The sequence below is a fragment of the Erpetoichthys calabaricus genome, chromosome 1 (genome assembly GCF_900747795.2).
Source record: "Erpetoichthys calabaricus chromosome 1, fErpCal1.3, whole genome shotgun sequence".
In the NCBI taxonomy this organism is placed as follows: Eukaryota; Metazoa; Chordata; class Cladistia; order Polypteriformes; family Polypteridae; genus Erpetoichthys; species Erpetoichthys calabaricus.
Window position 1 is genome coordinate 53,260,371 of NC_041394.2, and position 72,089 is coordinate 53,332,459.

At 39.6% G+C, this 72,089-nt stretch overlaps 2 protein-coding genes across 3 annotated transcripts in view; one reads left to right on the forward strand and one right to left on the reverse strand.

Annotated features, from left to right (window-relative positions):
- The first annotated feature begins 587 nt into the window (after positions 1–587).
- On the forward strand, positions 588–24,423 carry polr3d (polymerase (RNA) III (DNA directed) polypeptide D). 2 transcript variants are annotated; one of them, XM_028799539.2, is made up of 9 exons: positions 588–752; positions 9,904–10,076; positions 10,200–10,243; positions 12,620–12,774; positions 18,226–18,350; positions 19,050–19,224; positions 19,325–19,575; positions 19,970–20,122; positions 22,347–24,423. In XM_028799539.2, exons 2-9 carry the CDS (start codon positions 9,915–9,917, stop codon positions 22,464–22,466), a joined length of 1,185 nt encoding a protein of 394 aa, XP_028655372.1. In that variant the 5' UTR covers positions 588–752; positions 9,904–9,914; the 3' UTR covers positions 22,467–24,423. The 2 variants fall into 2 exon arrangements, with proteins under 2 accessions (XP_028655372.1, XP_028655389.1); XM_028799556.2 differs by lacking the exon at positions 588–752 and adding an exon at positions 799–1,070.
- Positions 24,424–35,084: 10,661 nt separating this feature from the next.
- Positions 35,085–72,089, reverse strand: part of ank1a (ankyrin 1, erythrocytic a) — a 638,168-nt gene continuing 601,163 nt past the window's right edge. Inside the window, 4 exon segments of the mRNA XM_051928287.1 lie at positions 35,085–40,920; positions 51,297–51,392; positions 51,623–51,778; positions 52,305–52,388. Coding sequence (XP_051784247.1) covers positions 51,321–51,392; positions 51,623–51,778; positions 52,305–52,388 — 312 coding nt within the window. The 3' untranslated portion in view covers positions 35,085–40,920; positions 51,297–51,320.

Sequence of the window (72,089 nt, forward strand, 5' to 3'; positions counted from 1 at the left end):
TGTAGATATGTATATATATGTATATGTATATAAATGTTTATGTGTGTGTGTATATTATATATATAATATATATATATATATATATATATAAAAGACAGCAACAGTTATAACAATGACAACACAATTACATTGACAATCATGTTACGTTATTTTTAAAATGTTTCCTTTTTTTTTCATAACCTCTTTAACACACTACTTCTCCGCTGCGAAGCGCGGGTATTTTGCTAGTTCCTAATACAAGAAATTGTATAAGGCAGAACAAAAAAAAAGAAAAAAATTATTATTTAATAATTGTCATTATTGCTGTATAAATGGATATAAATAATTGTATTTAAACGATTCGCCAAAATCTGTTGTATGTAAACGATGCTGTTTTAAACGTTATTGTTTTTTCATCAGAAAACCCGGTTTCCACGTTTACCTGTATTAGTTTAAAAATGGCACTTTTGCCACTCGCAATATGGCGTACGCGCTGACGTATCGTGTCGATTGGGCAACACAGTGAATGCGGCGTCTATCTATATATGTCTATGATCTACCTCACCAACATGGCGGTACAGTGAGGCTGCTTCGGTCAAGGGTCGAAGGTTATAGGTGACGCAGCATGTCTGCCTCCTTGTGACTGTGTGTTACACGAGGAAGTCGGTAAATAATGGAATTAAAACCGTTTTAAAGCGATTTTTAAGGCGAAGGTGGCGCAGACACTTGGCTGCTGCAGAGACTGAAAAAATTAAATCGACATTTGTCTTAAGGTAAAAGTATTCATTCCGATTTGAAATGGTTGAACCGAAGTGAGGGTGGAATGATAAGCAGACGGAAAAGTTGGGATATGACAACATTTATTTCTGTAGTACATTTTCATACACAAGATTCAGCTCAAAGTGCTTTAAAGGATGTCTACATGAAAAAAGGAAAAACGAGAACATGTTGTTGATATAAAACTAGTTACTGTGAGTACTGGTTAAAAAGCCAGCGAGTGTGAATGGGCAGGTACTGCTGCGCTGGGAACGGAGGCGACGGCCACTGGGTAGCTCGACACGCGGCGGTGCACAGGACTGCATCTTTTGAGGGTATACACAGTAAGACTGACGTGTACTGTGCGGCGCATTGCACACGTTCGGTCTCGGTAAACGTGGGCAGCTTGCAGAGGATGAGTGGGCGCAGAAGGGCCGCGGAGCTGCCTTCCAGCGTGCTTGGCCGGACTTGGTTTGGCATCTTTAGTTTTCCGTTTCCATCATCGCGTGACATGTCGGTGTAGAACATCCATACACGAATGACTCTTTATAGAAAATTACACTTTATATATAATCTGTTGTGCGTTTTTATCAGAACGCTTGCAGTTTGCCGGTCGGCCGAATGTAAGGGTTAAACTGTTTGGCTTTTCGTGGAGGTTAGTTAGGATTGCCGCACACATTACAGTTTTTTTTCAGACTGTTAAAGTTAATTTTCTAGGTTGCTTCTGATTATCATAATCTTTCATTTAATATATGACACTAGCTGAAATACCCAGCGTTGCCCGGGAGGAAAATAAAGTATTTTTTTTTAATTGTTTGAGAAAAATATAATAAACACGACTTTAAAAATAAAAATAAATTAACAAACAATGAAGACTCACTAATGTGTTTGTCTTGTATGTATGTTATCATCCAGTTGACGCTTGGAACCAGCCAACTCTATTTAATTTCAAAAGCAACAGGGGCGCGATGGTACTCAAACATAAAGAATGCTGGCAATCACTTCCAGTTCGCCCTCTGGTGGTCATTCCGAGTGTCAACTGGATGATAACATGCATACATGACCGCAAGATCACCCCCCAACCAACCCAGAAAGGGGTGGGTAAGGGTTGATTTCACCCTACAGTATTTTAAGTCGACCAATGAAAAACGTGTACCAAGTGTCATGAAAATTGTTCCGGCCGTTCGGAAATGATACTGGAACATACATACATATACACACCCACATATATTGACTTAATGAAACAGGACAAACTTTAAAAATCAATAGATGTTAATGATGATAATAATAATTTATATAGTGCTTTTCTCACTACTCAAAGTTCTCAGCAAATGCAGGTTAAGGGCCTTGCTCAAGGGCCCAACAGAGCAGAGTTCCTATTGGCATTTACGGGATTCGAACTGGCAACCTTCCAATTGCCAGTGCAGATCCCTAGTTGGCACTGTATTTGATCGTGTTCAGCTCTGACAGGAAAGCGTGCCCCGTGTGGGGAGAAAAGCACATGCCCGTGATATCTCTGACAATCAGCAGCTACCCTCTAAAACACACATAGCTCTGATCTCTCGTTACTACTTAACAATCTGTAGATGATAATGTCTGTTGAACAAACGGGTATCGCTAGCTAAGCGGAGGCAAGGTGCACTCCAACACATGGTGAGATGTAGACTAAGTCGAGCACAGGCTGGCAAGGGAATGAGGAAGGCCCTGCCCCCCTTCTCTCGGCCCACAGCCACTGTGTTGGATTTGCATAAATCGGTACTTCAAGCGAACTATGGTACTTGCCGCGATGAGAGAAGTCACAAAATCAACCGAAAAATTTAAAACAAATTATAGAAAACAACCAGATCTAAATCCGTTAAGTAATTCTCTCGTGAAAAGCGGACAGACATACATACAGACAGAATGCGCTTGGACCACGAAATTTTTAAAACCGTTTCTTAGCGAGCACTTATGGGCCAAGGGTAACCTACATTCCAAATTTCAAGTCCCAAGTCCTCATGGTTTGGGAGACTTCATGATGAGTGAGCCAGTTGTATTTGGCTTTTATTTGGCTTTTTGGCTTATATATATACTAACTGTGTATGCCCGTGCTTTTAAAAGCACAGGATCGTAGAAAGTATTGAAATCGTCAGAACTACTCTGGGCATCTCTCTCCTAGGAGGATTCGTGTTGCCATGATCGCATCGTTTGTGCATTAGCAGCTAAGCGACTGTCTTTCTTTGGAGGTTTCCTTTTGCCTGTATGCTGGCCTCGCTTGCGTATCCTCGAAGCTGGAGCCCTTACTCCGACTCACTTCTGGGCCAGACAGACACACACACTTTCACGTGTAGTTGTTTATATATAAGATATATATGGCTGTTCAAGTTACAAAGACAGAATGAGTCCCAAAAATAGTTGGGATTGCAACCTGGCCAACTCTATTTAATTTCAAAAGCAACAGGGGCGCGGTGGCGCTCAAACATAAAGAATACCGGCAGTCACCTCCAGTTCGTCCTCTGGTGGTCGTTCAGAGTATCAACTGGATGATAACATGCATGCAAGACCGCAAGATCACCCCCCCACCCTACACAGAAGGGGGTGGGTTAGGGTTGATTTCACCCTACAGTATTTTTAGTCGACCAGTGAGAAACATGTGTACCAAGTTTCATGAAAATTGCTCCAGCCGTTTGGAACGTGTAACAGTATGCCCGACTGTATAGCTGACTCCCTAAGTAATAAGTGTTTGAAGCCAAGAACAGAAAAGGAGGGCTTCAGCTGGTGAGCGCCACCATCACAGTCATTTTCATAATATCGCCTCTCATTCTCCTCAACTTCTAGATACTGTATCATTATGATACATGAAATGATACAGTTCATTTATATTTATGTAATACATATCGCTGGAAAGGTATCTCAAAAGAGTGCCTTTTCTTTCATTCCATCAATAGAATGAATGGAGCAAAAATAGATTATTTTTTGAAAAGATGTGAAACAATAAATGAGTAGCAATAAAACTGAAATATACAAAACTGACACTAAAAAAACAATAAAATTTATTAAAGTGCCAGCTTGCTTTCTCTGCCCTTTAAAGTACTGCTCTCCATTGCCACACTAGATGGAATTCTCGTTGCAACTTTCCATGCTTGCCATTTTTATAGGCATCCCTGCCACTGGTGATGGAATGCCAGCTCATACTATGGGTGACTCATTCCTGGTTGATGCAACTTGTCAGTGCCTTTATATAGCCCTCCTTTTGAAGTTGCTGTCCCTAGCGACTACTTGTTTGAAACGGTTGGGTGGTCTTTGTTTCTTCTGCAGTCGTGTAGTCCATGACAGTAGCACTTCAGCAGGAATTTTCAGCAGTTTGCTGTTACAGTAGGTGGTACAGCATGTATGTGAAGTGCAGCACCTTCACATGGTGCCGAAGATGTCATTAAACTGTCACCGCAAACACCTTTCCAGGTCTCAGCTTTGAGGCTCTCTCTTCGCTGCTGCTTTGTAATGCCACTGCAATCTGCCTTGTCTTTTGCCAGCATGGTTTTAATCACTGACTCTGCTTCATACACCTCAGCTCAGGTCAGTGATAACATAATCTGTCCCTCCTTTTTCTAGTGCACCCAGGCCAATTGACTTTAGCAAATGCAGAAGTGTTAGTGGGGCTGCAGGGGTAGCAGTCTCTCAGCTGCCTTACCTCCTGTACTGATGCTGGGATCGGCACTCCACAGCCCAGATCTTGACCCTAAGAATCTCCAGCAACTCTTCAGAAACGCCAAGCAAATCCACACTAGATGAAATTCTTTACGACTTTGCAGGCTTGCTGTTTTTATAGGTTTCCATGGCACTGGTGATGGAATGCAAGTTCATGCTATGGGTGACTCATCCTTGGTTGATGCAACCTGTCAATACCATCACAGTATTATATGAAATTGAATGTAAAACTACATTCTACTCTATCACTCCTCTTGCATGCTGATTCAAACTGCCCAGCTAAATGACTCCCTGAACCCAGGCCTGTGTTTAAAGCTGTGCTCGCTGGTTTTATTGAGTGCACAACGCAACTTAGAATTAAGATGTCCTAATGACCAGTGTTAAAAAAAGTTATTATCTAAATCAGAATAGCAACAGGCAAACATAAGACCCTAATACAAATGTTTAAATAGAGAAACTGTAAAGGGTTAAGGGCACCACTCATTGAGGGAGTCTCACAAATGTGAGATGTGTAGAACAGAAGCCACAGAGTGCATTGAGCATTAGTGGAGAGAGGTGTGCCATTACTTTTGTGATAGCAAGCAGGATGGTGGCTTAAAAGTATATGTTGGGTAAACAGTACCCTTTTTTTTTTTTACCAAAAAGCTGCAGATTTCATACAGAAGTGTCTGTTATTGTCTTGAGTGAAGAGGGTAAACTGGATCTGACCAGTATAGAAAAAGGAGGATGGCCCAGATACATAACTGCATACGAGGATAATAACATCAGAGTGTATAGGTTGATAAACAAATGCTTTATAGTTCATCAGTTGGCTTTTTCCTTAAGAAAACACTAAATACCAGTGTCTAGTATTCTCTGAAACAGTAAAAAGACAACTTTGAGATGCTGGCCTTAGAGGCAGAGTTTCAAAGAAAAAGCCATATTTGAAACAGGCAAATAAAAAAAAAAAAAAAAAAACGTTAAAATGGACTAAAGAACTCCAGCGTTGGACAGAAGATGATTGGAAAAGCATATTATGGTCAGCCTTCTGGAGTTGTCTCTTCACTTTTGCAGATTACACTGGTATTTGGGTAAGAAACCACCTGAGGACCTGTAAGGCATTTGTTTCCTAAACTGCAAACTCTGATATATTTACTGTATCCTCTTACGCAGTTGTGCATCTGGGCCTTCCCTTCTGTTACTGTTCTGTTAGATCCAGTTTGTTGCTTCTCTTAAGACATTTTTGTAGAACATCTTTAGTTTCTTGGTAGTCTGTCACATGGAATAGCTTTCATTCTGCAAAAAAAAACAACGGACTGTCACGTTTCTTGAGAAAGCTTAATGATTTTTGGCCATTATTAAACCCAGAACTGAATTTTAGGAAGCCAGTACCAAGTGAAGAAATTAAAAGGTGACAATGTAATTACTAAAGTTTCTCTAATAACCAGTTAGCATTTAAAATGACTAAATAAGAATAAGGCAAGGGAGTTGACCATTAGGATGCTGAAAGAATGGCTGCTGAAAAATGGGACTTTGTAGTAATATGTAAATAAAAATAATAATAATAATTTAATGCAGTAAATGCCAGTATCAACATTAGTAATGCCTTGGTTGTATGTTTAAATCTAATACCTTGATTAAAAAAGACATTAATTTCTATGAGAAATATGTACATTTCTGGGTGTGCCTAAACCTTTGGAAGCGTGTGTGTGTGTTATTCAGGTATATACCTGAATATCTCCATACAGTTGAAGTCAGAAGATTACATACACTTAGGGTGAATTCTTTATTTTGTAACCCTTCCACAGGTTTTATACTAACAAACTATAATTTGGCATATCTTTTAAGATATTATTTTGTGCAGGGTAAAACAATGTTCACTGACTGATTATTTCAGTTTTTGTTGACTGTATCACAATTCCAGTGGGTCACAAATTTACATACACTTCAATAACCGTTCCTTTCAAAAGCTTGAAAAATTCCAGAAAATGATATCAAGCCTTTGGGCTATTAGACAATTAGCTTTCTGATAGCCAATTAGGCTAATTGGAGTCAACTTGTGGATGTATGTAAAGGCCTACCATCAAACCCGCTAACTCTCTGGTTGACCTAATCAGGGAAAATCAAAAGAAATCAGCCAAGACCTCAGAAAAAAACAATCTGGTTCATCCTTGGAAGCAGTTTCCAAATGCCTGAAGGTTCCACATTCATCTGTACAAACAATAATTCTCAAGCATAAACACCATGGGACAACACAGCCATCATACTGCCCAGAAAGGAGATGCTCCAAAGCTGCCATAAAAAAGCCAGACTGCAGTTTGCAATGCACATGGGGGCCAAAATCTTACCTTCTGGAGAAATGTCCTCTGGCTTGATGAATCCAAGATCGAACTGTTTGGCCATAATGACCATTGTTTTTGGACAAAGGGTGAGGCTTGCAAGCCAAAGAACGCCATCCCACCTGTGAAGCATGGGGATGCACTTAACAGAATAGATGGCATCATGAGGAAGGAAAATTATGTAGATTTACTGCAGCAACATCTCAAGATCTCCGCAAGAAAGTTGAAGCCAAGTTGCAAATGGATCTTCCAAATGGACAGTGGCCCCAAACATACCTCCAAAGTTGTGGCAAAATGGCTTAAGGTCAAGGTATTGGAGTGGCCATCGCAAAGCCTTCACCGCAATCTGATTGAAAATATGTGGGCAGAACTGAAGAAGCACACGTGAGCAAGGAGGCCTACGAACCTGTCCCAGATACACCAGTTCTGTCTGGTGGAATGGGCCAAAATTCCAGTAACTTATTGTAAGAAGCTGGTGGAAGGCTACCCAAGACGTTTGGGTTAAGTTAAACAATTTAAAGGCATTGCTACCAAATATTAACAGAGTGTATGTAAACCTGTAACTGGAATTTGGTATAGATTATTTCACTTTTTATTGACAATCTGTGAACATTGTTGAAAAAAATGACATTTGCCCTCCATAAAGTTGATGTCTTAAATGATATGCCAAATTTATAGCTTGTTAGTATAAAATCTTTGGAGAGGATAAAAATATTTTAAAGAATTTATCCTAAGTGTATATAAACCTCCGGCTTTAACTGTATCTATCTATATTGCAAGTGAAGGTCTGTGATACAGTTTATATATTTGTAGCTAGTAATCTACAAAGGGAGAAAATGAATTGTGTATCTTACACAGGAAAGTGATTAGACATACAGGAATCAACAGCAATATATAGCAAATAGGCAAGTGGGGTGGATCAGTAAGGTGGGGTTCAGAGGATGTTGGTTATAAAGTCTTTATTATTATTCAGGTGTCCTCCTTTTTAAGCCTGCTGATGCTGGGTTAATGTCCAAATGTTTGAGAGTAATACTTCATCCAGCTCTCTGGCACTTTTAGTATTAGCCCTGAATTTACTTGACCAGTGTCCCAGTTAAAGGTATGTCTGGTTGAACTTGTTTGTGCTTATATCAGAAATTGTGCTTCCTTCCTTCTGATATCGTTGCAATATTCTTGTACGTGTCTTGCAAGTGTTTTAGATGTTTGCCCCACATATACCTGTGCATGCATTGCAAGGTCTTCTGCATACGGTGTTCCTTGTCTCTGATGTAGATGTTTTGTTTTTGGCATTAAAAAGAACAGTCTGTGGAGTGTTTGCTGATGTATGGGCAATTTTGATGCCTGACTTGGAAAGGATGCGCGCTGTACTTTCCAAAAGTTTGTTGATATTTGATTCATTTTCTCCCTTTGTGGGTTACTAGGTACAAAAAAGTGTGTGTGTATATATATATATATATAATGTATATACAGTACTGTGCAAAAGTTTTAGGCAGGTGTGAAAAAATGCTGTAAACAAAGAATGCTTTCAAAAATGGAAGTGTTAATCATTTATTTTCATCAATCAACAAAATGCAGTGAATGAACAAAAGCGAAATCTAAATCAAATCAATATTTGGTGTGACCACCCTTTCCCTTCAAAACAGCATCAATTCTTCTATGTACACTTGCACACAGTTTTTGAGGGAACTCGGCTGGTAGGTTGTTCCAAACATCTTGGAGAACTAACCACAGCTCTTCTGTGGATGTAGGCTTCCTCACATCCTTCTGTCTCTTCATGTAATCCCAGACACACTCGATGATGTTGAGATCATGGCTCTGTGGGGGCCATACCATCACTTCCAGGACTTCTTGTTCTTCTTTATGCTGAAGATAATTCTTAATGACTTTGGCTGTATGCTTGGGGTCGTTGTCCTGCTGCAGAATAAATTTGGGGCCAATCATACGCCTCCCTGATGGTATTGCATGATGGATAAGTATCTGCCTGTATTTCTCAGCATTGAGAACACCATTAATCCTGACCAAATCTCCAACTCCATTTGCAGAAATGCAGCCCCAAACGTTCAAGGAACCTCTGGAGTGCCTGCAGACACTCATTATTGTACCCTTCGACGAACAAACTGCCTTCTGCTACAGCCAGAATATTTAAAATTTTGACTCATCAGTCCAGAGCACCTGCTGCCATTTTTCTGCACCCCAGTTCCTATGTTTTCATGCATACTTGAGTCGCTTGGCCTTGTTTGCATGTCGGAGGTATGGCTTTTTGGCTGCAACTCTTCCATGAAGACCACTTCTGGCCAGACTTCTCCGGACAGTAGATGGGTGTACCTAGGTCCCACTGGTTTCTGCCAGTTCTGAGCTGATGGCAATGCTGGACATCTTCCGATTTCGAAGGGTAATAAGCTTAATGTGTCTTTCATCTGCTGCACTAAGTTTCCTTGGCCGACCACTGCGTCTACGATCCTCAAAGTTGCCCGTTTCTTTGTGCTTCTTCAAAAGAGCTTGAACAACACATCTTGAAACCCCAGTCTGCTTTGAAATCTTTGTCTGGGAGAGACCTTGCTGGTGCAGTATAACTACCTTGTGTCTTGTTGCTGTGCTCAATCTTATCATGACATGAAACTGTCTTCCACAACCTCACCTTGGTAGCAGAGTTTGGCTGTTCCTCACCCAGTTTTAAGCCTCCTACACAGCTGTTTCAGTTAATGACTGTGTTTCAACCTATGTGAGACATTGATGATCATTAGCACCTGTTTGGTATAATTGGTTGATCAGACACCTGACTATAATCCTACAAAATCCCTGACTTTGTGCAAGTGTACCTATAAGAATTGATGCTGGTTTGAAGGCAAAGGTAGTAACCCAAATATTGATTAGATTTAGATTTTTCTTTTGTTCGCTCACTTTGCATTTTGTAAATTGATAACAATAAACAATCATTATTTATATTTCTGAAAGCATTCTTTGTTTACAGCATTTCTTCACACCTGCCTAAAACTTTTGCACAGTACTGTATATATTGTAATGGGTGAATTTAGATGTATATGGCTCACTTTGATTCCGGCATACTGTTACAGAATTAGAAGTTTCTGTGGGAGATTCATGTTATCATCTTGGACTGTGTTGTGTTTATTTATTTTTTCTTTCTATTCTTTGAATGCTAAAGGGTGAACAGTTATGTCAGAAGGATCATCTGGGGATCCTGGCACCCCTGGGGGATGCCGCCCTTCACTGTCCTTGGGGAGAGGACTTTTAGGCAGGAGACCATCTGTTCCTAACACTTCCAACCGATTGCCCTCCATACGTTCCCGGGACCTCACCCTAGGAGGAGTTAAAAAGGTGAGACAGGGCAAAAAACAAAACATTTGATGCCTTAACTTGAGTGAAAGCCCTTGTTGAATGCAGTTAACTTTTTTGGTGAAATGCTATGCCTGCATCATCATCTGTTCATTTTTATTGCAGAAAACCTTCACTCCAAATATCATTAGCCGCAGAGTGAAAGAGGAGTAAGTATTTATACCTTTCAACTCATACCTTATACCTTTCAAAAGTAACCCAGACTGCAATAGGAGAAAAGTAGGCACTTTTAGGGACAAATAAAATCATGATTTGAGTGCACATCTGTCCGTTAGTACAAGCCAAGGCAGAACTTAACCACTATGAAACAGAATCACTGAGGTGAAAGTAGGAATATAAGCAGAATATAGTTTGGCTCTGGGGATTTCACGCTAAAATATTGATAACTTGATCTCCCCATTAAACAAAAGTAGCCCACAACCTGTAACCCATTCATAGAGGTTTGTGGTTGTGAATTTAAGACCAGACTCCTGTCCATTGTTTTAGGAGAGAAGCAGCCCCATGTGAAAAAGTTCCAAGTTGTTAACTACCTTCGTTTTAATAGATAAGTCTATTTAACAGTATTTTATCAAGAAATGCATCCATTTTGCATGTTTTGAGCGTTCAGCTGGATGACTTTGCGTGTAGTATGTGACAGGAGTAACATGAGATTTATACATGGATGTTTTAACATTGCTTGCTGTTTCCAGCTTTGGCCACCATTCATTTCCTTTGATGCAAAATCTTTATTAGCTCCATTTTGCATTAAAACATAAGATTAAAATGTTTCCTTGGCAATCACTACAAACTACGAAGGGTAAGTAACATTACAAAAAAAAGGCTTTCTTCAAAATGGGACCCTAGTGCGCTTTAGCTCCATTATAAAACAGAAGGGCTAGCTAGTTTATTTTTTCAAAATTTTAAAATATTTCACTTAAGAATGCAGTGTAATATGGCAAATTAAATTATACCATAATCACAAAGAAGTAACCTGGTGGGGCAAAGTAAGCATTGATGCAGTTGGATGAAGCTTTAGTTTTTAGTCTGTATTTATGTACATCATGTGTGTAGTCTTAAAAAGTTTTCATTTTATCCCAGTAATCCTGTTTGTTGGGTTTAATTGGTGTCCTGTATTGGTACCAGTGTTTCTTTTACATTTCCATAACACCGAACCAAAATCCGTTACTGCAAGCATTCAGTAAATTAGGGGCATTACTGCTGATACATGGTTTGTTACTAGGCACAGGAAACAGATTATGCTGATTTTAATTGGGTTGTTCTTTAGGGGGAGAGTGGAGGGATTTGCGTTCATGCTGCAAATGTCCCACATTTGTTGTCATTCCTTCGGATTCCCTTGATACGTCATGGGACCCACATGAAGATCAGACTAAAATCATTGTGAGAAATATGCAAGATTAAGAAAATCTGAAAGTTGGCAAAAGTTGATTGTGTGTGTTATTTTGATTAAGCTGTGGGACAGTGGCATTCTACCAATATACCCATGTGCTGCTCCAAAGTTTATGATTCAGATCCCATCTTAAAGAAAGGATGGAATGGAATTTGCAAAATCTCCCTGTGTCCTCTTGTGTTTTCTCCAAATTGTCCACTTTTTCTTAAACCCTCCAAAGACATGCTATTTGGGTTAATGACTCTTCATTGACTCAGTAAAGCTGATGTCACCTTATGTGACTTATTGTTATAGGGTATGAGCGATTTGTTCATCACAGTTGCTGATCTTATTGTACCATATCAAATTACACGGCTGGAAATTCAAACCAGCAATTTCAAATCGGTCGTAGCCTTTATTTACATAATCTTGTCCAATCCGAGTCAGTTGCCAGCTGATTGTTTAATGTGACTTACCCAATGACTGAGAGCACTAGTACGGCTAGGATAAAATCAAAGAGGTTTATGTTTGGTTTGAGGAGCAAGTGAGAGCTGAGAACTAAAGAGCATTCAGTGGGAAGTTCAATGCGTAGAATGTAGTGATGAGAAATAAACATGGATGTTTTTAAAATAGAAGCTTGTCGGTCTGTCTCGTGTTTTATATACTGAGACAGAATCAAAAAATACAGGGCAGAAATTGCGGTGGAACTTGCTGCAGCTGTTAACACATCACTGGCTTCGTCTTACAGGATGCTGTTGGCTGTCAGAAAAAGGGAGGAGCACAGCTGCACTAGAAGGTTGCGCTAATTCGGTAAATGTGACTTGGGTTGCAATTTCCAGTCATGTAATTTTAACATGGTGCAGCAACAAGATCAGCGTGTAATGGAACATCTGCTTAAATGCGTTCAGAAAATGGATGGATGTATTTTTGGTCTTGCAATAAGATGATTAAAATGCATCTCTATTCTAAATTAAAATTGTTGCTTCCTGTGAAACCTATACTGTGCAAGAGAGACAGAGTGGCAGAACTTTTTCAATAGGTAATAATTTGGTAGCTCCCAACTTCTTAATTGGTTTTATGCAGGTTCTATAGTGGTATGAGCTGGCAGTGTGGTTGTCACTGATTTTTTGCTATTAATAGTCTTCTTGCATCTCTTTAGAGCCAAAGATGATGAATCTCGGAAGAAGCAAGCGAAGGAGCGAGATCGAGATCGTCTGAGAGAAGGCAGGGGCCGGGGCCGTGGCCGAGCAAATGTTATCCAGTCTCACTCCATTTTTGAGCAAGGCCCATCAGAGAGCATGGTCAGAAAAAGAGGTGCTTATTCTTTGCCAATTCTTAATGGACAACTTTTATTTAAAAAGGAACAAGAAAAGGTGTTGGTTTGCTGTGTGAACATTTTATGTTGAGTTTAGCTGGTTCAATATCAGTAATCCATTAAACAGCCAAAGGGGCCTTTTGGGATTTGTAGAAAATCTTAATTTTTCTTTTAAACATTCTCTGCAGCTTGTTGCACAAACAACATATGTATAATGTAGCTGTTCTTGCCATGTTCAGTGTCGTTCTTTATAAATTGCATATTTATTTATTTACTTATTTTATTTTATTTGAAGAGTTAAGCAAAGAAGATAACATTTCAAACAATCTTGTTGAATTTAACACACCAGAGTTCAACACAAGCATGATCAAATCTCTACAAATAACAAAGAATGCAGAATATCCTTTTCCCTGATATAAATGTGTATTCTAAAATTTTATTAATTAGATCTTGACATATTTTAAAGAAGTTTTGAACAGATCCTCTAGGTGAATTTTTTTTTTTCCATTTTCAAATAGTATAGAACATCAGTTATCCACTGACTTAAAAAGATGGGCTCGGATTGTTCCAGTTGAGCAAGATACGTTTGCGTTCTAGTAGTGAAGTAAAGGCAATTAGTTTGTTTGTCCTTCTCCACTTTAAGCCCTTTTGGGAATTCGCTAAAAACAGCTGTTGATGGGTTAGGAGTGATTGTGACACCAAAGCTCTCTGATAGGCATTCAACAATTTTGTCCAGAATGATGCCATATTTGGTGCACACCCAAAACCTATGATCCAGTGAGGTTGGAGCTCGATTGAAATATTCACAGTTTGAATTTTGGCTGGGATACATTTTGGACACTTTTAAATGAGATAAATACGTTGAATGATTGAATGCTTTGTGTGTATGGAGCTGCAGTGTATTCTATTCATGGCTGCCTTCCACTCGTTTTCTGAGATGTCAAGTGAAAGATCCTTTCCCTGTACCCTAGGATCTTTGAAAGGAAGGCTCTTTAATATGTTTTTATATATTATTGAGATGCTATCTACGTTTTCAAGACTGATAAGCATTTCTTCTGGAATAGAAATCGGTGGGAGGTGAGGAAAATTGGGCAGGTTCCTTTAGCAAAGTTTTTGATTTGAAAATAGTGGACAAATTGTGTTGATTAGAAGTTAAATTTGAAGTTGGGCTGCGCCGTAAGATGGCTGCACCGACGAGAGCTCCGAGTCATCTCAGCAAAAAGTTATTATTTATTTTCTTACTACTCACTCTTTTTGTGCGTTCTACTTTATCACACTTTCAGTATGACCGGCAAACACTATTGGAATTACGTTCATCAGCCAGTTTGGATTTTACAACAGTTTTTGATATCGCGGACACTGTACTGCCTGGAGCCTTTTGCTTACTCGCGCGACGCCGAAGGAAAACAAAGAGGGGGAAACGCGCCGGAGTTCTGTGCCGAACCCGACAGAGGAACAACAAGCCTCCTCTGCCTAGCATCCTGCTCGCTAATGTTCAGTCTCTGGACAACAAATTAGATGAGCTGCGCGCACGGATAAAGCACCAGAAAGACATCACGAACTGCTGCGTTTTGGCGTTCACAGAGACGTGGCTGGAGCCCAGCGTACCTGACTGCGCAGTCACACCAGACGGGTTCACAGTTTATCGGGGAGACAGAACGAAGGACTCAGGCAAGTCAAGGGGAGGGGGTGTGTGCTTTATGGTTAACTCTTCGTGGGCTACGGATGTGTGTGTCTTAAAAACACACTGCTCACCGGTTCTTGAGCTGCTGACCATTAAAGTTAGACCCTTTTACCTCCGGAGGGAGTTCAGTTCAGTTCTCCTTTCAGTTGTTTACATCCCCCCACAAGCTGATAAAGCTTCAGCTATGGATGAACTGTATGATGTTATCAGTGGACTAGAGAACGCTAACTCAGAAGCAGCATTTATTGTGTTGGGAGACTTTAACAGAGCAAACATGAAGAAAGTTCTCCCTAGATACTATCAGCACATCTCTCCCCCCACAAGAGGTGATCAAACACTGGATCATTGTTACACCTTATTCAAGGACTCCTACAAATCTCTCCCTCGACCAGCTTTTGGAAAATCAGACCATTGCTCTATATTGCTGCTGCCTGCATATAAACAAAGACTTAAACAGGAAAAACCGGTTTACAGGAACATCTACAAATGGGACAGTGAAGCTGAGGGGGTCTTACAGGACTGCTTTGAAACAACTGATTGGGAGATGTTTGAGGATGCAGCTGATGGCAACATCAATGAATTCACAGACTCTGTCACAGGATATATCAGCAAGTGCATTGACGATGTTGTCACTAAAACCACCGTTTGCATATATCCTAACCAGAAACCCTGGGTAAATAGGGAGATCCGGGCTAAGCTCAAGGCGCGGACCTCTGCCTTTGGCTCAGGGGACTCTGATGCATACAAAGCAGCCAGATACGACCTCCGGAGGTCCATCAAGAAGGCCAAACGGGACTACAGGGACAAAGTGGAGTCAAGCTACCACAGCTCTGACACCAAGCGCCTGTGGAATGGACTGTGCTGCATCACTGACTATAAAAAGAAAAACACAGTCAGTGTTCAGCCCACTGCATGTCTTGCAGACGAGCTCAACACTTTCTATGCTCGTTTTGATGCAGCCAACAAAGAACAGGTGCTATATCCTCAAGGGGGCAGTGAGTCTGTCACTCTGATCCTTGAAACGTCTGATGTGAGAAGGTCCTTCAAAAAGGTCAATCCTCGCAAAGCTCCGGGACCAGATGGCATCCCAGGCCGTGCCCTCAGGGCGTGTGCTGACCAGCTAGCAGGTGTGTTCACCAAAATTTTCAATCTCTCCCTGAGGCAGTCAGTGGTCCCCACTTCCTTCAAGGCATCCACCATCATTCCTGTCCCAAAGAAACCGGTGGTCTCCTGTCTGAATGACTATCGCCCGGTTGCACTGACATCGGTCATTATGAAGTGCTTCGAGCAACTAGTCAAAGGTTACATCTGCTCCTCCCTCCCTGACACGCTGGATCCTCTCCAATTTGCTTACAGAGCAAACAGATCGACAGAGGATGCCGTTGCGCTAACAATAAACATTGCCCTCACCCACCTGGAAAGAGGAAATACATATGTAAGAATGCTGTTCATAGATTACAGCTCGGCATTCAACACCATCATCCCCTCAAAACTCGTCTTGAAGCTTGACGACCTTGGGTTGGGGACGACCATCTGCAGATGGATTTTCTCTTTCCTCACAAACAGGTCCCAGGTGGTGAGAGTCAGCAAACACACATCCTCATCACTCATTTTAAACACAGGAGCGCCGCAGGGCTGTGTGCTTAGCCCCCTCTTGTATTCCTTGTTCACCCATGACTGTGTTGCAAAACACAGCACAAACACCATCATCAAGTTTGCAGACGACACAACCATCATAGGCCTTATCACTGACAATGATGAGACGGCCTACAGAGAGGAGGTGCTGGCATTGAGTAATTGGTGCCTAGATAACAACTTGTCTCTTAACGTCAGCAAAACCAAGGAGATGATTGTGGACTATCGAAAACAACAAGGCAGAGAACACCAGGCCATCTACATCAGTGGCATAGAAGTTGAAAGGGTCAACAGCTTCAAGTTCCTCGGAGTAAACATCACCAAGGATCTCTCGTGGACCCTTCACATAGACACTGTGGTCAAGAAAGCTCGCCAGCGGCTCTACTTCCTGAGGAGGCTGAGGAAGTTTGGCATGAATGCCAACATCACCTCAAACTTTTACAGGAGTGTGGTCGAGAGTCTGCTAACGGGCTGCATTACCGTCTGGTATGGGAGCTGCTCTGCCAGCAGCCGGAAATCACTACAGAGAGTGGTGAAGGCAGCAGAGCACATCACGGGCAAGAGTCTTCCTGCCATTGAAGACATTTACCTCCATCGGTGCTTGCGTAAGACAAGCAGCATCATAAAGGACCACAGCCATCCAGCACGCCAGCTGTTCTCCTTGTTACCGTCCGGCAGACGATACAGGAGTCTGGCTGCTCGGACTACAAGACTTAAGAACAGCTTTTACCACCAGGCCATTCGACTCCTCAACAGCAACACCTGAACACTTACACACACTTACATTACATCTACATTGCACTACTCACACACAAACTGTACCTGCACACACTCTGAATACTGACTGGAACATGCATCTGCACTTTATGGAATATGCATCTGCACTTATAAAACATTATCTGTGCAATAACTGTCATTTGTACTTGCTGCTCATTCAACTCATATTGCTCTATAACTTCTTTTAAAACATACACATTTTATTTTATATGACTTGTCCATTTTTAACTTGTAATCTTTTTTTTAAGCTTTATTGGATCTAGGCTGAGTAACTTGTTTTTCTCGTCATACACATTTCATTGTATGTTGACCCTGTGTTAACCTATATATGACAAATAAACCTAAACCTAAAATATGATGCGTAATTGTTCATAATATGCAAAGACATTATCTATGTACAATTCTCTAAGTGTTTTAATCCCGGATGTTTTCCAAACATTAAATACCATGTAGGTGTGAGAGTTGGAAAAAGTTGATTGTGTGATATTCTTGGAAAAAGGTGATTATCATGTAGAGGTGCAACAGATAAAAGCATCTCTGCCTTGAAATTCTTCCTGCATTGGTTCCGTATTATTTGCATATTTATTATATCAAGATTTGTATTAGTATTAATAAGAAGAATGCATATTCATCATATCCATTTCATAGGCGTAATTAAAAAGAAAAGGCATTCAGAAGTTGTTTAGAAACCATATAAACACAGTGGTGGAGCACAATATAACAAAAACCTTGTGGAAAACTGCAAAACCACTTTTAAGTGCTTGATCACATAGAACACAAAGTTATTTTAACACTGTATGTGTAAAAAATCCATACTCTTTAAGAGAAGCTGCCTGTAAATGTCAAAGTTCATTCGCTCCCAAATTTAAACTTAGGGTCCAAACCTCTATCCATAGTACCATCTGCTGTTAAGTTTAAAATTCAAATTATTTTTCTTGATTGACTTGTCCCATGTTGTGGAGACAAGGTGCAAATGAAAGTTTAACAAAAAAAAAATACGCTGCTCTTCACTTTAAGACCTAGAAATATATGGTTAAGTAATAGTGGAGAGCTAAAGATTTGCCTGATGCCTGCTGATCGTCCTCTTGTGTGCACCTGTCTTGATGAGGTCCATATACTGCTGCTTATCATTATAAAGGAATTTAAACACCTAATATCCGTAAATAAATGCAAAGCCTTATCCATTTAACCTAGTTGACATACAGTGGTAGCTTTCTGTGTAAAATGAGTAACAATTGAGGTAAAGTTGAGCTGTCTGATTTTTGCAGTATGTATGACTAGACAGACTCGCACAAGTGCACAGATCTTCCAAGGTATTTTTCCATCAGAACTGTATTCCTTCAATTTCCTGCAGGAGAGTGGGACAGTACAAAAGATGTTCCCAACATGGGTCCTTCACCTATCATCAACATCAAAAAAGAGAAGCGAGAGACTGAAGAAGAGACCAAGGAAATTCTCCGCATGCTTGAGAGAGACAATGTGAGTTGTTCATATGTGAAAATGTGTTTACTGTTTGGAGGAAGTAGCCTATTTTGATTCATTGTAACTCTTGAGATCTTGCATCTGTGTTTAGGGAATGTTTGTCTCAAGTGTCATAGATAACCTCTGGGATTTCCTTCAATATGGCCTGGTTGAAAACACAAAGGCTATAATAGGCAAATGTTGGCGTCTGTTTACAGGTTGCAGTTACCATTTTGGAGCTGTCAGTTTTAGTCTAACCAGTTTGTGACAGTTGTTCTTGGCATTCAAACTGTCAGTGCAGTCTCCTTATTTTTCATTTGAGTAATGGAATTCGGCAGCCCGTTGACAGTCACTTCAAGTCACTTGTCACTGAGGGAGAAAATATTTTGTGTGAGGTCTGTGCAGCATAGAAGAGATGAATTAAAGAAGCTGCTTACATTTTTCATGAACTGATTTTCAATTATGCAGAGGTGCCAGGTCTGCAGGTAGAGGCTGATTGAGCCTGTCGACTGTGTAGAGCAGTCAATATTACAATAACTAATAAGGTATGCTTATTTTTCAGAAGCTTTTGGTACTGTTAAGATTATCATTTCTTGAAATCTGTCTTAGTAGATTACTGTTTTCCACTTCTGTTTCTATTAGGCTTCTCCATAATTGTGGCTCATGTTTCACAGAATTTCATCCTGATGTGCATTTTATTTTCTTTTGTACTTTCAGTTTCTGGATGATCCCAGGTTGCACAATGATATTCGCAGTTGCCCTGTCCAATTGCCCCTGGCAGTTTCAGGGTGGCTTTTCAAAGAAGAATCCAAAGAGGAGGAAGAACCTAAAGGGCAAATGCTTAAGAAAGAGGAAGTGGAGGATATGGAGCTGGAGACGCCTCTTGTCAAAGGTAAAGATTGAAAATTGCTACTAGGTTTCATAGAACAGTGCCATATTAGTTTGCAATAGCATCTCTGCACAGTTTTTCTCTTGTTTTTCATCATTTATAGTGAAACAGGAACCACTGGAGGAAAGTGTGTTGAAGACGGGACCACTTTGCAAAGCCCCTCCCCTGCCTCCATCTGTCGGACTACCAGAACTGCTAGACAGTTGGGCTCAGTGTAAAGAAGAAGAACTTATTTTCCTGCATCTACCCGACTCCTTGCCTGGACAGCCACCCACTCAGGATCAGAGGCCAGTTAAAGGTGATGTGCAGATGGAAGATGGGCAGGCACTTTTGGTCAAGTCGGACAAAACTCAGGTAAGCCCTATCAAAGAAGTAGAAAAGGCACACTAGTGAAGTTGGTTTCTGATGGGGAGCTGGTACTAACACAACTAATTTTAAGCTAAAGTCTAGTACATCCTAGAGTGACAGGCCTGGGGACTTAAACCTATTAGTCTCAAGTGAAGGAGCTTGATGGACTGAATGGTCTCCTCTCCTTTGTCAAAGTTCTTATGTTCTTGTAAGTTACTGCAGAGGTAGTACTGATCCATTGTCAGCTTTGAAGTTTAGAACCCATTAAGTAAATGGTTGGTCTCTGAGGACACATACAGTATATATAAATCAAGGTGCCATCTTTCCCATTAATAGTATGTTTTCAATGTGTATAAAAACAGTGCTCAGCTTTTTAATGGGCCCATATCTCTCTTTATAGGATGTACAGCAGTTGGACAGCATGTGCTCACTAAAGGACCTAGCAGAGGGGCAGATTGGCAAGCTTCTTGTAAGAAGATCAGGCCGAGTACAACTTGTCTTGGGCAAAGTGTCGCTGGACGTTGCCATTGGAACACAGTGCTCATTCTTACAGGTACTTTTATAGTAGGAGTGCACAGCTTAAACATTAACTTTGTTCTTTTTCAATTTGTTGTATTTTGCTTTCTCATTTTGGGTGTGCTCAGATGCCATCATCTGCCCAACTTTACCTGTTTCAGTGCATGCCTCTCATCATAAAACATTACTTTACACAGATAATATTTTACTGTTAGTTGGAAATGCTTCTCTGTATCCTCTGCATATTCTGAACTTGCTTAACATCTTTCAAAAACTATTGGGGTATAAGATTAATTGGGCAGAATCTGTCCCTGTCCTCCTGAATTCTTTTTATCAACAAACTGTCTTTACCTCTGTTTCACTGGCCAATTCAGTCAAATTTCTTGATCTGGTAGGTTCCCCAATTACTTTCAGATGCAACAATTTCAAATTATCGTTGCAGCCATCAAAGCGCAAAATTTTCACAAACATTATGGTCTTCCCTTGCTTTGTTTTTTTTGCTCTAGATTAGCTGTGAAAATGAATTCACGGCTACAGTCCAATTTTATTAACACAGTGCTGCCTCACCCCCACCAGTCAAGTGTTGGTCAGAAGTTAAATCCTTCCTCTCCCGTCTTTTTTTTTATTTTATTTTTTTAATTCCAAGGTTGGCTGATGGGGTTTGGGCTTGGGGCTTTAGGGTTATTTGTGGAAATATTAAGATTGTTCTGTTGTTTTTTCTTCCTTGTTTAAGTTGAGATCTTTAAAAGTAGGTGCCGTCTTCTAGTACTCAGCATTTTGTCCAGAATGGATGTTCTTTTACCAACAACAACAGGGTGGTAGTGTGTGCTACAACCAGTAGCCTCCAAATCTTGCTTCGCTCACCAAACTCCCCCAGCCTGTGCTACACGCTAGCCACTTTGCGTCTCTGCCACTCGCGTATGTAGATTTCACTTTCACCAAACAACAAATCTTTTAAATCTCACGTATACGCCTCTTCATTGGGTAGAAACACTACTTTTCCCTGATGGCAACACAAATTAGACGATCTACAAGTTTCCAACTTAAAGTTTAAATCCGAACAATACATTCGATCTCTTTTTGCTGTTCCGTTATTTCACCGAGTAATAATTTCCATTTGTTTGCACTAATGCAATCTTTACTATCATTTTTTTGAGACTTTCAAATTTTAGTATTTTCATTATCTTTAACTTGCTCTGTATGTGTATCGCGCCAGCGTTTTTGAATTCTTCACGACGGTCTACTTTGTCATCTACTCTTTTATTTCCGGCCCCGAGAGTGGTTAAATCTCTTGGCACAAAGTTTTGTCTCACGGGAAATGAAAGAATCTCTCTGAAAAGTCACGTCTCGTCCCAGGATTTTTTTATTATAATAGATATATTTGTGTATATATACATAACATACAAATGTCATGCTATGGCGCTTGCTGGGGACCTACTCCTGTCATTTATTTGCACAGTTGAACTTTGGGGCATTGCTACATATGTTCTGGGATAGCCCCTCATCTGTTCTGCACTTTCCCATGTTCTGTACTCTGCCCTACTGATTGTCTTTCCTTTCTTGCTATAAATCTTTCTCTCTCAGACTTATTCTTCTTCTTACCGGTGGAGACTGTTGTGCTTAGCAGCAGTAACTACAAACTTTTGCTTGCCTCATGCTGGAAATCCCCTGACTGCATTAATGTTTGGAAATCTGGTCATCTTAATTTAACCTTTTGTGAGCTCTCAGTGGTTGTTATCAACCAGGCGTATTTGGAAAATGGCTGTTTTTGGTGTAGCCAGTTTAGAGCCGAATGGGTGGTGGTCATTACCACTACCACACGTCTTAACTACTGATATTTCCTCATTTCTGTCAATGTCTGTTGGCCTTTCATTTCTTTTGCAAGGTTCACCTAGTGTTGTTTGAGTGGGTTGCTGATACATTTGTTTATTAATTGTTTAAATTGTTTTGAATTTTTTTTTAATTAATTTTTCAGAATTTTATTACAGGTTTGAGCATACAAAAAAAAATCTACCAGTCTAACAGTTAGAACTGTTCAGAATGCCAGTGATATGAATGGGCATATCAGTCCTCTGTGTTCTTTGGCATGGAGAAAGTCCAGAGACATTGGTGTGTCACTTGTGGTTTTACGGGATCTTCATTACTTTTCTTTGCTTTGTTGCATCTGCTGCTTAGAAAGTCCTTTTCACCTTTTATCTCATAGAATGCCAAATCCTTGAAAATGGCCTGTGTTAAAGCTCAGTTCTCATTTTGTTTTGTAGGAGCTGGTTTCTGTGTCGGTTGGAGAGAGTCGCATTGGTGACCTAACTGTTCTTGGACATATTAAACACAAACTGGTCTGCTCTCCAGATTTTGAGACTTTGTTACAACATAGGCAGTGAAGGAAAATGGAAATGCGTGTTGCCTCCAGACTGAAGTTTCCATGCAGACACCTCGGCTTTTCCTAGAGAGTGGGGTATCTGAATGTGGAAGGTGTGGCGAAGCACTGTATCAGTGACATCAAAGCTGTTTGGTAATGTGGACGTTTTGGAGTGAACTCCTGACGCTCTACAAGGGAGAGCCTGGCTGTGGGTTTTCAGTCTTGTTGTGCATGACTTTCCTCCCTTTATAGGGTTGCACTTTAAAATATTTAATCAATAAGGTACCTGGACCAATGGCGTTGTGCCAGGCAAAACACAGCATGCCACTTCTGTGCATACACTGCTCTTATTAACCTGATTACCACTAATATTCACCATAAGGTAATATATTGGAGTGAGGATTTCAAGAGGTTTTATTGTTGAAAGCTATTCATGTCGACCTGTCGGGCAAGGCAGTATTTCACCAAAGTGCATTGAGAGCTTGAAGTGCCGGCAAATACTTCAAAATGTTTAGAGGAGTTGACCTTGGATTTATCTTTTTGCCGTTGTAAGCTTTTGCCAGTAGAGGGTGCTGTGTCCTTTATTGTCCATGGGTGACTTTATCCATTGCATCATTGTGCAATTGTAATAGGGGAAGGCTTTATGGTGGAAAAGGTGCAATGCTTTACTTAAAATAAAACCTAAAATGGTATAATTAAAATGTGAACTGATTTTTTTTTTTTTTATTCTGAAAGGCTAAACAAAGTGACATTCTGCTGTTGATAGTGGGTGGAAGAGTGATGGAGGTCATTAACCAGTAGTAGTCTACAGCAGTCACTCTTGTTTGGAATGGCCACAGATTTCAGGAGGTTAGTGGATGGAGAAACTGGATCTGTCAAGGCCAAAGGTCACTTGAGTCACCAGAAATGCATGGTGGAGTATGAAATTCTCACAAGATTGAATTAAGATTTCTGTCTTGGTATTAAAACTTGACTAGTTAATGAAAACAGAATATAGGAACACAATTGAAAAGGTGACATTAGAAGCGTTTTGATGAGAACAGGCCATTCAGCCCAAGAAAGCTTGCCAGTCTTCTATGCCTGATTTCTCCAAAATTATATCAGATTAAGTTTAAAAGTTGAATGACATTAAATAAGAATATTCATTGAGTAGTGGTCACTGAATTACTCTATCCATATATACAGTATTTTTGTTATTATTCTTACTTTGAATTTATTCATAATACAGTTTTTTTACAGATTTGAGAACTTTACTCTGTCATGAGAATGAAATATCTAAACGTCCACAAGACCAAAGAACCAGTTATTGACATTTGCTGCACCGAATAGCCTCTCTGTCAGGTTGCTTTTCAAGGAGTGGAGGTATAGGGGGGTCCACATAAATTGGACTGACCTTGGAACACAGAGGAACTATGTAAGTAAGGGCAGAGCAGGCTCTTCTTCCTTAGGACTGTATTCCTTTAGTGCGTGAAGTAACATCCTTCACATCTTCTACATCTCTGATGGCCAGTGTGATTTGCTGTGCAGGAGTGTGCTGGACTGGTAACATCACTTCAAGAGAAGCCCCCTGAATCAACATGCTAATTAAATGGACAAGCTCAGTTATAGGACACACTCTGAAACACCTGGAGATTGTAGCAAAAGAGAGAATGAATACAAAACTGTGACGTGAACAATGCTGCACATTCTCTTTTTGACACAATAATACTGAGGACTATCAGACAGCAAGTTATTCAGCAGAAGTGTGTCAGGAAACACTATGGGGGCTCCTTTGTACCTGCAGCAATATGTCTTCATAATGCCTCGCTGCAACTGGGACTGCAAAGTCAGAACTCTTCCTTCTTTTGAATTTTCTTGCTTTATAGTCATTCTGGTGTGTGTTCAGACCAAAGTGTATGCTTTATTTATTTATTTAAAGACCTTCTGTGTAAAGCCAAATTTCCCCCTAAGGACAAATAAAGTTCTATCTCTCTAATGAATGGTGAGCAGCCTGGCTTTTTGCCATAGTGGCTAAGGAGATGATTTAAGTTGGCCATTCAGTTTGCAGCTCTGACTGCTTCTTTATGACCCCAAACCTGTTTAACTGACTTGGGATTTTATTAAATAACAAATCTAAAATAGTGCTGTGCTTCCAAAGGGCCAAAAGGTGGAGTGTCCTGTGACTTTTTCCTCTTTTCTCAAGTGTCAATCAAGGAGAGTGTGTGTATGTGTGGAGCTCAGCTCCTTATTTAGATGGATATCAGTTCAGGATTTTTGTGTTATTTAGATTTGCTGAGGGGAGCTGGTTACATTGGTCATCAAAGATTTTGTCACAGGACACCGTAGGGTTTCTTTAAAAGTACTTTTTTAAGCTAATTGAAGAAGTGCACTCAAATTTTCTGTCACCCATAGTTTAAGTTATGTCTATTATTTTAGGCTGTGTATAAATCCTTATTGAGGTGTATAGTTCTTTTTTTAAGTGTAATTACAAATTTAAATGTTATTGCTGTTTGTAAACATTTTATAATTTTCCAGAGGGGCATAAAATAAGCCTGCTGTGCTGGAGTTTGCAGGCTGTAAGACATGTGGACATTTGGTGGGAGGCACAGCTCCCTGCCAGTGGGTGGTCAGATGTCAAAGTGTAAACATCTACTGTACATGTCTACATCTTTAAAAATACATTACTTAGATTCTCAGTTGGACTTTTCCCAGGAAACCCTGCAGCGTTAAGGGATGAGTGTGGTGAACTGTTTCATGAGGACATTTATGAAATGGAAATGCGATACCAAGGCAAGTGGCGTCCCAGTATGCATGCTGACTACTGTTGGACCCTTTAAGAGGGCAACCCTGAGGCCGAGTACAGCAGGACATTGTGCACTTCTACCTTTAGGTGAGCGGCTCTCAACATGTGTAAAAATCTGTTTCATTGTGTGTTAAAATCCTTGTTTGATAAAATCTGATTAACTGTAAATTAAGTACACAAATACTGCAAGATTCCCTAGCATTCCTATATTGAATCACGTGACAAAAGCCAAGTTGAATGTTGATATTTAGTGGTGTTAACGAGTGGTGAGAGCATAGGGTTACGACTGACTCTCCTTTATGAGGGGCTGCTTCTAGTTCTTATTTCTAATGAGAACTAAGTAGTGGAAATAAGGGAAGTGTGATCTTAATAAAATGGATGAGGACTACTGTACCTTAACCATTTGTTTTCTGCCCAGATCGGGGGTCTGTATGACCATTTTTGCTTCAGGCTCTTTTGAAGTGGTTTTCTGATAACAATGAGCACCATGTGAATTTTTTTTTCCTTTCTCTTTTATATGTGTTTTGGGATTGCAGTGTTGTAAGTAAAGGCATAGCTTTCTTCTGTGTAGGTAATGCAACATCAACAAATTTGTTTGGGATATGAACTTCAGAAATGTACTAAACATGAGAAAGAGACTCTTCTCTTACTTGACAGACCTTTTTTCAAAGCCCCGAGGTGCTCCCACGACCTTTTGTTAGAAGAAGTGAATTCTGTTTTTCATTTAGAATTAAATCTTTAGTTTTTATTGCCAAGTGCAAATTGCTTGATACACTCTCTTTATCTGGTCTAACTTTATTTAGTGATGTGCGTGTTGCTCGGATGTGTAAGTAATGATATAACAGTGTCCTGTCCATGTGACAGTGACGTTGAGCCTGTTGCTCTTAACTGAATGACAGAGGGTGTGGTTTTGTGCAACTGAAATTGGCTTTTAAGTTTTCATCGGCAGGATTTGTCTTCATATGAGAGCGTGCCGAGCCACTGAGGGCTTGTCCTAAACACTGCGGCCAGTCATCTGGTTTGGCTGCTCCTCATCTTCGATTTCAGCACTTCATTGTTGTGCTGCTTCAGAATTTCACTTTCAACTCCTTTTGTTTTCAGGTGCCCCTTTGGGTTGTAACAGGGTGAAGTGTTGTGAGCTCAGATGGTGGCCGTTGTAGTTTGGTTTTTGCCTTGTATGTCGAGACTGACTCTGTTTAGCACGTTTGTCAGATCGGTTAAGAATGTCAAGTTTAGGAGCCATTAGGTTTCTAAAAGTGAGCTGCTTGTCTTCACACTTTGAAGAAATCAGAAACTCAATTTGTGCAAAAACAGACCTCCATTCCATCATCCTAGGTAGCACAAAGTCCACGTTAACCTGTAGCTGTTTTGCCACCCCTGAAGCAGGAGGCCTCCTTTTACCAGCTCTTCAGTACTGATGGCATCGCCAACAAGACACGAGGATCTGAAGTGCCTCCATTATGAATTCCGATGCCATATTTCGATGGCCTGTTAACAGATGCTATTTACTGGAATGAGCCATGAGGCTTGCAGCAGTTTGAGGTAATCTGGCTTTGCCTTGAGTGCAGCTGTCACTTTAACTGGTGAATCCCATAAAGAGCAGAATTAACACCAAGCATTTAATTATTTTCTCCAGTGTTGTTAAGTGTTGTTATTGATAAGTGACCTAGCATTTGAAAATGTCTTTTTCTTTGTTTTCTCAAAATATCAATATGAAGTTTTGGGAACTGCTGAGCACTGACCACAAGTTTAGTCCTGGTGTCCACTGCAGCTGAAGGTTTTCATCCCAACCAATTTCTGCTTCTAAATGGACTTCTGCCTTAGTTAACCTCTGTGGCATTAACCCTGAGTGTGACTCAGGCTTTGAATTCAGTGTTAGTGCGGTTAAACCAGAGTCAGACTCAGGGTGGTGTGTAAAGGTCTGCTTTATGGGTTGTGCTGCCACCAAGGGTTTGCAATAACATCAGACCTCCAGGAAGTCATGAATATTGTGCATTCTTCCACTTTATGGTAACTCATGCAAATTAAGTAGTAGGGCAGAGCCTTCAACTAAAACACAATGACAAATGAAAGGCTTGTAAATCCAGCATTGGAACAAACAAAGAAACTAAACCATTGCTCAAAGCAAGTGACCGTGATGATAATTGGTTATTAGACATTGCACCAGTTTCACTGTCCATGTCATATGGCACTGTACTGTATATTTTTTTTCTTGTTTTTCTGTGGGGTAAACATAACGCAAAAAGCTGTTACTACTCAGGGCTCACAAAATTTCAAAATCCCTGGTAGCCATCCGGGCAGGCACTCTTCAGTTTTTGGTAGCCCAAAATAAATTTAAGTAGCCCGAATAAAACAAAGATTATTTTTAATGTATAATATTGTAAAGGAAACAAAACATCAATCAAAAAATTGTTAAAACACAAATTACAACTGTATAAAAATTTCAATCATCAACTCAAATATTTGGTTCTAAATTGAGCAGAAATTTCTATGAACTGTGTAGGACATGAATCAGTCTGTGTCAGATTCTGAATCTGAAATTTCCACTGAAGTCACGGATGAGAAAATGCCACTCGACGTTGAGGGCATAGCATCTCCTTCATCAGCTTTCTCTTCCTGTGCATCGGCCTCCATTTCACTGCTCTTTGTTCTTGTTGGGGTTTTATGATCCAGGTGTCTTGAACCTTTTCCAGAAAACATCCAGAAACTAATTGACTTGTCAGGGCAAAAAGATTCAACTGTTTCCCCATTAATGGAGAGTTGCATGCAGTCATTCAGTGTTTCAGGGTGTAGAGAGGTACGATGTGTTGTCTTCACTCGGTTCATGCAAGAAAATCCCCTCTCACAGATGGCTGTTGATGGACTAAGTGTCAGCATTAATTTCACCAGCAACAAGATATGAGAGAGGTGTTCTGGATTCTCAGAGAGGAGATCTCTGTACAAGCAATCATCTACCTTGCTACCCCAGTGTTCTGCAAGCCACATTTTTAGATCCATCCATTCTTGTGGAATTTTCTCTTCCTCATCTAGCAAACTGGCAAAATGTGTGACAAGATAATCCACCTCTTCATCCCCATAATTTGCCAGCTCTTCTCTGGGGTAGGGAAGAGTGGAAGGGTCAAAAACCTTGAAACAAGAGAGAGGCTTTTCACGCAGATTTTTAAATCTGTTGTCAATAATCTGAATCTCTGCACCAAAGGTGTCTGTGTCTTTGCACCCTCACCTCTTCTAGCAGGTCGCTGACTTTTTCTGAGCTGAGTTCCACAGTAGCAAATGCTACCATCCTCGTTCGCTGCTAACTTTGTGTCCAAGGTTTTCTGGTATTCTCCTGGTTTTGTTTTTAGGCTGAGTAAGCGTGATGTGGTGCTCTCAACTAACTGATTTGTTTGTGTGATGTTTAGGTTATCATGCTGAAAATCAGTACAGCACTTGGATAAGATGGTACTGTAGTCCAACATGAAATGCAGGAAGCGAACAAATTTCTCAGTCTTCATCTCCTGCACCACCCCCTTAGCCTTGGCTGCATCCTCGGACTTGACATCACTTCCTCCTGCCATGTTCTCCATATGAACAACAGTGGGAGTGTAATTTTTTTCCACAGCCTTCAGACATCTCAGCTGGCTTGGAAGCCACCGTGTGCTCTACAGGCCACTGAAATGTGCCAGTTTCTCATTTAGCAGTTCACTTATTTCTGTCAGTTCTCTTCGCTTCTTTGGGGAATAGTAGTACATCTTAAAGATGGTTTTCAGTGTATCTTCAGATTTCACCAGGTACTCACAGCCTTTCACACTGTCCAGCACGGCTAGCTCTAATTTGTGTGCCACACAGTGGATTGTTATGATGTGGGGTATCCTCTGTTTCAGTCTCCCATCTACTCCTGTTTCATCCATCATCACTGCAGCACCATCAAAATTTGCACACACTACTTTCTTTTTCCATGTGTCTTCTCTGATACCCATGGTGTTCACTGCTTCATCAATAGCCTCTAAAATACCTGCAGCATTTGCACTCTTGACTGGCTGACATTTGATCATGTATGTGGATATGTCACCATTATCTCTCACATACCTGACATGAACCAACTCCTGTTCTATTATACCAGTGTCTGTACTGCCATCTGCAAGAATGGATAAGAACCTGCTTTCTTGAATTTCCTTTTCGATCTGGTCTCTTGAAGTTTGTGCTATTGCGCCAATAAACTCTCTGCAAGCATGGTCATTGAGGTAAGTAGAACCAAGATCTAGGCCATTTGCTTTTTGAAGTTTGCAAAGACTGCTAAATTTTGCCAATGGTAGTTCACTCTTTGCAACATAGTATGCTGTTCTAAACAGCTTTTTCAGGACTTCTTGTTGTGCTTGGTTTATTTTTAATATGTTTTTTGCAATTGGTGTTTGTTCTGGGAAAGATGCTGCAGACTGAGCACCAATGCATTTCTTGTGATGCAGAGATTTCTCATGGGTTTTGATGGGGTCTTTCCTAAAATTACTGGTCCCAGTAACAAAGGCGCTTGTCGAGTCAGAAATCGAGGGAAACTCACGACACACCCAGCAGAACATTATGTTATTTAGCTTGTCATATTCCATGCACAGAAATTCTTTTGTCCATGAAACCAAAAAGCTGCTCTTTCTTTTTGTCTCATAGTCTGATTTGTCATAATTTTTCCGCTTTGTGGTAGGCTTTTCTTTGGCTGTCCCTTCTTCACCCTGACCTGTCTTATTTGGCTCAGCAGAACTAAAATACCTGCGTAAATCCATCTATTTTTACACACGCATACACATAACGGTCAGCGATTTTTTAAATTCTCTGCGCAATCAACCTCAATCACGTTTAAGCTTGCTGTGGGAGATTTCACTTGTCACGTTTGAATAGATAGATAGATACTTTATTAATCCCAAGGGGAAATTCACAATAGTATAGAACAGTAAGCAAATGAGTGATAAGACGATGTCAGATGAATTGGTGCGTAATTAATCCGTCACTGACCAATCAGTACTGCCGCTCTCTATATACAGTTCGCGCGATCGCAAAGTGAAAGTGAAAGTAAATAACAAGCGCGAATTCAAACCCGATTTCAATATTTCACATATTGACAGTGGCTCATCGATGCCCAAAAATGACATAATTACCCAGCTACATTTGCGAAAGAATGCAAAAGCATTGACATATATTTTTCCTTCCTATGATAGCCCGATGGGCAGGGCTGAGATAGATTTTGGTAGCCCGACTGGAAGACACAATAGCCCCGGGACGTCGGGCTAGCGATTTTGCGAGCCCTGTTACTCCATTTCTACAACTTAAAAAAAGTGGGTCTGCTAGTTTTTTCTTGGAATGTAGCTTGGTTTTTAAGGTTGTCGTATTCATTCAGCTTTTCCAGGTGTTCTAGTCATTAAAGGCGTCGTTCAAGTGGATCCTTCTCTGAAGTAGTTGTGGCTTTTGACTTTCAGTGCTGTCTGTTGCTGTGTTTGTTAATTGTATGTACTGTAGTTATTGGCCTTAAACTAAGAGAGCAAACATCACAACAAAAAGTTATTAGCTAACAAAATAATTTTACAGTTAGTTACAGCTGGAACATAAATGTTTCTAAATGTCTTATGTATGTATATCTCACACTTAGGTGTTTTCTCACTGAAAATCACAAAGTTTGTTTGCAGGAACCAATGAGTTCTGTACGATGCATGCCTTGGGCCATGTTCTTGTGTTCCCACTGCACAACAGAAACTGTAACATTCATGCAAAGAAGAGTGATGTGTTGCAAAGTGCGACGTGATCAAGATACCCCCACCTTCAAAGTGATCACAAGTTCACAGGGGACATTATTGTTTCAATGTGGAGTGAGGTGTGGAACTCCATCTTCACTGACATTTCACTGACAAGTCCCACATCTACTAAGGTGCCTCCTATACTTGTGGTCAACAATTCATCATCTGAGCCCCACACACAATAACTCCTGGTTGAAGTAAAAGACTCTGGAATAGGAGCTAAAAAAAAAGTATTAGGAACTACGAATGGCCTGTTCCTGTGGTGGAAATGCCACAAAGGTTCCTGAGTTTCTAGTAAGTTCAGGGTTCCTGTGGTGGGAATGCACATAATGTAGCTCTTTTGTAAATAGATTGTTGCGTTTTGGATTCAGACTTGCACAAGTAACAATCAGAAGAGTCCTTTTAAACACACTTTTTATTTTTGAAATTGAAACAATGATACTGGAGTCTTCTAAAGGCGCATAGCAAATGTGTTAAACTTCCTCAGTCGTCTTGTCCTGTAAATTACTGGATTTCAAAGGCGTCTCCATCAACTCAGTCAAGCTCCATGAACGGTCTGCAAGAGCGGAGTTGTGAACAGTTTGTATTTGTACTGAAAAAGTAATAACTCTTTTTGTTAACTTGAGGTGTGAGACTTGTGGATCTGCTCCAACTGTTAATAACGGCAGCCTGTCTGAAGCTGGAACAACGAAAGTGCAGCCCGACTGCTCAAAAGACAGATAGCAGGAGATGAGAAAAAATGAGCAACTAATTCAACAATGACAAAAATTCAAGGGTACAACTGCCATGCTGATTGTCACACAGACTGAACTTGTGCTGCACTGGGGTAGCCAGACTTCTGAGCAACTGCCGGGGGGCTCATGGTGCAGCAACGTGTTGCCCTTCTTCATTTTTACATCATCTTCCTTGTAAAACAGGAAGGTCTGAGAGTCTCTCTACCCCCACCCCGTTAAGCCCCACAGCACCACTTTGTGAAGAGGAGGTACAAGGGAAGAAGGCTGGCTAGGACACTGCTGGTAAGACTTGACCTAAATGATGCAGTTGAGGTCACTTAAAAGTTTAGAGATATCCTTCAGCACCTCTACAGAAGGTGTACATCGATGTTGTGTTCTTCAGGTAACCGGAGCTGATGACCGTGAATGAAGAAAGGCTGCGGCTGCTTCAGTGTCAGAACTGCTAACGTGCTTATCAGTAAATATTGGAATAGGTAAGCAGAACATCTAGAAAAGCAAAGTGAAAATCATGATGATGAAGAAAATCTTAAAAGAGCATGTAAATAAAACATATAACACGTAAATCCTTGGCACATTCTACTAAGAGCTGACCAAACTTAGTTGTGGGATCAATGTGCAAATCACATATCGTAGAAGCAGGGCAATCCCAAAGTACAGTACAACAGCCTCATGGGGTCCCTGGCCAAGTTTGAGAGCCACTGCTTTAATGATTGAAGTTGTTTTATTTGCTGGGTGCCCAGACAAGTGGACAAGTCAATAAACTCTTAATGTAGGTGGTGCTGGGATGTAACATAATATGATGGAGGGTGCAGTAAGCTGCATTCTGAGATTTTTTCAGATAAGGAAGCCCAAAATCTCAAGGTGCGGTTGTTCTACTGACTAATTGTCAGAATTTCCCTGGATTCTGTAATGACCCTCTAAACGTTCATTGTAGGCTCATGACAACCCCCCCCCCCCCCCCCCCCCCATAAATGGGCTCTCGCCAGCTGGCCCTAAACCTGATTGCCTGTTAAAGATGAAATTGTCCAGTTCCCGGCCACTTCTCTTATCTTCTCTTTTATCCCAAACTTGCCATTTCTTCTTTTTTTTTTTTAATTAAAGTTGAGGTCTGTCTGTTACGGTGTGGACTGAGAGCAGTAGAAGGAGAGCAAGTAGAAGAAGGAAGCGATAAATGAGAGCCCAAAGCAGGCACTGCAGGACTCGGTGGCTAAGCCTGCGTTAAGACGCTCTCGGACTATTTGGAGCTCTGAGTTGTGATGTTTCACCTTCCCACTTTAGTATGTTCATGTGGGTTACTGGTCAGACTTTTCAGAGAAACGTGAGATTGCTTTTGATTTGTTACTTGGTCTGCAAAAAAGAACAAAAGCAATTAAATATCAAAATCAATGTATTAAATGTGTATCACTTTGCTGAAAATTCAGTTTGACAAAAAATTGCAGTTTGTGCTGACCAAGTTATATGTTATTTTTTTAAAAAGCTGACTGAGGTGAAAGGTCGACGTTATGTCACAATTCAGACTATTCGATTAGCTTGGTTTTACAGAATTGTCCGGTTTGTATTTCTGAGTTACTAGAATGTTCACATGGAATTTCCAACTGGCTGAGAGCACGTGAACACAGCATAAATCTTGGTTCCCATCTGTTGAATAATAATAAGAAGAAGATAATGATGACAACAACTAAGCTCCAGCCAGGACAGACTACAAGTGAAAATTTTAAGTTTCGAGACCAGGGAGGGTGGCCTTATTCCTGTAAGGCCACACAGCCTGGTGACTCTGTCACACATGACATACAGCAGCTCCTTTTGTCCACTCATGTCAGGATGTCACTGAACCAAATTTCTTCTGCTGATTTTTGGCCAATTCACTTCCAAAGAGTGAACGGGAACACAAAAACAAAGATGAGTCTGACAAACAACAGGAAGCCATTTAGCCCTTTAGGGTTGTGTGGTCTGCTAATTCCTAAGCTGTTCCACTGTTTCCTTCAGGCTCTTTTTAAAGGTTGTCAAGAGTTTTCATTTCTTACTTTCACCTCCATGCTTGTGTTGAGTTGTCACAAGGAGATAAAACCATTGCAGGGTTTGTTTACAGTTTTATTGTGTCTGCTCATCTTCAGTTTAGTTGGTTGAGCTCTGTGTACCCATTTGATGGCCAATTCAAGTCACCCACCCCAACTCTGCCATCACTTTCTGTCTGTATGATAGACATGACTCTCATACTGTCTGGGCCATAAATGACTTTGCCTTGGCCATTGAAAGCCACCTCTACCAGTGAATTTTGTTGCTGAGTTAGTGAATGCTACAGCACCTTAGCTTGGCTGGGTGGAAGACAAGACATCTGTTAAAATTCACTGAAATTCTAGTGGGTGTTGGACCCATCCATTGATTTTTACAAAATTCCCATGTCCAGTGGCAGCACTGGATCCGAGCCTGGACCAGACGAAATCCGGCACAAGTACTTACTCATATGGGAACAGATGGAAGTCATCCATGACCACATGGGAGGAGAACCGCACAGACGTGGGATTTGAGCCCAGGACTTGGGAAATGAGTGGAAGCAGCTTTCACCACTGTACTCTCCTCTTATCCATATGTTAAGCTTCTCCCATGAAGAAGTAAACATTTTAAATGAGGAAAGCTGCTTATTGTCTCAGTTCTTACCCAAGGCAATCTAGTTTAAATCTAGTTTCTCTCTCCTCGAATATTTGTCCCTTCCTCTTGTAGATGTAGTCCATCTTGTTGAAAAAGGAAAATGTTTACAGTGAAAGACATTCCTGTGACTGAGGAAAGAAAAACTTCCTTGTTCCCTCTATGCCTTCATCCATGCTATATTATGGCTGGATATTAAGTTCTGTTCCTGTAGTTTTTCTTCCTGGTGCCAAAAGGACTTCTGAGATAATAGCCGATTTGGTTTTGCTGTTTAGCTTGTTTTGTGGTTCTCTGTGCAAGGAATATATATACTGTACACTTGTCTTTCTCATATCATTTGTTCCAATATGAACTATAAGCAGAGGATCTTCACCTGCCCTGGCCAGTATATGGTCCACTCTTTATGGTCCGCAGGGAACTCTCACTCCTGGTAAGCAGCACATTGTTGTTGACTCCCAATGTCGAGCTGCGTATCAAGCTGGTGGGATTTCGGAGGATAGAATCTCCAACAACTGGCATTTCTCCCTTTTGCCATTCATTCACTTACTTTAACTTGAATGCAGAGTTTAGAATATTCCATCTTCAGCCAGACCCTCAACCCCCCTAAAAAACATCACTAGCCCATCTTTCTGTACGGGGCAGGGGTTGGGTGTTCATTTTCGTGTATGGCTTTGTTAAATTGTATCAAGTTGCGTAGCAAAGCAATGCATGAGGCCATCTTTGTTTAAATTCTTTATTAATTTTTGTAAATTATTTCAGCTGGTGTAGAGGGTAAAATGATCTATACATATTTTTATTTTCAGAATGAATCTGATTAAAAGGCTCTTCTTTCATAACAATAGAAAAAGAAATTAAATCAATTTAAAATTCCTACAAAGCATTTATTTGACATGTCTCCTGCATTCTCCATGAACCTACTTTCTTGGAAGCTAAGTTGCTAAGTACAGCCGTAACATAGCTCTAAGTCCTGGATAGCAAGTAATAGTGCATAGGCATTCTAATTAAATAGATCTTATATTTTATATATGTGTATGTACATAGGCACACATACATACACACATATACTGTATATATATTTATACATATACATATATAGATATAGATAAACTTTAAAATGTATTTTTTTCTGTGCATGTGCGTAGAAGCATTCCTTAGTCAAGAATAATATACTATTGCATTAAACTTCAAACCATTCTACAGTAGTATGTTTGCTATAATTGGTTTCAATATTTGTACATAAACTTCTCTCTCTTATTTCATAAATATCCATAACAACAGAAACCCTCTGCCCTTTGTTCCCAAAGTGTAGCCTCCTCTCATGCTGAAGAGCTGTGTCATTTGTAAAAGTTAAGGGGTTCCCACTCCAAACCCCTCACCCATCTGAGCTAAATGCTGGGCCCATTGGCCTCCCCCTCCCGACCCCCCCAAGCCCTTTTGCAGGTAAACCTTCTCATTGGTTTCAAAGAATTGAAAGCCCCATGTTGTCTTTTTCTGTTCAATAGGCGTAATGAGAAAAACTGTGTAAACTGCTGAACGAGTTAGGAGCAGCAATGAGGAGAGCCCCAAGTCCGTCATGGCTGGCACAATGGTTCAGCTTCCTTTAAAACTTTCAGCTGTTGTTTGAAGTTCTGGAGACGTTTGATTTAACTCCTTTTGCATATGGAGTTACTAAGACCGAGGGCAGGCATCTTTAGTGAACTCTTTGTACAGTAAAAGGGGACAAGACGTCCCTACTCAATGAATTATATCCTGTTTAATTCAATTCAGCGGTCCCTCTAACCCAGTGACAGGCGGGTCAGACAGTCTTGGGCTTTGAACAAGGCCACCCACCCTTTCACAAATGGCTGTGGTGTCAGAACTATTGACGCAAAACCAAATGTCACCATCTCCTGCACATCAACACTACAATACTGTCGGTGTGTAGTCGCATTTCTAGAACGCAAAAGAGCAGAAAGGAGTTTACCCAAAAATACCACAGCCAATGAAAATCGAGGTATTAGAAAAAAGCAAAAAAAAATCATCACAGAAACCACCAAAGTCCAGTATTCACATTAAATATCCTTTTTGACTTCTGTAGTAAAGTTCAATCCCAACCTTCTTTTAAATATTCATGATGTCCTTCTTTTCATGTTGCTTTCCTAATGTTTCCTAGATGGTGTAATTGTTACTGGAGTGCTGCCAGATAAAAGGGAACATCTGGTCAAAGCTGCTGCTGCCATCAGCCCTCCAGGGCAGGGCCAAAGATCAAGAGCGAGTTTATGGTGGCGGTGTAGTACCCCCTGCTGTTTTAACCAAATCCGAGTGAAAACTCCCTGATTCTATGTTAATACTGAACCATAGGCTCGAGTACTCGCAGGCAACTTTTGGGTTATCACTGTGACTTTAGGAGGCTTCCTTCAGTTTATGGTGATCAGGGGCTGGCACTGCTAGATATAAGGCAGGAACCAGTACTGGATGGGGCGCCTTTTCAAAGGATTCACTGCGAGCCTCCATTCAGTGTGACTGTGCATCTTTCAATTGTAGAGAAAACCAGAGAACTACGTGAACATGAAATGCAGATGGCATGTCAGCCGGGATCGGAGCCAGGCCTGAGCACTGTGAGAAACCTGCATGAACACAGGAATAAGTTGGCAGGCTTTACAGCGATGGTGAGTGGACTGGGATCTGAACACAGAACTCCAGAGCTCTTCCATTCTGTCCCTAATTAATTAAATGAAGGAAGAAGTGGATGGCAATCAACGTGATGGATTCTTTAATGCAATGTAGAACAACCAACCAGCATGCTCTTACTGCACGGTGAACACAAGACACCCCAGACTATTAATGCACTGCTGGAAGAGAATGTTTGCTTTTGTTTATTTATTGTCACAGCATTTCTTTAATAGATCCTGACAACTTAATTTCTCTGTCTCCGCCTTTTCTCTGCCAGCCATGGAGGAGCCTGAAGGCCTGGAAGATCAGACTGCATGATAACATTGGTGCCAGTAGCTTGAACAGAAAAAGACAGATCTTCAGAATTGAAATTCCTTCCTTACAGCCCATCTTGCATTCAGCTACAAAATAAAAGCTTATTGGCCGATACGTGAGTTACAGAAGGCACCTGAAGTGCCACTTGGTGTTTAGTATTCTGCATAAATTGTATTGAAACCTACAAATCCAACTCTGTGTGACAAAGCAAAGAGTCTAGTAAAATACGTAATTGCTGAATGGATGCTATTTCCATTTTGGCCATTTCACGGTTTTCCTAAAATGCCAACGAGAACCACAAGCTGCTTACACTACCAAGTTTAATTAATTTTGATGCCCCCCTCCTCAGCTTATGATGCAACTCTGATCTGTACTCCCCATCTGTCAGAACATAAGGCTGTTTAAAATAACTACTAAAAAAAGACAATCTTTTTGCACCTTCTGTTTTTTGCTGATTGTGCTAATCTATGCTCATCACGGGTGCCAGAACTTGACTAGCTTAGGGGAACCTCACTCCATTTTACCTCTACATTAAAAGAGGAAATAATAAAAACTATATTCAAACAGATAACTTAAAGGGAAAAGAAAGAAAACAAAAAGAAAAAATATCCACTGGGCTGAGGAAAAGCTCCAAAAAATTTATGTTCAGTGCAATTTTTTCTTTCCTTCTTGGAGGACATAATATGGTGCCATCTTGGCTTTTTCCTAAACCCCAGTTGAGACTCTTGCTTGGTTTAATTAAGATGGTTTTGAGGGTGCATTTTCTTTTTCTCTGCATCACAAGAAAAACAGTCAGAACTCAAAATAAAAATAATTTCTTTTTCCTTGGCAGAATGCTGGATTGTGATGCAGTCTTTCTGTTCCCCTTTAGGATGCTTTGCACTCCTTTAATGGCAGTTCTTCCTGATGTACTTTGTTTCGGTAACCCTGCATCCATCAATATGCAGGTGGGAATGATGGTTAGAGTGGGCTAAAGATATTCAGATTATCTGGATAATGATTCTTTGACCTGCCCCATTTGCAGTGCTCTTCATGTTTTCTACAAAATAGAACTGTGCATCAGCAAACCTCACTTAAAAATGTCTCATATCATTTTTTTCCCATCATTCTCTTTGATATTAAGTCCCTGTTACCCTCAGACAGGTCATAAATAAATTTGAGAAAGAAAAATTTGTTCTTCTTTTACTTAAAAAAGTTTGCTTTGCCATACAGCACCCACCTCCAGTGTTGGCTCACTAGACCCAGCACTGGTGTGCAGGCTCCAGATGGTGGGAGTAGGTTTCCGAGTTTGTATTTTACTGTTACATTTAGCTGCCCCTCTTTCCTTACCTTTTTCACTTTACTTTTTTTTTGTTTTTTGTTTTTTTGGATGAAAAAGCCCTGACTGTGTCAAAAATGGAAGCACAAGGATGAAAAGTGCAGGGATTTCCTACATATTATTGCTGTGAAAAAAAAAACCCAACCCAAAAACAGTATTCAGGCCAAAAGCTCAGCAGATCAGTGTGAGCATGATGAGTGGTGTAGCAACTCATCCCCTCTCCCTGACCACGGTCCCCCCTGCTCCCTATGGGTCGGTCCAGCATCCTGAATCACAGTAGTGGGGTCGATATGATCTGCGGTCACAGTGCTTGATTGCTGCAGTTGCTGTTACCAGCTGACTCCTGAGTCTGGACACATCTGGCCTTTTTTGTTTGTCTTCCTTAACCTTTAAACAAAGCTCAAAACGGGCAAAATGATTCACTACAGATAGGCATCATGGGAACAACTGGGTGCACTTGCAGTGTCCCATTAGATGCAGCAGGAGGATAGACGTAGTCTGCCATGCAAGTGACGTTTTAGACAATTAGAAGTCATGCAATTTTTTTTTTCTTATTGTAACACATTGGAAGTCAAAGGACTCTGAGGAAGTCCAGTTTCTTCAAAACAACTCTGTTCAGGTAGCAGTTCTGGGGAGTGAAAAATAATTGAGGAATCAGGAAGAACGCACCACCGCCTATTCTGTCTGTGGTTACAAATACAGCAGCCTCAGACATTATAGGTTTGGAGGCTGTGGAAGACAACTAATACCCTGAAAAACAGCATAGTGAATAAAGAAATAGATGGAGATTCGGTCCACTTAGCTCATCTTTGCTCATCTCTGCCCTCAGCGCGTTTAACTTTTTAAATACTATGTTCATACAAAAAATTGTCCAGCATTAGTGATACAATGAACAGGAAACTTTGATATAGTCATATGGTCAGAAGTGTAGTAAAAAAAAAACAAAAATAAAGTCAAAATGGCTCCAAAAGCTCCACGTGGAAGATTTGCAAATGTTATCTTAACACCAAGTATTTGTGCCTCTGGTTTGGGAAGGTCAACTCCCATTCGAGGTCTGCACTTAGGCACGACAGCTACGTTGGCCATGGTGGGACATCAGGTCATGCTGTGCTGCACTCCTAAAAGTAGGAAACTCTAGGATAACCCACCAAAAGCACCAGCTGTTTGGGTAAAATATAAAAATCAAAAATCTGACTAGGAGATGACATCAGAACAGCCATGGACGTGTCCAATTTAAACAGCAGATAAGTGGAGCAAAGCCACTTTGTGTTGCTCTCTCAGCTCTTCACATTTGTGTGAGAGTGAAACTACAGGATGTAAAAGGCAGAGTTAGGATCATGAAGTTGTTACAGTTTGGGCTATACTCTTTCCAGTGAAGAAAGTCTTTCAGCTGATAACCTTCTTTCCTTCCCTATCCTGTCAGGAGGTGCTTAAGAGATTAAGGAATGGTTTCACTTTTTTTTATAGTCAAGAGTCTGGATAAGGAAGATGCAAGGGCAGACTACGAATTTCCTCAGCAATCCCAAAATAAGAAAATGTTTAAAGGGAAGGTTTAGATTTCCAACCCCAGCCCCTCGTTGAACAAAACGAATGTCCCAGGTTTCAAATGAAAAAATGATTTCAGGGAAGACATAACAGCCTATTTAAGCAGAATCCCATCCTCAGTACCATCCCCCTATTTTTATGGGACCAAATGTTTTTCTTTTTGACGGCCAAATATCAACCAACATTGAGTACTATGAAAACACTCGTAACAAGTGGTCGACAGACAGGATCATTCTGTTTCCAAAAGGCAGGTGTAAGGGCCTTGGAGACTGGCCTGAAACCCTTTGAGTGGCTGGACACAACGCCAAAGAGCTGGCTACTCGAGGCATGGGAGGACTTCTCATTTATTAAAATGGTCCTAGAATCTCCCCACCACCCCTACCCTTCTTCTCACAGTCACACGCGCACACACACGCACACATACACACACACACCCTCAGGCATTGGGGTATTAAATGTCATGCTTTGGCAGTCTGTCATGCTGATGCAGGATACAGGAAGCTCTCTTTTGGTAAAGAATTCATGCCTCTAGCCTATTTAAAAAAATAATATAACAAAACTGTAAGCAGATCCTGATTCAGCTTGTCTATATTTCTCTTATTCTTCTTGGATTGTTTGTTTATTTTTCCCGCTCTTTCATTTGTTTGGGATCTTCCTATTTTCTCCACTCTGTCCAAAAATCACATTGTTTGTTCTGTCATTTATTTAGGGGTGGATGTGATGTCCTGGAAAGATAAAAAAAAGAGAGAAGAGTCATAAAAAATGGGATCATGTGTGTTGCAGTCAAATGTCTGCCCGCTAACTGCTACAACTTGCATTTTGTGCTACAAACTAAAGGGCACCCATAGGTTGCCAAACACTGCCTTCATCCAAGCATGCTATCGCACGACATGTGGCATCTTTGCTAATGTTTCAGAAACATAAAGGGCTCTTTATATTGTTATAGATTGAGGAAAGCAGTCAGGAGTTTAAGTGAGGACTACCAATGAGTGGAAAACAACATATAGATTGTGCTGACTTTTCCCTTTCCATCCATCCATCCATCCATTTTCCAACCCGCTGAATCCGAACACAGGGTCACGAGGGTCTGCTGGAGCCAATCCCAGCCAACACAGGGCACAAGGCAGGGAACCAATCCTGGGCAGGGTGCCAACCCACCGCAGGACTTTTCCCTTTCTCCCCCCTAAATTAAAGTTATTTGGATCAAAATTCATAACATAAGCTGTCTGAGAATATTACATTTTGTTATGTATATTTTGTTTGTTAAAATTTACCATCCAGGTTGACTATGGTCTTCCATAATGGCAAATAAAGCAAATTTTATATTACGCAACTTCTATGTCAGATATGCAACCACAGTCACTGATCTCATTGCCGGACCATGTCAATTTAAATGGCTGAAAATTGCTGGCCATGTCACATTTGGTAATCATGTGCTGACCGTCCAGCACAGTCGCGATCTCTCCATTTTCTGACAGCCAGTAGCGTGTGCTGCCTAACAGAACCAGTGCCATACAAAGTGTTAACAGGACACAAGACATCAGGCAAACAAGCTTCTATTCTGGATGTAAGATCCAAACCACCCAAGCTCTTTTTTCCTCATTGCCTCCTACTATGCACTGTACTGCCGGATGAACATTCATTGCTTGTCAGCTTTCACACACACACAGCCTGCCTCTATGAGTAAAACCAAATCACCAGTTTGCTTTTATCAGAGCAAGTTGCAGAGTAGATGGAGTGACTAACTGGCTAAGTGATGTTACAAGATTGGCTTCATGAGAGCACACCACTGGACTGGCTCCAACTTACTAAAATTATATGAATGAAGGCTATGATAGAAAATCATTGGAAAAGTCATTTAACGTTACATGGCCTTAAATGTCCTTGGCCTGATGCCTGTGGTACTGACACATTATAAGGACACATTTGATTTCTCTTGTGTAAGATGTTTACTCCACCTACTCATCCTGCTGAGAGTCATGGAGGCAACACATCAATGTCAATATTCTATACATTGTACTATGGACTGAACGTTCATTGGTTCTCAACTCTCACACGCAAAGAGCGCAGCCCTGTGACCAAAAGAGAAAAATCCAACCTTGCTTTTACCAAAATCCAATCAAGCTTCATGGGAGGGCACATGCCTTATGTAAATGAAGGCTACAACTGAAAATCGCTGGAAAAATTATATGATGTGACAGTGAGGTGGACTACAGGGTCTAAGACAAAGATCAATCCAAAAATTAAAAAAATTATGTTTTTTAAATCTCACCAGCAATAGTCTGCTGAATGTGAAATAAAATGGTTTAGTTAGAAGAGTCATCCTAACTTAGTTCTTAACAAAGGGCCTGAATAATTGTTTTTCACAGTGAAGTATTTTGATAACTCGGTTGTGGTATGGAGTGCATCTTTCTGGCACTGCTACCCACAGAGGTCAAAATGTGAAACAATTCTGAGTGATCTGAGATTTTCCTGTGGTGATGTATTACTATTATGGGATGTTTCAGATTTACAAAGCCCAAAAACCCCAGGGCAGACGTGGTGAATGGTCGGAAATGCATGACAACAATGTAGACCACTATGGCCATCCCAGTCATCATATCTTAGTGTTTCTAACCACCAAAGTACAATCTGTGAAAAAACAAGTGACAGTGTTGAGGCACTCTAAAGCAATTTACTTAGCATTTTCTTTTTTTACTAATTTCATTTCAAGAAAGTAACAGTATATAATTAAGTATCATTTTTTTATATAATTACACTAGCTCATCATCAAGTCCGTCCATGAGAACCCTAAATACAAAGAGGACTATTTCATTTATGTTAGGTAGAATGCCCAGAGGGGACTGGGTGGTCTCGTGGCCTGGAACCCCTGCAGATTTTATTTTTTTCTCCAGCCGTCTGGAGTTTTTTGGGTTTTTTTTCTGTCCTCCCTGGCCATCACACCTTACTCTTATTCTATGTTAACTAATATTGTCTTATTTTAATTTCTTACTTTGTTTTTTATTTTTCTTTTCTTTAATATGTAAAGCACTTTGATTTACTTCTTTGTATGAAAATGTGCTATATAAATAAATGTTTGTTGTAGCTGTGCCACCGATCTAAGACAGATTGAAATCTATGTAATCAACGTAGACCTCAGCATTAACGTCGGCAGTATACCATACAATGCATATTTATCTGTTACAAGCCATTTGTTATGGGATTTGTAAAAGCACTGTTAATAGTTGTGATCCCCCATCTTTTGCAACGACACATGCAATGTACTATGTTTTTATTACTAAAAATGTTTGTGATGTGCCATCTATTGCAGAGACATAAAAACAGCAACTGGACGGACACACAGACACTGATCCTGTTATTAAGGTGGATTGTGAATGTTGTGTTAATACAGATACCTTGGTAACAGCTGGTGTTCAATATACCTGATTCTGTGTTTAAGGGTCATGTGTTTTTAGCAGTATTAGTAGAAGCAATGTCACACGTACAGAGTCCAGGGAAAGACTTACTTGCATGCTCAACTAACATTCAACTTGTTGACACTCCTGATATACCTACGATAAATAATACTTTTTAATTTTTGTTGAAGGGCAGATTATATACTATTTGTGTGGCTGATATTTGCTTCTTCCTAATCTTTTTCATTTACTATTATAATGGGTGCTAGACATTGGAAAGCCTGAACTTATTCTATAAAAAAGTTACTGGGTGGTTTCTGAGGTTGCCATTTACAAATTCATACATTCTCCAAGCTCATCATTCCAATATAAGGGCAGAGAAGACCACAGTCTATCATAGCTATACTGGGAGTAAGGAAGAAACCTTCTCAAGATGGGACGGCAGTCTGCTCCAGGGCCAGATAATTTGGTTATCAATAAACCTAACCTTCATGTTTGTAGATTGTGAGGTGAAACCTAAAAAAGTCCAAGCACACATGAGCAGAACATGCAGATTGTTTAAAGACAGGACTGAATCATAGAACTTGGGTTGACTTCATTAACCACACAATGGCTTCTGAAATTATTTTAATTCTAGGTTAATTTTTGGGGTCTCAGAGCTCAACCAGATTTAAACCTTTGATAACTTCCTGATTAAAATATATATATAAAAAAGGGCTATTTATTTTTTAATTATACCAAAATTGGAAACACATTAATATTTAGCAAAATACAATTAACACATATTGTTTTCAGGTGAAATTTTAAACATATTCTAGTTGAAGAAGCACTGTAAACTTTGTGACTTTAGACCTTGCCCCATACAGAAATAAATTATGGTTATACGTCAGTAATATGAAGTGCTGTGGACCCCCAGGAGGTAGTGGTGAAGGAGAGAATTAAAACAAAACTGAGTGCCATTATGAACAATGATACACATCCTCTCTTTGACACACTAACACTGAGGACTTTCAGCCAACAAATCATTCAGCAGAAGTGTGTCAAGAAACGCGACTGGGGCTCCTTTATACCAACAGCAATACGTCTGCATAATGGCTCACTGTGACAGCCAAGTCAGAACTTTTCTTTCTTTATAGTCAATCTGGTGTGTGTTCAGACCAAAGTGTGTGTATATTTACTTATTTATTTAGCTACCTATTTATTAAAGGTTCTATTAAAAAAACACACAAATTTCCCCTGGGGACAAATAAAGCTCTTTCTTTCTTTCTTTCTTTCTTTCTTTCTTTCTTTCTTTCTTTCTTTCTTTCTTTCTTTCTTTCTTTCTTTCTTTCTTTCTTTCTTTCTTTCTTTCTTTCTTTCTTTCTTTCTTTCTACCTGTCTGCCTGTCTAATAAATGCTGTTCTCAGCACTGCAGCCTATACTGGCAGTGGCCAGCAAAATAAGAGAAGCTGCCTTAGATGGGACTAAAGCCAAGTCGCAGGACCTGACTTAATATGCTGTGGTGTGGGTGGTAACTTTATTGCCAGGGGCAGCACTGAATTTGATATTAAAAACCTTTCTTGGTCAGCTGTCTAAGCTCCAGTTGAGGATCACAAGGGAGTGAGATGAGCGTAGAGTGCGACAAAACATTTTTGGTGCAGGCAGGAGGGAGCATGTGGCACATTTTGAATGTCAGAAGGAGTAGATGAAAAAAACAAAAAACCAAAATCAGTCTCACACAGTCCTCTAGATGGGATTCCAGTCCATTTTGGGTTATGATCATTCTGGGCTTTAGAGATGACATTTGGCCTGGGAGGAAAGCCATACGAAGTGTGTAGAATCAGAGTCCAAGAATAATCACAAATAACTGATTGTGAGACTGATTGTTTGGACCGATAAACAGCCTGAGATGAAACTGGAAGTCAATTCCACTTAAACTGGTAAACTTAAATTTTTTGTGCAAAACTAAATGTAGTAAGGCTGTGTAGTACTTCTACTCAATGTTCATGTATAAACTGAAATCAAGAAGAATGTGAATCAGAGATCAAAGTATTTAAAGCTATTGGCCTATCGAGGTATAGCATGTCTCAGAGCAAATGGATTTGTATTCTGTTTCAGCAGACTGACAGTCTAGAGGTTTTTATACACATTCATGTGTATAGCAGGAGCTCAGGAGGTTAAATAATTTTGTTAAGAGATATACAGAGAGTCAGAGGTGGGGATTGCACTAAATGTATATGGTTTCAAGTACAATGCTCAATCCTCAATGCAATACAGCAGAGAGTAGCAAATATTTATAAATAATTCTTTGTCACAAGGTGACTACTTGGGTCCCTTTATGGGGAGGAAAGTAAATGGAAAAACAGATGGTGTGGTGGTTCAAAGCCAGGAAATGAACATGCCTGTCAGCTTCTACCTTGGCATCAACACCACAGGCAGAGAGGTGGATAACCAATCCTGAACCTCATTACATCCATCAGTACTGTATATTCAAAAAGGAGACTCCATGCCTCCCACAAATGTCTCTTCAACCCAGAGCCTAAAATGACTGTTTTATTGCAAAGGGAAGTCACAATGCACTCATGAGAAAACCAAGTAAAGGATAAAGCGACTGTCAGCTGTGTGCATATGAACCTTACTCCTTCACTCCTCTCTGAGTTCATCTAATAAATGGGGAACCTGTTTTGGTCTCCGAATCTTTTCCAGTGCATTTTGAAAATGTATTTATAGCTGATATTCAAAGGACTAATGCGAAAAGCGTAATTTGAGGCCTTGGAGTCTGCAATGGGTTAAAACGGCTGCCTTCAAACTCTTGGGTTTTGAATTCCATTTGAGCAGGTGTGGAGTTTACACATTCTCTTCCTGGCTGTATGGGTTTTCGTTGGAGATCTAGTTTCCTCCTACAGTCCTTGCACAGAATGTCAGGCTGCAAGTGTGTGTGAGTGGAGCAGACTGAACAGCTTCTTTTTTTGGGAGTAGGTATATTGATGACCCTGTTGTTGGCAGGATTACTCACTCATCACTCTTTTCATGTTTTTATAACATATAGTGTATTTGTACTCTTATTGCTGACAATATCATAGTGTATTTATTGAGTGAATCGAAATGCTTTCAACAGGCTGGATGTTTTATATAACTGTTTAAACAAAACACCTCATTGATTAATAGTGTTGGAGAATGTTACTCGTAACAGCAGTTATTTTACTTATTACTGACACAAAAAATAACCAAATATGTTGTTACCATCAAATGTCATGCATTACAAACGATATGTTACTTTTTCGTTTTTGTAGGAAAATCTGCACATTTCACTGACCAATGTGTGTTACTAAATCCTAAGCTAAGCCCATGTGTGAACCTTAATGAAAATGACCTGTGGTGCAACAAAATTTGGTAATTTTTTAAAAATGTGTCTTGTGCTTTCATTCATATCCAAAGATTGTGTGTCATAACTAAAAGCAAAGCAAACCTATCTTAGCAGCAGTCTGAATATACTGCATTTCAATCTGAGACCACACCTTAATCTTGCCCAAACTAAATGTAACTAAATGACCAATCAATGTCAAAACATGTTACTACAACCTCTCATTTCAGAACCCACAACTGCTGGACCCAGACAGAGGTGGGTAGAGTAGCCAAAAATTGTACTCAAGTAAGAGCAGTTACTTCAAAATAATATGACTCAAGTAGAAGTAAAAAGTAGTCATCCAAACAATTACTCAAGTAAGAGTAAAAAAGTATTTGGTGAAAAGACTACTCAAGTACTGAGTAACTGTTTGATCATAATAAATGATTTATTTTTTAGAAATGTTGTAATAAGACAGACAAAAATATAAAATAATGTGCAAATTCTGCTATTTCCTAATAATAAAATAAAAAATAAGTAAAAATAAATAACATCTTTACAAAATAAAGATGCACAAATAACACAAAGTTTCAAATCTCAGTTTTTCACAACAAAGCTTTTGAAGGCAATACCTACAGTTGGTAACATGCATGTTTGAACAGTGCAAACTGCTTACAGTGACGATATACTGTACACTGACAGTATAATACTGCATATTACCTTGCCCTCCAAATAGCACAGCTGACAGAAAATAACATTAGAACAAGGCAGCTTGTGCACGTACAAGAAGTCTCACTTTACCATGACTGTCTGTGTCTGTGCATGTTTGGTTAAAACATGCTTGTTCTTCACTCAGTGAAGTGATGGTTAAGCTTCAGCAAGAGTTGGCTCTCATTTTTCATGAATTCTTTCTTTCCCAATCCGCTGTCTGTGAGGAGTTTGTGCCGCTATGCTGCCACAGTTTGTCTGTGGTCATGTAACTGCATGGCTACATCTGATTTGTGAAACGGAGCCATGTCATTATTGTTACTACGTCTGATTGGTGAAACGGAGTCTTGTGATTATTGTTGCTACGTCTGAATGGTGAAACAGTCATGCAGTAGATCCACTGGCGGCTTCTCTCTGGCAAAAATATAGCGTATATAATGGAAAAAAAGTAACGATTCAAGTGTTGCCCAATGTAGCACAGTAAGAGTAGCGTTTCCATACTCAAGTAAAAGTAAAAAGTATGGTGCAGCAAAACTACTCTTAGAAGTACAATTTTTTTTAAAAGTTACTCAAGTAAATGTAACGGAGTAAATGTAACTCGTTACTACCCACCTCTGGACCCAGGACATGCTAAAGGACCACAGACGCTGACCTCTTCAACACTGGGAGTTTTGAATTGTGGCTATCCTTAACCTTCCATGCTCTAAATTGCTGTATACTCTGACAGCACCTGGAAAAAATAACCTAGAGCACCTCATTTTCCTGAGATATTCACTCCTGGCCACTTTTATCAGGCGGTCTTCTGGCAAAGGCTGACAGTGGATTTGTCTTCTGAAGAAGTATTAGGTGCTAGCTAGTTATAAATTGATTTTTTGCATGATGAATGATTTCTGTTGTTGTTATGGTTATTGTATATGTTGTGGATTTTTCCACAGAGTGGTTTCCAACATGGAACCAGGTTTATCTGTGTAGGTAATGCTGTCTGTCGGACACAATAGCCCTCCATTCTGAGGCTACTGGCTGAGCCGGGGAGAAGCACATCCCCAAACTGTGAAACACTAAGCTGTCGGGTCTGCTGCAGGGCTACTTGATAGTGAGAGGTTAAAGTTTTGAGTGTGAATATTGTATAAGAAATAAGAAATAGGACATTTAAACAAAATACAGAAAAGGCATTTGACATGATCGAATGGAATCACCTTTTCACTGCATTGGAGAAATTTGGGTTTGGCCTGAATATTTGTGCTTGGATTAAACTACTGTATACCAGTCCAGAAGCTTCAGTTTGTATTAATAAAATTTGCTCAGACTACTTTAAACTAGAACGTGGTACCAGACAAGGATGTCCCTTGTCGCCACTGTTGTTTGCAATCGCTATTGAACCACTGGCGGTTCACTGCCGAAATTCTCATCAGATAAAGGGGATTGTCAGAGAAGGACTGGAACAGAAAATTTCTCTATATGCAGATGATATGGTCTTATATATATCGGACCCAGAAAACACTGTCCCTGCTGTTTTAACAGCACTAACAGAATTTCAAAAGATATCTGGTCTTAGAATTAATCTGAATAAAAGTATACTCTTTCCAGTGAACTCACAAGCATATAATATTAAATTAGACACCCTACCTTTTACCATAGCAGATCAGTTTAAATACCTGGGGTAAATATCACAAGTAAACATAAAGCTCTTTATCAACAAAATTTTGGCGTCTGTATGGAAAAAATTAAGCAAGACTTGCATAGATGGTCAACCCTTCATCTCACTCTAGCCGGAAGAATTAACATTGTTAAGATGAATATCCTTCCTAAACTTCTCTTTTTATTTCAAAACATTTCAATATATATCAATAAATCGTTTTTTAAACAGTTAGATTCAATAATAACCTCATTCATTTGGAACTCAAAACACCCACGTATCCAAAGAGCGACCCTACAAAGACCTCAGGCAGAAGGTGGCATGGCTTTACCTAATTTTCAGTTTTATTACTGGGCAGCAAACATACAAGCCATAAAAACCTGGACACAAATAAATGCACATAAACAGGCTTGGTCTGCAATAGAAGTAAAATCCTGTAGTACTTCTTTATATTCCCTGCTCTGCTCTCCAATAAATGAAAGTTATCGCAAATATACTAATAACCCAATTGTGCTTTACTCACTCAGAATATGGAACCAAATTAGGAAGCATTTTAAGATGGAAAATCTTTTATCAGTGGCACCTCTGCAAGGGAACCACCTCTTTCAACCTTCGCAAGTATATCCAGTTTTTAATACCTGGAAAAGTTTTGGGATTAAAATGCTCAGAGATCTTTATATAGACAACATATTTACATCTTTTGAACAATTATGTTCAAAATTTAACCTCCCAGCTACACATTTCTTTTACTATCTTCAAATTAGAAATTTTGTTAAACAGAAATTACCCGATTTCCCCCACCTTGCACCCTCCACAATGCTGGAAAAAATACTGCTCAATTCCGAGGAAACAAACACTATTTCCACAATATATAAAATCTTATTAGAGTCCCTACCTTTCAAAGATCCAAGAGGACATTGGGAAGAAGATCTCTTAATCAATATATCAGAAAAGGAGTGGAAGGTAGCAAAGCAGAGAATTCACTCGAGTTCTATATGCGCAAAGCATAGAATTATTCAACTAAAAATTATATATCGAGCTCATCTGTCTCGCTTAAAACTGTCCAAAATGTTTCCAGGCCAGGATCCAACCTGCGAGCGCTGCAACCAAGCTCCTGCCTCACTGGGTCACATGTTCTGGGCCTGCACCAAACTAACATCATTTTGGACAAAAATTTTTAAGTGCCTCTCAGACAGCCTTAGTATCACAATCCCTCCTAACCCACTAACAGCTGTGTTTGGTGTCCTTCCAGATGGACTTGAATTGGAGAAGGACAAACAAACGGTGATTGCATTCACTACACTCTTGGCACGCAGACTTATTTTGTTAAATTGGAAGAATCCTAATTCTCCTCTTATAAGTCAGTGGGAAACTGATGTTTTATATTATTTGAAATTGGAAAAAATCAAATTTTCAGTTAGAGGATCTGTACAAAATTTTTTCAAAACTTGGCAGGATTTAATCAATATTATTTTAGAATAAGAGAATTAACTATTATTGCATTTAACTCCCTTCTCCATCTCTTATTTATATAGATATTTACTTCTCCCCTTCTTTTGTCTAATGTTGCCTTATTAAAAAGCTTAAAGAAATTTTCCTTTAGCTAAGCTCTCCTTCTCAGGGGTGGGGTTTGATTTGTTTTCAAATTTGTTGGGTTATAAATTGATCTGTTTGTATGGAAGGATTACAATGAAAATTAATAAAATAAAAATATTAAAAAAAAAAGAAAAATAAATAAACAAAATACAGTGAATTTGTCACCATGGTGGAACAAAGTACAGGAAAATGTTTGAGGGATTATTGAGTTAGTGGCAGAGGGCACAGTTATAATTACTTCAAACATCTTACTGACTCTGCTGCACAAATCTCTCAGTTTACTCCTACCAAAATAACATCAGCACCAAATATATTGTATTAAAACGGTAGTTCAGAAGGAAAATAAAGCATCAAATGTTAGTAAAGAAGATTTGAAAATCTGCAAAGACTGAATAAAATATCTGTGCATTCAGGATGGGATGGCATGCAGAACACGGGTACCTGGTCTGTTTGTCCGCCTGTGCCTCACTGCTTTACTCGTCTCACACTGGCACACTTCACAATTTGAGCACCTTTCTTTCCTTCCTTTACCTCAGACTAGGAGGGCAGGGTGGACAGACAGGAGCCAAGGCAGTGAAGGTGATGAGTAGAGAAAGGGAAAGAGATAAACAGACAAATAGAAACAAAGGAAAAAATGCAAGTCAGATAAGAAAAGCCAGAAAAATAGGGTTAGCATTCTCTTTAGCAGTTAGTAGAACAAATATCAGCCATTGTGTGAAGTTCAGAGCTGCCTCACCTCTGCATGCCCATTGATATCGTGGCCTCACCTTGTTGCTGTTATCCCGCCTTAGAATGGCATAATTCATCAACTGCTCAGCTTCTGCTTCAAGCTCGGCTGGCTCCTGCAAGGCACCTTCTATACTAACTTCCTTTTCCTCTGGTTCATTTGAAGTTTTCACAGTTCGCACCACCTTTCGCACAATCTGAAAATACAGTACAATAAGAAGTATTTAGGTCTACACCTAACAAACATGGAACTTTGAAACAAAGAGGTCAGTTAATTGAAATGAGGTAGAGGCAGGTGGTGAGCTGGTGAAGTAAGAAGTAAAAAGGCTTGAAGGCTGTAAAGACTAGCATGCACAGAATGAGAGCTTCAATCATGGCAATTGTGGCATGAGGAGGCCAAACATTATGAGATAATAAATTGTAAATTTTGATGTCAAAACACCAGAACATGTAGGCTAGAAACATGATAAACATCACTGTTTAGATGATGGCAGGTTTCAATTGGCATGTCATACTGGTTGTGAATCCATAATTTTTGATAAGACATTGAAGATTGTAAGCACTAATAAATAGTTACCAATGACCACAAGGTTGAACATGGTAAAGGTTAATTATTTTTTTCAATCTGCTCGGAAAAGAAATATCAGACCTGCAGAAATTGAACAGCACACGCTTCTCTTAGAGAATTAGACTGCACACACATAGATTTATTGTTCTTCTTACCTTTTTGGTGACGATATTCCCATGTTCGTCAGTGAATTGCTCCTCACTAACCTGCTCCTCTGGAATGTCCTCCACTTCATCTCCCTAAAACAAACATAAAAGTGTCATAGTTCCATTCCTTCAAATTCAGATTCCTATTCATACTTATAATTAACAATTTATTTGTTCTCTTAACAATCACAAGGTAAAAAAATGCCAGCCCTGGCTACTGGATTCTAGACTGTAAACCAACACACTTCCATATTGCCCTGGCTAATTGTCCTTTCCTAATTTCAACTCCATGTAAAGCAGTAGTTCTCAACCTTTTTGCCTCTGGACGCAGTTTCTTTTTCTATTTTTGGTAACTGATGATGACCCCAGGCAGCATTTTCCCCTGTAACATTTAATAACAGCATTCATTGATGAAATACAAAATATTCTGTGTACGCACTCAATGACTCGGGGTTGTGCCACTTGGAGTTTTGAGTTCATTGGTATGCTTGTGTACATCAAAGACTGGGGGGTGGTCCCCCTTGATGTAATGAACACAATGATAAAAGTATTTAATATATGAAGAACTAGGGGGAATTCCCCTTTGGTGTTTTGAATGCAGACATATAGTAGTGGGGAGGGGGGTGTTTGGTGTGTGGGGTGCTCATACACTAAACTTAAGCTGGTGGTCCATTGTTTGAGAAACACTCAATGATGATGTTTGATCTGAGCTTTGATTCTCCTTATTTTGTCATCTATCCATCCATCTATTTGGTAAAGGATTATGAGTGTTGGACCTATCCTGGCAGTGGAAGTGACGCTGGATGTAGCACTTGTCTATTGTCCATGACGCATATCTACTTTACAGACACCAGCTATGGCAAATGTGCATGCCTATGTGTCACCCTCATTTGTCCCATCTCTTATATATATTTCTCTTCTGGTTCATCCTGCTTCCACTTCAAAACCGGTCCCACCCACACGCAGCCGACACAGCATTTCTCGATTCCTATTCGTCATCTTCCATGTCATGCACTATACTGGCCTGCTGAGTGTAATACATCCAACAAGTACTCGAGGTGCTGCCACAACGGTAAAGTAGCTTTACCACCCTTGCGGGGGCCACCTGTGTCTTTACAACAGCTTCTTACACAGCAAACATCAGAAGCTAAAAATTATCGTGAACACATTCGAGAATACAACTCTTCTCCAGCGTTTGCTTCCATGGGTGCACAGATAACTCAACCTCCAGGCCACGGACCATACTGTTTTAAAATACACTGGCAAATTTATCACCAAATCTCTCCACTATACGCTAACATTTCTACCTCTGCAGGATATGGACAGTTGTATGCTTTGACACAGCACAAGCTACTAACGTACGCTTAAAAAATAAAGAAAATTCTGCATGCAGCGAAAATGTACTTCTCCAGCTAGATTCAATGCTCAGATCCATCAACCCCTTCGCTAAATCATACAAACACATGCATGAAATCGCTCAGTCCAATCCAACAGCATCTGTACGAATGGTTTTCAAGGAAACTCTTAGGTAGAATTTACAATGATAAAATGCCCCGACATGTCACACCGATGTTGCAGCGATTTTCATCGGAGAAGATGGCGAAACGCCTGCCGAAAGGGACATTTGCATCTATCCCATAGGAAACTCCTGTAAACAGATTTCCACGCTCAGTATGAATTGCGACCCTATGGTTTACCCAATTTTATTTCCTTACGGAGACATTGGCTGGCACAAAGATTTACAACATGTTCCCGATAAAAGAACCACTGCGCGTTGAACTATCAGACGTACTGCAAGCAAACGCTGAAAATAACAACGTTTGTGTAGGCAAAATGATCATATTATCGTACACATTTCCAGGAAGTCCAAGATACATGCAACAAAACTATTAGGATGCCATGGCCATAGTACGTAAATTCGGAAAGCCTGATTTATTTATCACTTTCACATGTAATCCTGCTTGGCCAGAAATTCTACATGCACACTGCGTCTTTCAAGAAGTATTTATTTCTTCTTGATTTCTGAATTCCTTTCTCACCATTTTCCGTTCCTATTCTTACACTGCCGTATGCTACGGCGGGCGTCGGCTAGTTTTCATTAATTTGATTGAAATGCTCAATCCCACTTAAATGCGCTCTCCCAGCTGCTCAAGACAGGATATTCTAGAAGTATTATATTTAACAATATTTTACCAAAAATACAGTCATATGAAAAGGTTTGGTAACCCCTCCTAATTCTTTGGATTTTTGTTTATCATTGGCTGAGCTTTCAAAGTAGCAACTTCCTTTTAATATATGACATGCCTTATGGAAACAGTAGTATTTCAGCAGTGACATTAAGTTTATTGGATTAACAGAAAATATGCAATATGCATCATAACAAAATTAGACAGGTGCATAAATTTGGGCACCCCAACAGAGATATTACATCAATACTTAGTTGAGCCTCCTTTTGCAAATATAACAGCCTCTAGACGCCTCCTATAGCCTTTGATGAGTGTCTGGATTCTGGATGGAGGTATTTTTGACCTTACTTCCATACAAAATCTCTACAGTTCAGTTAAATTTGATGGCTGCCGAGCATGGACAGCCTGCTTCAAATCATCCCATAGATTTTCGATGATATGCAGTCAGGGGACTGTGACGGCCATTCTAGAACATTGTACTTCTCCTTCTGCATGAATGCCTTTGTAGATTTCGAACTGTGTTTTGGGTCATTGTCTTGTTGGAATATCCAACCCCTGCGTAACTTCAACTTTGTGACTGATGTTTGAATATTATCCTGAAGAATTTGTTGATATTGGGTTGAATTCATTCGACCCTCGACTTTAACAAGGGCCCCAGTCCCTGAACTAGCCACACAGCCCCACAGTATGATGGAACCTCCTCCAAATTTGACAGTAGGTAGCAGGTGTTTTTCTTGGAATACGGTGTTCTTCCTCCGCCATGCAAAGTGCTTTTTGTTATGACCAAATAACTCAATTTTTGTCTCATCAGTCCAAAGCACTTTGTTCCAAAATGAATCTGTCCTGTCTAAATGAGCATTTGCATACAACAAGTGACTCTGTTTGTGGTGTGAGTGCAGAAAGGGCTTCTTTCTCATCACCTTGCCATACAGATGTTCTTTGTGCAAATTGCGCTGGATTGTAGAACAATGTATGGTTACACCATCTGCAGCAAGATGTTCTTGCAGGTAATTGGAGGTAATCTGTGGGTTGTCTGTAACCATTCTCACAATCCTGAGCATATGCCGCTCCTGTATTTTTCTTGGCCTGCCAGTCCTGGGTTTAAAAGCAACTGTGCCTGTGGCCTTCCATTTCCTGATTACATTCCTTACAGTTGAAACTGACAGTTTAAACCTCTGACATAGCTTTTTGTAGCCTTCCTCTAAACCATGAGACTAACAATCTTTGTTTTCAGATCTTTTGAGAGTTGCTTTGAGGATCCCATGCTGTCACTCTTCAGAGGAGAGTCAAAGGGAAGCACAACATGCAATTGACCACCTTAAATACCTTTTCTCATGATTGGAGTCTATGAAGTTCAAGGCTTAACGAGGTAATCCAACCAATATGGTGTTGCAAATAATCAGTATTGAGCAGTTACATGCATTCAAATCAGCAAAATTACAAGGGGACCCAAATTTTTGCACAGCCAGTTTTTCACGTTTGATTTAATTTCATACAACTAAATACTGCTTCACTAAAAATCTTTGTTCAGAAAACATCCCAGTGCTGAGATGTTCCTAGGAAATGAAAGACATACCTCTGTTATTTTTCTTGTTGAAAGGAGAGTAGAATTATTATGCAGGCTGAGAGGGATTCTCAAACTTTTTCATATGACTGTACATGTATTTAGGATGTTGTGAATATATGACTGGATAACTGATATGAATTATGCAACACAACTAAATGGACATTTTTTCATTGACATTTTGATATTGTTTGCTATTTGTCCAGTGTTGGTCCCCTTATAAGCCAATTATGTCAGAACCTTAGCTGTCTACACTCACCATAAAACATGACATTATAAATTTGTCTCGACCAGCACTACAAACACAGACTGGAGTATTCCTTTAAATCCATTTGCCTGGGTATGTTGCCGCTGGCAGGCTCAAGGGGGATCCTGGCTCTGAACACAAGTGACCAGTGTGAGTCTTAGTCAGTGAAACAGAAAAATGGCAGCAGCATTGGAGGGATAGCTGAGAAAGGAGATGACCTCCAGTAAACCTCACATTAGGAAGCAAGAAAGAAATAGTGTTTCACAATATTTTAGGCTCCCGCATAAATGGTGATGAAAAATCACCAAAAGGACAGTATTAAAAAATAGCAACGTCAACATCATGTACTCAACACCGAAAGCAGTAACACAAATGAATATTCATCCATTTTCTATTTTTGTTTAAGAGACAATTGGCTAAATCATATTATATAAAAGTAATCAACACAATTCATGATAGTGATGACAACTACTCCAAAACAGCAAGACGTGCAAGTTCACACACCTTATGAATTGTGTCACAAAAAAAAAAATCAATCAATGGCTCACTTTAAAGATGTTTGGCCTTCAAGGCCCAAAGAAAGAATTGAAAAGTTCTGGCTGAACATGTCTGCCCAAGCAGCCTGGAAACAAGCTAGTGGCACCAGGCAGAAAAAAAATTTCACATAATCTATAATTAGATATTTTTCTAGACAAGAAATTGCATTGAGCATATCATGGAAAATTCACAAGAAAATAATTATGATAACAAAATTAAGTTTACTACAGTATGTAAGTAGTTTAATAAACCCTCAAATTCTTGATGTGAGTTTACTGATTATTAAATGTTGCACACCAGCTTCACCTTCTGGAGGATGGGGGCAATGTGCAACCTCCCCTTAATGCAGAGACACCACTGCAGAAAAGTATGTGAGTGAGGCACCTCAGGTAGTCACCATGCAGTGCTATTAAATAAGAAACTATGCTGACATTCAAAACAGACTCAGCAGTGAGCACAAAATCAAAGAGAAAATGTGTGGATTCTATTTGTCAGGATATTTGACCACAAACACTTTAATGATTTACACTGCACTTGATCAGCATTAGAGGAGAGCAGTTTTAGGGAAAACAAAGAATATATATATGTATATATATATATATATATATATATATATATATATATATATATATATATATATATATATATATATATATATATATATATATATGTATACACTGTATATACGAGGGGGTTCTCGGGTTACAACTTCTCGGCATACGGTTTACACCGCTCAAAATGGACATGTTTCGACTTACGTTGTTAGTGTTGTACTTACAGACTATGTGGGCAAACTAGTTTGGTTGTGCACAGAGGAAGTGTTCCGTTTGTGTTGCTTTGTTTGGTGACTTTTTGACCCTTATCATGGCTCCTAAACAAAAAGTCAGTCTTCAGATGGTAGTGCTTCAAAGAAGAGGAAAGCCAGCCATCACAATGGAAGTGAAATCAGACATTGTAAAGAGATGAGAAGGAATAAAGGTAAGGAATTTTTTTACACTAATTTTTTGTCATTTTTTCTGTTACTACAGTATAGTGTACAGTACAGTATATTTATGTACTTTTTCTTTTTCTGTAGCTTAGTTGTGTTTTTATGTTCTAGATTATGATTTTGCAAATGTGTTAGGATAGGTAAATGACTTAGGTTAGGGTGTGTTTCGACTTACACCAAAATTCAGGTTGTATCACTGTTGTAGAAACGGAACTGTGTTGTAACCTGAAGACCCCCTGTATAAATAAATAAATAAATATATATATATATATATATATATATATATATATACAGTATATACTGTATACACACAAACACAAACATACATACAGTGGTGTGAAAAACTATTTGCCCCCTTCCTGATTTCTTATTCTTTTGCATGTTTGTCACACAAAATGTTTCTGATCATCAAACACATTTAACCATTAGTCAAATATAACACAAGTAAACACAAAATGTAGTTTGTAAATGGTGGTTTTTATTATTTAGGGAGAACAAAAAATCCAAACCTACATGGCCCTGTGTGAAAAAGTAATTGCCCCCTGAACCTAATAACTGGTTGGGCCACCCTTAGCAGCAATAACTGCAATCAAGCGTTTGCGATAACTTGCAATGAGTCTTTTACAGCGCTCTGGAGGAATTTTGGCCCACTCATCTTTGCAAAATTGTTGTAATTCAGCTTTATTTGAGGGTTTTCTAGCATGAACCGCCTTTTTAAGGTCATGCCATAGCATCTCAATTGGATTCAGGTCAGGACTTTGACTAGGCCACTCCAAAGTCTTCATTTTGTTTTTCTTCAGCCATTCAGAGGTGGATTTGCTGGTGTGTTTTGGGTCATTGTCCTGTTGCAGCACCCAAGATCGCTTCAGCTTGAGTTGACGAACAGATGGCCGGACATTCTCCTTCAGGATTTTTTGGTAGACAGTAGAATTCATGGTTCCATCTATCACAGCAAGCCTTCCAGGTCCTGAAGCAGCAAAACAACCCCAGACCATCACACTACCACCACCATATTTTACTGTTGGTATGATGTTCTTTTTCTGAAATGCTGTGTTCCTTTTACGCCAGATGTAACGGGACATTTGCCTTCCAAAAAGTTCAACTTTTGTCTCATCAGTCCACAAGGTATTTTCCCAAAAGTCTTGGCAATCATTGAGATGTTTCTTAGCAAAATTGAGACGAGCCCTAATGTTCTTTTTGCTTAACAGTGGTTTGCGTCTTGGAAATCTGCCATGCAGGCCGTTTTTGCCCAGTCTCTTTCTTATTGTGGAGTCGTGAACACTGACCTTAATTGAGGCAAGTGAGGCCTGCAGTTCTTTAGACGTTGTCCTGGGGTCTTTTGTGACCTCTCGGATGAGTCGTCTCTGCGCTCTTGGGGTAATTTTGGTCGGCCGGCCACTCCTGGGAAGGTTCACCACTGTTCCATGTTTTTGCCATTTGTGGATAATGGCTCTCACTGTGGTTCGCTGGAGTCCCAAAGCTTTAGAAATGGCTTTATAACCTTTACCAGACTGATAGATCTCAATTACTTCTGTTCTCATTTGTTCCTGAATTTCTTTGGATCTTGGCATGATGTCTAGGTTTTGAGGTGCTTTTGGTCTACTTCTCTGTGTCAGGCAGCTCCTATTTAAGTGATTTCTTGATTGAAACAGGTGTGGCAGTAATCAGGCCTGGGGGTGGCTACGGAAATTGAACTCAGGTGTGATACACCACAGTTAGGTTATTTTTTAACAAGGGGGGCAATTACTTTTTCACACAGGGCCATGTAGGTTTGGATTTTTTTTCTCCCTAAATAATAAAAGCCATCATTTAAAAACTGCATTTTGTGTTTACTTGTGTTATATTTGACTAATGGTTAAATGTGTTTGATGATCAGAAACATTTTGTGTGACAAACATGCAAAAGAATAAGAAATCAGGAAGGGGGCAAATAGTTTTTCACACCACTGTACATACACACGTGTAGAAGGAGAAGCGGTGAATTGTATTTTATTTTATATGGTGGTTCAATTATATTGTACAAACACATTAAGTCTGTAAATGTCTATTAAATACCAAACCAGTTTGTAAGAAAATCTAAAAAACCATAATAAATCCTTAATGATTTCAGGTTTTGTACACTTCTAGCAAAATTCTAGTATATTGTACCCACTCCACTTGAATAACATCTAAAGTAATGAAACCAGACAACATATTTTTATTGCTAGAAGTACACAATAATAATTAAAATATGACTTTAATATGGTTCTTAGATTTTTGTTTCACAGGTTTGAGTAAATCCAAAGGTTTTGGGATATAGAGTTTACACTGCATGATAAAGCTATTTTGTTTTTTATCCCTGAGGCTGAACAGTCCTTCAAATCAGTAAAAGGAATATACTCTTCCCTTTTTGTAAAGAGCACTGCTGCCACCACTACATGAGACCAATCTGCCATGTCTTTCATTGCACAAGTATTTTCACGTGCAGCAGAAACAAAGTCACTGCAGTTTGTAATGAGGCAGAAACTTCTTGAGTGCATACTCAGTTATTGGCCTATAGAATGGATTGTCACATCATGATATACTGATGCCCACCTAGAGCCAGAAAGAACTGCATGGCCTACGTGTTACTTTCTCAAACACTTAGTGTGCCAAGACCATAAACTGCGATCGCAAAAATGTTTGCATTTTATTTTAATCTGCCACTATGAACTCTAGATTTTTGAACCCTAACATTCCACTGTACTTTTTAGCAACTGCCTAGAAAAGTAGAATCGTTATTAAATAATATACTGTACTTTTTAAAGAGTAAAAATGACTGCATTTAAATTCCCTACATAATCTTTTCAACTACAGTATCATGATTAAATGTAACTCATTACTTTACACTGCTCCCTACAAGTCACTACATTTTTGAACAGGTGACTTAAGAAATAATAATAAAAAATGGTACAAAGTTAACTGGTAAACTGGCTGAGGTTAAAATCAAAAACTGAGCTATACAAAAAGGCCCTTTCATGAAATTAGTAATACATTAAAAGCGTATAGATTTTCTACAGCAGTGGCAGTTAATTGAGCCTTGAAAGTTGATGCAAAGAATTCCTGCAGGTGTCCAGTCTTTTATTGATTACTTGTAAAGATCCCATCTGTACTCACAGACTCTTTGCCTTTCTTTGCAATTTCATAAACAAAAGACCTGCAGTTTTAAGGGTGCTACTTGTCATCATAACAGCAGTGCAATACAGTGCAATATTGTCCAAATAAACTTCAGAGGGTGTAGAATCACAATTTGTTCCAACTCTACTTTTTCATAGACTACTAGTGTTTATGTATATAAAGGGGATTTATTTACAGTTTAGTAAAATTGATTATTTGGCAAAAAACAATGGACATTTTATTGAATGCTGGCTGCTCCCCTGTGGATGCAGCATGATTTTGTTGACTGCAGGCAACCATATAGTTACATTTATTTATTTAGCTGATGCTTGGATAAACTTGGCTTTGAATATCTAATTGAACTGTAAAAAATCAAAATGATCATACATTTTACTTCCTAGTAAGGGATGTATTTAAAGTTGAATTTGTCTTGAAATTATATTTTAGCAGTAGAACGAGGCTAAGAAGAAACCTTTATACATATTCAAATCACAAAAATAAAAAAAATCAAATACTAAGACACAGACAGGTAAGATGACAGCCATACCTAAACCTCCAACTGAAAGCAGAGAGCTAGTGAGAGCTCCACAGAAAGATCCACAGGCCACTAAGTAGCAGCGGTAGGATTGTCACATGAAATTCATATATGCATGCCTGACCAACATTAAACAAGTCACCACCCACAGCACCATGAGAAATAAGAATGTATTAAAACACATAACATTTTTTTTAATAGAAAACGCAAATCATCTGACCTACTGTACTCCTTTGCGTTATCTGACAGTATTTTCTGCTGTTGCCTCACAGCTGTTATGCTGGAGCACGTAAGCAGCATAGGAAACAGGATCAACCAGGGGAAGAGTCATAGTCAAAAAACCAAAACTTAGTCGGAAAAGTCAAGAATACTAATACTGAAACCAAAATATGAACCAAAGTCAAGGAAACAGAACTTATATTATTAACCAGGAAAGACTTTAAAAGGTAATTTGCTGTACAGAGTTCTTGTTCTTATGCACAATCTCATTTAAAGACCTGAGAGCAGCACTGACCTTTAAACCAGTCACATCAATGACGTCATACGATGTGTTTATCTGGTTTGTTTCATTGGAAGTGTTGAAAATAACTACTAAAAATGGTGGGAAAACAAAATGGCATTGAAAATGATGCAAATTAATTTCAACATTTAAACTGCTGCAAAATTTGAATTCCCCATGAATCAAAAGCCCAAATGGGCTTAAAATAAAATAATAAAAAAAAAACGGAACAAAAACCTCACAAAAATAGAAACAAAATGAATTCATAGCGATAACTTTAGGTAATAATGCATAATCCCTCACTTAGGAAAATGGGACTGTAATTCCTTTTAATGAATGAGGTCAAGGTGGCAAAGCAAGAGTCCACTTTGAAAGAGTATATGGCCACTGAATGGAATGTGTTGGACCATGGTACTCTTTTAAGATCTGGAGTATTAAGATCTGTGCAGGGTTCAGATAAAGCTGTATGCAGTCAGAACAAGATGCCTGTGATCAATAAGTGATTCTGGGAGAGTTTTGTAAGCCATCAAGCCAGAGACACCTTGACCCTAGAGTGAAATATAGAAATACAGTGAAGAATCACTACCAAGAGGAACAGAGAGCAAGATCATGAAGATCTGAGGAGAAAACTGTCTCATAGTACTGGGGGAATAACCAAGCAGGTGAATAAACTAATCTGTTAATACTGAGAAGAATCTTTGAAAACTAGGCAATGTTTGCTAGGGTTTTGTTTCTGTTTTCATTTCTTTTGGTATTTTTTATTATCCTCTTGTTTGTGCTTTGTTTTGTGAAATAAACACACAATTATGACTTCTTGATATTCTGGTGTGTACAGAATATATACGTGCATTTTATACACAACATACTTTACAACATTTTCATTTAACAGGAGGCTACTGGAATTAAGTTTTAAGCAGGAAAACATGTTATGAAATAGTTTTGTATTATTTATTTTAACTAGGGGGCTTTGCCCCTGCTCGCTTCGCTCGCCTACCCCCTAAGGGGCACGCTGCGCACTAGCCACTTCATGTCTCTGTCGCTCACGTTGTGAAGAGGGGGGCTGAACACACACTAAGGAGATGCGGTCACTCCTCCAAAACCCCCTCTTAAACGGTGATACAATGGGAAACAAATACAATTTTTTACCTCCTCTTTGCTCGATCAGCTGCTGGTTGCTGCTGCCGTGCTATGTGACATGCATGTCTTGCAGCTCTTCGAACATTTAAAAAACTGTACAACAGCTGTCCTTTTGTCTCACTGCCATGTCTCGCAGGACGTTAAAGTGTCTCTGAGAAAATCATATCTCGTCTCCTTCCAAGCCTTCCAAGAATTTTTTTATAATAGAGAGATATGAATTATTGCTACACTCTACATTTATTTTGTATAGGTAAATTACTGAGGTTTTCTCAAGATGCGTGTTGTATAGTCTATCCTGTTAGTGACAATCAGAGCAGTGGTTATGGAGAAGGACACTATGCAGTAAAGGAACAAATAAAAATGCAGGTGATTATTCTGTTAAAATTAAGAGTACAAAAGGTTCCCTACAATAGTTGACTACTAGCACTACGTTATAGGTTCGTTCATTAATTTTCTGGCGTAACTTCTTTCAGTTCAGGGCAAGGCAGGACCTAGCAATTCACACATCCATTGTCAATCATAAGGGGGCAGTATAGAGTCACCATAACATGCACACCATTTGGAAAACACCCTCAAAAAAAAAAAAAACTTCACAAAAACCTACACAGCCGCAGTTGAATATACAAAATGCACATGGACATAATGCACTACCCACTGCACCATTCCCATATCACACACAATTAAAAACGTTCACACTTTCTTTTTGCCTCTCAGTTTTCATTGCTTCTATTCTGTCTTTTGGACAACCATGAAATAGACTGACATACCAACCAATATGCCCTATATAGGGGAAATATTAGTGGATTTACCACAGAAACACTATTCACATTTCCTATGCAGAACGTACAATCACCTGTTAGATTTAAACAAGCAAGTCTCTAATTTTTAATACATATAAACAAATCTGAATGGCATAAAATTACATAATAATAACTGGAGCTATACTACACAATACATTGACATTTTGACTTCAAATGTTAGTACATCAAGCAGCTTTGGAGATTATCACAGCATGAGTACAGGGGATTGGATCTGAACAAATGAGCACTGAGTTGCAGGCTTTGCTGTACATAAAGATCTATTTCTAGCTCTGTTATTTTTAAATACACATCATAAAGTTTTTTTTTCTATTCCCTTATGACTGTCTTTCTTCAACTCATCTCTTACTCTCACAGTGCACAGGCAGATACCTTGAGGATGACCCTACGGCGCACGACTCGTGTGGTCACAGCCTCCTCATCGTCGGCGACCTCCTCCCCCTCTCCCAATTCCTGGTCGAGCTCCTGGTGGATATACTTGAGAACAAACTGGATGGAGCTAGTTACAATGTGCAGTACATTTTGACAGCTGATCACAAAGAAACCCAGAAGGACCAGGCTGATGAGGAGCTCCGTGAGCAGCGTCCACATGCTCCCGGATGCAAAGATGGCCAGCCACACGTAATCTCTCTCCCCCTCAAGGGTGTCCTGGTGCCGCTTCAGCTCAGCTGAAGTGAAACCTAAGCTCCCCCATGACAACCAAACTTGCAGCCACAGTGTTTCTGTCACCCAGACCCTGACAGGCTCCTAGACATATGACCACCAGCTTCAAATTCCTCCAGCAAGTATTTCTGAACACATGAGTTACAGCAGCACTGCTGCAGATTCTGTGCTTGCCAAAACAATCAGGATATCTTCTGACTTTGTTTTAAGTGGCATATGATAATTTTTTTAAATAAATTGAGCAAAATCATCATGGCATTGTTCTACTGTAAAGGTAATCAACATTTAAGCATCACTTAAATTTTCATTTATTTGTAGCACATAATAGTTACGGAGGGATTCACAGATTTCCTGTGAGTAAAGCACATGTCAGAATGTTCTGCCTTTTTACTTACTTATAAGACTCCAATGCAAAGAGCTTTAGTATTGACCTCTCAGCACTGCAGTATACTGACAGATGCTGGTGGGCATAAAGAAGGTTAATAACTAGTTAGCGTTTCACATACAGCAATGCATATGTACCCGTCTGTTGATGTATAAAAGAAGGAGACTGGATAATGCCCATCTAACCTGCTGTACCATGACCCAACCTACTGAAAGAAGATTGACCAGTGAGCCTTAACACTGCAGTATCATGAAATCTGCTTGGCAGAATAAAACATAAGGTGACTGCCCAAAATACTACCATTATTATATAGAATATGACCCGTTGAGATAACAGATGGCTTTCCTTAATGTGAAATAAAAAGGCTCCTTCAATTGAAGGTCAGCTGATAACACCTTTTTTCCCCCAAAGACAATATTTCTTACCACTATATGACAACACTTACTAGACGGCTCTAACACAGCAGGAACAACTGAAAATTTTTACTGAAAATGTGGATTCATTATAGGAAAGCCAGTAGCTTAAGTAAAGTAAGAATGTCTTTGCATTGAAAGCATCTGAAGTGATTATGCAATGAAGGCATGAGCCTGCTCCTCTCTTCAGTGTGGCTATTTAGTGACAGCTAACATCCTTTGATTTGTTCAGTTAATTGTGTAGCCAGATATGCATTCAAAGTAATTGGACTTAATACGTTCATACCCTCCTCTTTGATGTTCCTCACATCCCTTGGAGATATCTTGTAATGACTTTCATTCATAATCTATCCATCCATCCATTTTCCAACCCGCTGAATCCAAACACAGGGTCACGGGGGTCTGCCGGAGCCAATCCCAGCCAACACAGGGCACAAGGCAGGAACCAATCCTGGGCAGGGTGCCAACCCACCGCAGTTCATAATCTATTGACATTGTCTTTGTAGCTGTGTATATCCATTTGTTGTCCATTCTTCATTAACCATTTGAAAATTCCTTCTGACAATCTCTTCTCAAAACCTATCCACATCTTCCTCTTGGTTACCTCTCACAGACCTTCACATCATGTTCTTGTCCATCCTCCATATCCCAATGACATCTTTTTCTCGTTTGTCCTTCTAAACGTATTTACATATTCCTTTTATTTTGATAGACCATCTTCTCATTCATTGCTCATAATCCATTTGTCATGATTATGGCTGAAATATTTCTTTTTATGGAAGCCATTTTTGTATACAATTGTCACGGTCATGTCCCGAGTTTCTAGGAGGATGGTTCTCGGGGTCGTAACCTTGAATTAATCAGCCGACAGGATAAAGGGTCAGCCTTTTGCACTGAGCCTTATTTGATCTGCGGATAAAACCTTTTTGAATTCTCTTTGTGATTATTTTCATGTCTTTCCTGATTTTGAGACTTATTGCTTGATTATTGACGGTGATTTTTGCCTGTCATCTGAGTTTTGGTCACTTTGTTTTATTTTTTATTTTCATTTGTTTTGCCTTTTGCACATATTTTCTGGTTTAACTCAAGAAACTAGTTATTTTTTTCCCCCGCCGAGTCAGGACACCATTCCTATCTTCCATATAACTTACAATTATTGTTTTTAATACCTTTCTAAATAATAAGGATTGTTTTGGGAAGTGCCGACTGTAGATTACTCCCTAAACCAGCAGAGCAAGTGCCCTATTCGTATGTCTCCCTCTTTAACTTGGTGGTTACCCCTAATTTAAACCAATCTGTCATAAAGATGCTTCCACTAACTTAAGGTTATTTTTAATCAATCTGGACTATGCAAAGTCCAGGAAATGCTTTTATGTTTTAGTCTCCCTCCTTCTTCTTCTTTTAACTTTCACACGGTCCTCAGTAGGACTACAAATTAAAATGTCATTTACTTCATCATATTCTTTTCCTATCTTCCTCTGTCTTTAAATATGGGTACTGTCTCTTCTGCTTATTCTTCCATTAGTCCATCCACTTTCTTAGTAGCCTTTTCCACCTACGGGTTTATGGGACCTACAGGCTGATCCTGGCCTCAAGAGATCCCTCCATCTCTGATCACCACTTTTGTCATGGAGTGTAATGCATTTTTTTTTATTTTCTATTTTTTTCTACCTTTCTTTCTGGTTTAATAGCTCTTTACCACCCTAAGCTATTCAATTGAGGAGTGTGGATGGTTCTGTGAGAATTTAGTGGGCTGAAACAAAGGGGCTGAATTCTAGGGACACTGGTAGTTAGGTTACTACTACATTATTAAATTTAGTACCTATGGTTGTACTTCCAGATTGTCTTTGTAAGAAACTAATTAAGAGTAATGCTATTTGAAAAAATAATGCTTTCTGTCTGATTCAATAGTTAAACTAATGCATATGTGCACCTGTCTTTCAGATGCACTCTCGTCCACTGATGGAAGCACTTACACTGCACATAACTTTTTATCAAGCACAGAAATTTCCAAAGATAACTTGAATCTCTGAAAATTCTTGACTGGGTGCCAGTTTTATCAGGATATGCAGCTGTTGTCTCTTACTCAATAATAAAGCAATGATCACAGCCATGACAGGGAAACAAGGTCACACAGTCCATCCACTTCATAAATATCAACATAAGAAGGAGCTCCCATTCATTTTACTCTAGGCGTGGGGGTTGAAACTAAATAGAAGCACACACTAGGGCCAATTTAGAATCGCCATTCCACCTAACCTGCATGTCTTTGGACTGTGGGAGGAAACCAACACAGACACGGGGAGAACATGCAAACTCCACGCAGGGAGGACCTGGGAAGCGAACCCAGGTCCCCAGATCTCCCAACTGCGAGGCAGCAGTGCTACCCACTGCGCCACCGTGCCGCCCTATATATATATATCAATGCACCTATTATGTTACAGTAATGCCTCGCTATATCGCGCTTCGACTTTCGCAGCTTCACTCTATCGCGGATTTTATATGTAAGCATATCTAAATATATAACGCGGATTTTTCGCTGTTTTGCGGGATTCTGCGGACAATGGGTCTTTTTACTTCTGATACATGCTTCCTCAGTTGGTTTGCCCAGTTGATTTCATACAAGGGACGCTATTAGCGGATGGCTGAGAAGCTACCCAATCAGAGCACGCAGTTAAGTTCCTGTGTGCTGATTGGCTCAGCGACGGAGCGCCAAATTCAATTCCGCTGCGTTAACCAGGAAGTCTCGTCTCGCTCATTCAGCATCAACGTGCTCCTGCTACTGCTTCAGGGGCTGTGCCCAAGCTCCAACGGAAGATGCTAACGATTTCCGAAAAGGTAAAAGTTTTGGATATGTTGAAGAAAGGGAACAGCTACACCGCTGCAGGATGCCATTACGGAATCAACGAGTCCACGATTCATTTTTATTTAAAAAGGAGGAAAAGAATATAAGATCTATGGCCGCAGTGTCCTTTAACCAGGGTGCAAAACGAGTTGTAAGTGGATGTAATAAGGCGGTAGTCAGGATGGAATCTGCTTTAGGGATCTGGATTGAAGACTGCCAGAAGAAGAACAACTGCGGTGCTACACAATTGCCTGAAGAGGCTCCTTTAGAAGAGCTGTAACGCTCTCCTTTGTTGTGCAGTAAAATTAAACTCATCGTTATCGGACAAGTCGCCGTGTCATTGTTGGTGAGTAACATAATTAATTTTCTACGTTCAGTACTTAGTTTAGTGTCACTGTACACACATTTTACTGTATACAATTTTTCTTGCATTGTACGAATTTATTGCTGGTGGCCTGCCTGTCATAATGGCTGTAACATATGTGATATCTGAGACACTCGATATCTTTAAAATAATATTTAGGTTTTACTGTATATAAACAGTGTGTTTACATACATAATTTCAATGAATCTTACCTAATATCTAAGAGAATACAAAGGGTTTATACTATATAATTGTGCAGGAAATGTTTATAAGAGTGTGGGTGAGTTTATAAGGGCTTAAAATATATAAAAATAACCATATGAACATATGGTTTTTACTTCGCGGGGGGTTCTGGAACACAAACCCCGCGATCGAGGAGGGATCACTGTACTGTAGCCTACCTACCAAAGTGCAAGGCATAGTGACTTCCACATTTCCCAGCATGAACATTGACAGTTGCTACTTTGTGAACAGTGCTTAGGAGGCAGACATCTTTCTTGTCATCAACTTGATTGCAAACATTTTGTCTTTTTGCCACACAGCTACTGCACCATGCTACAGCATGAAGTGTTCATGCAACCGGAGTCACCAGGCATATCATGGCACTTAGGTCATACAATGTTATATACATCAGTCTAAAATCTCAAACAGATGTAGAAACTGTCCCTCATTATATAGAAACCTTGGTCAAGAAAAGTGTCCACTAGTGACTGCAGAGATGATGTGCTGTATTGACTGTACTTGTCATATCACTTGGTCTATCAGTGTAAAGTATTGGGTTCTAGATGTACTCAGAGCTTGTTTTGCAAAAGTATGTAGAACTTCATACCGAATTGTGCCAGTTTGTATGCAGTGTAATGCATCCATGAAAGCCTTCCCTTGTAAATATATGTATCATTAATGGGAACACACATCCTCTACATATTTTTGATGATTGCCTGATACACATCCCACAGTTTGTATAATTTTGGTGCTGCCTGATTGGCTTCATCATAGTCATCACTATTAGTGAAATGCAGGCATTTCATGATGAATAAAAAATGACGCTCACTCATACTGTAACTTCACCAAAAATGGTTGTCCGTAACAGCCAGTTTGTGGACCAATACCATCTGTGCAATGGTATACTCACTATGTCCTGCAGTATAAGGAAACTGAAAAACACCAAAATGTTGTCTCCAGTGACAGGCTGCCAGTGACTGTAACAAGCAAACGGTTTACCGTGACTTTTCCTACGCTACTCAGTATAGTGGTTCATTTCAACAAGTATTTTCACTAAGGCTTAACCTTTTTTTACACAGAATTCTGAGCCTGATGCTCTGAGTTAATGCCAAGGAGAGTAAGAAGTAAGTGGACAAAACTGAATCAAAAAATAAAACAATATGGGAATTTCTGGGATTACAGCTAGAGATATCGAAAATTAATTTCATTACTTAAATAAAATCACTTAGGAACAGAAACTGTTTTTTTTTTTTACAAAGACACTGGTTGAGATGAACCCTTTTGCTGAATCCAAATTGTTTTAGCCAGAGGGTGCCAGAAAATATCATGCTAGAAACAGGCTTAAGGAAAGAACATATGGTGCCATCCACTATGGAGTGCGTTCAAAAAGAAACCTGACTTACTCTTAGCAAAAGAGTTTAGAAGCAACAAACAAGTTAACCTTAACATTTGTGGTTTGTTGCAGGAGAAACAAAGGGAAATACACAAAAAACTATAGGGAGAAAATGCAAAGTTAACTACTGTGCCAATAAGACGTCTTTTCAGACAGCCTCATTTATGACTAGTGATGTACTTGGGAGATTTCAGTTTATAGCACCTTAACTTACATGGCTAAGGTGGCATCCTCATTTAAACTCATTTACAATAACAGTGAAGCTCAGGGAGCATCTCACTGTTGCAAGGAAGTTACTAAACTAGAGCCAGCTCACATCACAGATCAGTGATGACATCAACATTTCTTTAGTAATTTTCATAGAAATATTTATAAATACACCATTGAAAAATAGCATTGAACAAAGAGAAACTAGAAAAACGTTTGACAGTTAAGAACACCAACCCGTTTGTTTAATTATAATTTAAAAATAACCTTTATAATTTACTTCAGCAGCTTTCTAAATAAAACTGTTATCTTTTCATAAATTACAAATGCTTATATTAGTGAGCTTTTTGGTGCTGTCGTTAGGAGATTAATTCTTTATAGTCAGGAGACGAGTGACGGCACAACAGTTATAGTAGCAGATATGACTTAATTTAGGATATTGGAGAGAAGGTGCATTCACATGTAACAAAATTTGCCTGCAGTAGTATCAGTAAACGGAATAGATAACTTCATACAGCTAACACTTATTTCATACGAGACTCGTGTCATCTTTTAATTTCCCGACTCTCAGATTTAGAATGCACCAGCTCTTGATTGAGGTCACCCCCTCTTTTTGCAAGCTCTTACTCCTAACTGTCTGCTGTTAGCATTTTCTAGTCAAAGTATAAGGGGATGAACACAATTAGAAACACAAAATATTCTAATAGCCAATTTAACAGACAAATTGTGAGAGAATAACAAGCCTTAAGATATAATGCTGCATTAAACAAATGATAAAAACAAACCAATGCAAATGATTTATGATTGCACATCAATAACATCCAGAAGCTTGTCTGTGTTTTATGTTCAAGAGAGGCAGGTCGCAGGTTGAGAACTTTGGATGTGGATTATCAAGTGTATGTGACACTAAAACCTCTTATATTCCACATGTAGGAGAAATTATGATTTGTAAAAGTGCATGGCATGAATGTTTAACTGCCAAATGCAACTACATGTTTGTTCATAATTTATATCATTGTGGCGGATGGCCGGGACCCTTGCCCGGCCAGGATGCCCAAAGTGTGGAAGAACCGGGGAAAACAGGATTGTCGGGACAGTTTCTTCCCCGGGCCGATAGAGGGCAGCCCCCTTGGTTTTCAGTGGGGCCACAGGTTATGAGCATGGAGGATCAACCCTGTTGGAACCCGTGGCCACCGCCAGGGGGTGCATGGACCTTTCCAGGGCTGGAAGAAGCTTGTTAAGTACCTGGAGTTGCCTTTATAAAAAGGAGCCACCTCACTGCATAAGTGCTCGGAGTCGGGAGGAGAGGACAAAGCCTGAAGAGGAGTGGAGGGAGAAGGACTGGCGGCAAGAAGGGACTGAATGGTGTTGGTGTGTTGCATTGTACTTACTGGTATTGTGGACTGGTAAAAATTGTAAATAAACTTGTGGAGTGTGGCAAAGCTTGTCTCCTACCTGTCTGTGTCTGGGTTAGGGTGGCTCACAGCATCTTAGTTTCCAGCTATTCATAAAATAACTGGCAAGACATGTAGCAAAGACCTCTTAAAATGTACTGATAACAATTGGTGAGTTTTTATATTAAATTTCAATGTATATTTATTAATAATGCACATTATATTTTTTATTGTAATTTAATTTGATTTTCTTTCTGTTTTTA

Bases quoted from the DNA above. Each gene is read 5' to 3' on its own strand.
- polr3d (XM_028799539.2), top strand. From the start codon at position 9,915: ATGTCAGAAGGATCATCTGGGGATCCTGGCACCCCTGGGGGATGCCGC. The intron at 18,351-19,049 runs GTGAGTTGTTCA...TTGTACTTTCAG, and splicing joins GCATGCTTGAGAGAGACAAT to TTTCTGGATGATCCCAGGTT. The intron at 19,576-19,969 runs GTAAGCCCTATC...CTCTCTTTATAG, and splicing joins TCAAGTCGGACAAAACTCAG to GATGTACAGCAGTTGGACAG.